This window comes from Bidens hawaiensis, unplaced genomic scaffold (assembly GCF_021521415.1).
Source record: "Bidens hawaiensis isolate Kalapana, Puna unplaced genomic scaffold, B.hawaiensis_p1.1 tig00031200_1, whole genome shotgun sequence".
NCBI lineage: Eukaryota > Viridiplantae > Streptophyta > Magnoliopsida > Asterales > Asteraceae > Bidens > Bidens hawaiensis.
The window spans coordinates 662-72,750 of NW_027495256.1; the positions used below are offsets into that span (position 1 = coordinate 662).

General features: G+C 37.4%; 3 protein-coding genes across 4 annotated transcripts; 1 reads left to right on the plus strand and 2 right to left on the minus strand.

Moving 5' to 3' along the window:
- Window positions 1-321: 321 nt before the first annotated feature.
- Window positions 322-5,840, minus strand: LOC143581820 (serine carboxypeptidase-like 1; the record flags this gene model as incomplete). The annotated part of the gene is made up of 10 exons (XM_077064509.1): window positions 5,695-5,840; window positions 5,273-5,418; window positions 4,390-4,466; window positions 1,712-1,837; window positions 1,170-1,272; window positions 1,008-1,045; window positions 820-921; window positions 655-741; window positions 490-564; window positions 322-393 (listed from the first exon to the last, which is right to left on the minus strand). Coding segments are annotated over exons 1-10 (972 nt in total), but the record flags the coding sequence as incomplete, so codon positions are not given.
- A 3,198-nt stretch (window positions 5,841-9,038) lies between these two features.
- Window positions 9,039-9,404, minus strand: LOC143581819 (uncharacterized). The gene has a single exon (XM_077064508.1). It carries the CDS (start codon window positions 9,402-9,404, stop codon window positions 9,039-9,041), a length of 366 nt encoding a protein of 121 aa, XP_076920623.1.
- An 8,186-nt stretch (window positions 9,405-17,590) lies between these two features.
- LOC143581821 (uncharacterized) lies at window positions 17,591-18,866 on the plus strand. 2 transcript variants are annotated; one of them, XM_077064510.1, is made up of 5 exons: window positions 17,591-17,941; window positions 18,038-18,139; window positions 18,241-18,308; window positions 18,394-18,517; window positions 18,612-18,866. In XM_077064510.1, exons 1-5 carry the CDS (start codon window positions 17,714-17,716, stop codon window positions 18,699-18,701), a joined length of 612 nt encoding a protein of 203 aa, XP_076920625.1. In that variant the 5' UTR covers window positions 17,591-17,713; the 3' UTR covers window positions 18,702-18,866. The 2 variants fall into 2 exon arrangements, with proteins under 2 accessions (XP_076920625.1, XP_076920626.1); XM_077064511.1 differs by having other exon boundaries at window positions 18,038-18,109; window positions 18,373-18,517.
- Window positions 18,867-72,089: the final 53,223 nt, after the last annotated feature.

A 72,089-nucleotide genomic window follows, 5' to 3' on the forward strand; every position in this document is an offset into this window, starting at 1 on the left:
CTCCACAAGGAAGCATCATCCAAGAACACAGACATCAGATAACACACAATCACATCAAATTACAGAGTATTCAGCTATTAAGCAATACATTCCATTTCCTTACTCTCATAACATTATCTTCTCCTACAAATACTTATTCTCACACCGGAGGGTTACCCCAAAGAGGACCCCTCTGTCCCTTTCTGAGGGGTAAGTTGACGGTGCTGTTCATTTTGTAGGTGGAAGAACACAGATCCAAGAAAACCATCGGTGAAATAGTATAATCACACCCGAGGAAAGTAGATCGTCTACCAGTGAGTCGATCCACGCTTCTTCACGTACCTTACGAACGTTGAGAGCTTGTCTCACGGTTTCCTTGTTTGCCCAAGTATTAGAAAAGGAATAAATGGTATCCTAAATATAAAACATAGTCATAGAAAAGGTTATGCATAAGAATATAAGATATATGTAACACAAGGTTAAGGTTGTATGGTCAAGGGTTAAGTTTACTCGGCAAATTAGTGTTGGATCTTCTGCATCACAAACTGGATCTAAGATATAATTCACGTTGATCCGATGTAAGCTCTACAAGCGAAAAGGTTAATAAGTTAGAATGCGTATAAGAAGCGAATACAAAGGTAACAAAAGAACTTGGACGTTGATTAATAAACTCACCTCATTTATTGGGCGAAGACTATCCAAACACAATGTGTTATTTGGATTGATGTATACGAATTTACCTCCACAATGTACTTTTGCTGTCTGAAGATTAGGATTAAACCAACTAATATTAAGCACATTTTAATTAATGCATGAAATAAATTATTAATAATTAGTTACCTCATAGAGCTCAGGTTCGATAAGTCCAACTCGATAAGCGAATTCAGTTCTTGCATTAAAATTTATGAACTTGTCTGTAAGTGGGTTGACGACCAACAAACCCTACACGAAGATCCAAATACATGAACCATGAATCAATGACACGGTAAATAAATCCGAGTTTATGTAAGTGCAAGATATTGAGTTACCTTAAGTTTTAGTTCTGGCCTAAGCCCTTGTTCATTGCCTACAAAAGAAGAAGTTTAGTAAAGAAAACCGCTCATGATGCAGAAAATTTGTTATTTATAATTAACTGATAACATTTTAAACATGTCCTAAGTATGTTTTCTTTTTACGTGTAAAATTTTTACCATTATATATCTTCGAAACGATTCTAGGAACGATAAGTCCCATGTAAGAAATCCCCGTGATGTATAATGGATTATCAAGAAAGATAGGATGGTCAATGAGCCACTGAAATTCATTAAAACACGATCAATCATTAGACACAAATTAACAATGAGAAGAACGTCTTTTCATTACCAAAATGTAAATATGAAAAAACAAACTAATATAATTTACTTTGACACGTGGGTCTATTAGTCATGGGGTTTAACCAGGAGTAAACCCACAACTGAAAAAACCCATAATTAACAGATCACCCTTATGTTTGAAGAACACAGAGGCATGTTTCATATAATCACTTTAAAGTATAGAACTACATAATCCCTTGTATGTTGTGGAGAGAAAACTAGATTCTACGGTAACAAAACCGTCTTATATGTCACACGACTCAAAGCAAGTAGTTCTCATAGTTCTCTGCTTAGTATTGTCATATGGCTGACATTTAAAAAGACGTTCACGTAAAGAGATGTGTGGACCAACTAACCATATCAATGATTTAGTTTCTTACCTTTCTTATAAACTCGTATGCATGTGTCACTACAAGGGAATCACTGTTCTTCTTTGATGAATCCCATCTCTTTACATATGTAAAACCAATGCCAGCAGGAAGATCTATGAATATGATGTTAGCTGTCTACAAAAACCATACACACGAAAATTGTTACAAATCGAATGAGAGTGATTTTCTTTAAAGATGCGGTGAAACGAAAAAGACTAATGACATGGGTCTCTTTTATGGAGAATTTTAAAGGAGGTATATCACTAACTTCTAACTAGTGTCGTGCCCACGCCGCGTTGTGGTGGCACGGTTCTGAACACTGAAACATAGATAAGAAAACATGCCGAAATGACATATTTAGAAATCATGAAAAAGTGAATAGTAATTAAAAATGAGTGTCCAGAAAAACCACAGAGAACCTTAAAAATTAATAATAATAAAATAAATACTATTGAACATTGAAAAAAATCATAAAAAATGAACCATTAAATAAAAAACTAAAAAAAAGAAAAGGAAAATTGGATTTAAATAATCCTAATATGATTATGTGAACTATCGGCAAATAACAGTCTCAGCTAACGAGCCCTATCTTTCAACATATTTTTTTGCCAGAAAACTCGCATTTTCATCTCAAACCTTTTTGTAACCTTAAATCAGACCTTTAGGAACATTTTTCTAGTAAGACCCTCAATTATTGAGGTTTTCAGAACCATAGAACCACCGTCAAAGTCAACGACAGAAGAAAACTAGGGTCGCACCAACTCAATGACGGTAACGAGCACCCAACTACGCAAAACGTTTCGGCGACGGTGGCGGTGGTCAGCTGTGGTTTTCAAGTGGGAGTGGTTGGTTGGTGGTGAGTAACTTTGTGGTGGTGGTGTTCACGTGGTGGTTGTCGACGACGGTGGTGTGAAGATTGAGTTTTCCGGCTAAAAATGTTTTCCCGACTATCGGAGGCTAACTGAGTTAAGCTTCCGTTAGTTACCGCTCGTTGGAAACAAATACGTTAAAAGATGGAATCGTTAACAACAAACTCGTTAGTTAGGAATGTTATTAGCTAATAGTAGATAGTGAGAATTATTTAAATCCAATTTCAAAAAAAAAATCTGTTAAATATTACTTAAAAACCAGTTCCACAAAAGCCCATCCAGTCTTTTTTGTTGTCCATATACATTGCAATCTTTTTTTTAACAACAAAATGTTACGTTCTATAGGAATCGAACCCTTTGACATTTTATTTTACACTCTAATCATCTTATCATCCCATCAAACTAGAAATCCCTGCTTTGTTAATAAGTGTAGATAATTTAGTTTTTTTCTTAATAATTTGAAATATGAAAGTATTTAACCATACTTAAATGTGGATATTGTTTTATTATCTTTCCGCTTTGCTATATTAGTTAAAAACGTACTTGTAGTTAAAACAAATTATTTGGGTCCCATAACAAGTATAATTTATTTTAGGTATGATTCGTTTTAAATAAAATTAATGTTTATACGCAGATGAAGAATAAAATATTTTGTGAATATGAATTTTTAAAGTAATAGATATTATAAATTGTTAGTGAAAAACTAAATTATTTGTTAGAATGAAAAATTTGAAAAGAACAAAATGACAGTCTCAAAATTCTGCAATGGACCTACGTAATTGTCCACATTTAAACACAAATCGTGAAAACACAGAAAACTAAAGGGGTTGTGAAAAACAGAAAAGAATTACAAACAAGCAATACGTAGCCTATAAAAACTCGATGTAACAATCAAATGTTTTGAAACATAAGACTATGTTATATGTGTGTCAAAAACCATCCACCTTGGATGTTTAACGCCGGCCAAACCATTACTACCCTAAATATTTAGGTGCTAAAAAGGCAAACGCTCCTTTGGGCCATGTTTAAAAAAAAAATGATTCTTACATCAAGTTTTACATATTTTTACAACTAGAATGAGTTTTCATTGTAACTCAATCATACATATATATAAATATATATGTCAACAAAGACTTGGAACTAGGGCTGTCCAAACTGCTCGCCGCTCGCTGCTCTTTCGTCGTTCATTCGAAAATTGCTTGAAAAATGCTCGTTCGATTTCTGCTCGGTTTGGAAGTGAGTCGTCCAGCTTGGTTCGGTTTAAAAACAATCATAGCACGAGCAAAGCCTCGCTCGGTTTGGTTCGGTTCGTTTTGCTCGAATTATTTTTTATTTATTATTTTTATATATAAACTTTATGTATATATATAAAAGTATACTACTTTTTTAAAGTTTTAAAATTTCCCTCCTTTTGTGTTGAATTCAAAGTTCAAATTTAAACCATAGCCGCTCGTTTTATATATGTTTTGTTGTTAATTTTGAGTTTTATAGATTTTAAAGGTGAAAGTTTAGACAATTTAGAGCTAAAAGTCTTGAATTAATGATATTTTGAAGTTTAGGAAATTAAAATTGGAAATTTGTACGAAATCAAGCAAAACCAAACCGAACCAAGCCGCTCGGTTTCAAAACCAAACCAAGTTCAAGCATAAAGATATCGCTCATTTCTTTAAATTCAATCCGCTCGGTTCGGCTCGCTTTCAAACCAAACCAAGTATGAGCATACCCGCATTCGGTTCGGTTCGGATCGTGAACAGCCCTACTTAGAAACACTGTTTTTGTTATAAAACTAAGTAGATCGATCTAGCGAAGAATATGAACCTTGGTCCATGGATATGGATTGACTTCCAGTTTGACATCAGATCTTGATGCATTCGTGTATTCAAAAAGAAGTGGACCTACATCAACAATAACTTAATCATTAATCAATGTTTCTTGTTTTTGTATGACCATGGTAATTAAATTTAAAATGATATATTTTAAAGCTGCATATATGCATTTAAACACATAGTGACACCTTAGTCAAATTTGATCTACCAATAATTAATTTAATTTTTTGTTGAATCAAACTTGATCTACCTATAATTTAATTTTGGGTTGAAGTATGGTTAAGTAAATTAATAGTTAATCATATTTGTAATAGACTTTAAGAGTATTTAGTGTGCTGGACAATGGACATCTACAAAATCGTCAAATCCGACTTTAAATTATTATTTTTCGTAACCTTTTAATTTGAAGCATAATTAAAACTATCACAAATATACCTAAAATTATTAACCCAACAAGCAGGCACACTTTTATGAACCATAGTCATATCCCTGTTTAGAAAAAAACTATATATATATATATATATATATATATATATATATATATTTAAAATGATATTTTCTATTTTTAATTTATTTTTCTTATTTTACAAGATTGTGTGGTTACTCAACATTTTATTGGACTACTTAAATCCAATGATTATTTTTCTAACGTACTATATACACATTTCACATAACAATAACTTGAATTAAATTCTAGTTGACAAAGATAATAATAATAATGGCGATATGGTTTATCAGGTAACGTCCAAACCAAACTCTGTATTAATCAGAATCTTGTGACAATATAGTCTGACTAGAATGAGGCAGCAGAGCTCTCCAAACAAACACTATAATCGCCGTTAAAAAATAGATTAAAAAAAGTTGAAAAAGGTTACCTATTTGATTTAAGAATGGAATAATGCCCGAGTTTCCCGGACCTCCGGTGAGATAAAGAAGCAACGGATCTTGTTGTGGGTCACTTTGAGATTCAACAAAGTAGTAGAACAGTTCCACTTCTTCCCGGTTTCCAACTCCAACATATCTTTCAACAATAAATTCCAACATCAATATCAATAATAAAAAGCAAATTGAATTGTAATAATCCCTTTTTTATGCGGTTGACATATAATAATCTCATCTCATAAAATAGTTGTCACCAGTCTCACTTTAGTGTGAAAGTTGGGACCTTATTTTTAGAGGTGGGATATTATCGGCCAACTGCAAAGATGTGAGATTATAAAAATCCAATTTGGTTAATAATAAATATATAAAACCCTGAATGCCAAAATGAGAAAGGAGAATTTAATTATATACGTACCCAGTTTCAAGAGTAAACGGAAGTCCGGAAAAACCAGGGAGGTGTTTGACGATTGTTTTGGAATATGAGAAAGGTATCATGTGCAAATGCAGTATAAACACAAGGACAATGACAAAGATTTGCATTTTGCTTTTTAGCTCAAGCATGTTTCATATGGTCCCAGTTCTATTCTATGTTTCTTATATATATACACATATATATAGAGTAGGGAGTCGTTTTATATGCCTTTATATTTAAAGTAAATTGACCTTATGTTATAAATTTATAATATTTGGTGGACCATATAAATGAAAAGTAAAGTAAGAGTTGAATATGAATGCATTTAATCAGGAAACAAAAATCACATTATAATGTGGTTTTCTGTCTGGTTTCTTTTAAATATAAGGTGTTGCGTTAAACATGCTTTTTTTAAGCACATGTTTAAACCGAATAGTTGATTCATGGTTAACACTTAACAATGCGTTTCACTACAAAACATGGGAAGTAAAGTGTTATGTCACACAAAATGTTAACAATGTTTTATTTAACCAGATTAATTATAACACAAGCCCAACATGTTTGATGTCATTAAGTATAAGCATTTCAATAACTTGATTGAAGCGACTCGAATTACATCATTAAATTTTAATGATGCATGTTTGATGTCATTAAGTATAAGCACTTCAATAACTTGATTGAAGCGACTCGAATTGCATCATTAAATATTAATGATACGACTCCTTTAACATGGTTAATAAATAATAAGATATGACAATGGGCGGATCCAATATAGGTTCAAAGGGTTCACGAAAACCCACTAACAGGGGCGGATCATATGATGGGCCAAGGTGGGCCTCGGCCCATCCATCTTTTTCGTTTGATAGAGTAATTTTTTTTCAAAAAGTCAAAAAAACATTATATATATTGAGTCCGGCTCATCCATATTATTTTTGTCCGGCACATCCATATTATTTGTGTCCGGCCCACACTTGATTTTGTTTAAATGAATTCCTTAAAGCCGAAGAACGGAAAACCGTTTCCCCTAATAAGCATAAAGAAAGCCCCATGCACTCAACTTTTATAAAACAAAAAATCCCAAGCCCAAATTATTTTTAAACAAAAAAAACTAACAATAAGTCCACACTCCTAATCCTAATCGAAAAACCGAAGCAGAAGAGTTTTTTTTTCTGGGCTAAGGTGTGAAAAATGAAATGGAACAGAGGCGTTCGAAAAAAACTTAGACCACTAGACCAGGGTCGAATCATGAGTGCTCACATATCACAATTCATACATTAGGCAAGAAACAAGTATACGCTTTTATTTTTTATTTGGTATGTTAGGGTTTGGAATTATGGAGAAATTAATGATTGAATTTGGTCACCTTCATGAATTAGGAATATGTGTCTTTTGATTATGTAAATTCGGTTTTTGAATTTGAACTTGAGACTTGAGGTACTCATCTTTCCCTTCGCATCTTATCTTTTTGCAGACTCTCGTCTCTTCCCCTCGCATCTTGTCTTTGTTTGTTTAAAAAGTTTTGTTTTTATGTGTAAGAATGGTAAGTTGAATGATTGAATTAGTGTTTTGGTTGAATAATTGTATATAGTGTTCTTATTTTTGACCCGACCAGAACGGGTTGTCGACCCGAAACTTAGAATTAAGAAAAAGAATTTGTCTCGTGACTTTCGGCCATCCATACTAGTTGTTCAAGATCCGCCACTGCCCACTAACTTTAAAACTTTAAGTCAAAATGATATATAAAAATTTCAGTCAGCTCATAAGAGTTTTAGAAGTAAACTAATAACAGAAGGTTTAAGATAATGCACTGGTAAGGATTTTTTTCCAATAGCTTAGTCTATTATTGACAATTATCCTTGATAATCCATTCAATAAGGTTATCACTCATGTTTTTCTTAATCGTTGTCATTGCAAGCCATCACAAGCGGATATGCGTCAGCTTTTGGAAGTAATATCGGACTCAAGTCACAAGTCGGTGAACTTGAGGGACCAATGTTGACAAGCTGGTCATAGTTGGTTATGTTTCCTAATTGTATTGTAATTATAATAGGTAATTTCTTGTCTAACAAGTTATGTTAGTTCTATATAAACATGTCATGGTTAGACATTATAGATTGTGGTGTGGTGTGAGATGTAACCGAGTTGGGGTTCATCCAAGAGGCACACACGAGATGTAACCGAGTTAGGGTTCATCTAGAGTGAAGTTGGTGTAACCAAGTTAGGGTTCATCAAAAGTCAAACCGAGCTATGGTTTGATAGTTTGTAATCAGTTTTTGAGTTCTCAAACTATATACAATCACGGTGTGTGTTCTCTTGAGTGGAAACATCACATATGTCCGTTTTGCATATTTCACGCACCTTATAAGATGGGAAACATGTTATCATCACCGTCTTCTTCGTCATCATGCCTAGATATTTGAATCCGAGGCTGCTGACATTCCCATTAGGATCATGATACTAGAAGGATGGATTGACACAACATTTCATCTCATGAAAGTGATTTAAATTGTTCCCCATATATTGTGTTAACACAATAGCTCTAATAATAACAAACACGTTGCATCTATATCGTTTTCCTCATTCACCTTTTTTTTCTTTCCAGTTTGTGAATCTAATCTTTAAAATCTTCACATCAAGTAAACATGACCCATATTTACATCTTGATTCCTCAAACCAATCATTGTTTTTCTTTTTATTTTAAAAATCGCTCAAAAAGTGTAAGCCACATAAAAGATAAAAACCACCAAAGTTGCATTATTGAATACGAGTTTGACTATTACCATTAAATACATATGCCAAAGTCATCAAATATTGGTAACAAAAGGTATAAAGTTATCTTGTGAAAAGCCCAAGCTACTCAAGGCGCATACGCCTAGCCCAGAGCATGGTAGTTTAGGTTGATTCCTTTCTGACGATATTTGGCTGTGCTTTTGACATCATGGATATAAAGACGTACGTGGGTCAACCCAACCCGTTTTGACCAATATGTGTGTGTGTGATATTGTAATTAAATAATCAAATTAATCAATAAACGCGTAAACTTAGAAGAAAACTCGTGTAAAATGTAATTAACTTTGCAATGCATTTTTCTTACATTTAGTATTTCATGTGTGTATTATACATCTTTTTCGAATGATTAACTTTTATAAACACGAACACCGGCAAAAACACCCACCGGAAGCCTCCACAACCCGGAGGACAGCCGAAAAAAGAAAAGAAGTTACATGAAATCAAAATTACACCAACTCAGCCAACCTAAAGCTCTTTGCTTACACCTATACTTATACCAAAGGAAGCCCTTTGCCTTAATATCTCCCATGATCTCTTTCAAATTAATCTGCTTTCCTTCAAACACCTTTTTGTTTCTCGCCTTCCAAAGTCTCCAACAAGTGATTATGATAATTCCATGGAACACCTTTTTTATTTGCTCCAAGGTTGATGTTCGTATGAAGCTCTAAAAGATCTCTGACCGAGAAACCAAAAATAGGCGGAACCTTGCACCAACGACTTATATGGTCCCACACCACTGAAACGGCTCCACACCCGGTCAATAAATTATCCGCTGTCTCCTCCCCCGAATCACATAAAGGGCACACAATATCATTCACCCGGATATTCCTTCGAATGAGGGCTCTTCGGGTTGGAATTCTGTCCATTTCCGCTCTCCACGCGTGGATATTGCACTTGTTCGGAACCCATTTACTCCACTTCATTATATAATTATTTCCATCATTTTTATTTCTCATGTTTAACCTTTTAACCGAGCTAACAGAGAACACGCCATCTTTTTCCGCTAACCATTCCTACCTGTAACATTCGTTACTTTCAAACCCGAAAATCCGACCCGTTTTAAATTTTTTGGTTTTTATTTATAAATATATGTATAAAACATATTATAATATCCAACTCCATAATAAAATATACATTCAACATTTCTAATCCCCGATGTGATACCCAGCATTTTCAGTTAAATCCTGTTGACTGTGTCAGTAAACCTAGTTAGTTCTGTTAACTAAGTTAAAGAACTCCCATGTATATAGTGTCATGTATGCATACATTGAGTCAGTGGTGTCGTTGGTGACCTAAGTGAGAGTAACTAGTTATTGATAACTAGAATAATAAACTTGTCACACATGTTATAATATATGATAGGTTATAATAAATTTGTCATACATGATATGTTACATGTATTATATATGGTGGGTGAAATTGTGTTACATGCTACATGACTAGTTGTTGTATACTTATATGTTGTAGGAGAAGTGAATAATTAAAATAACATAACCTATGATATATTATAGAGTCAATTACCCTTTTCCACAGCCCAGACTCCCCCGTTTTGTATCTCCAACCCCATTTTGAAAGCAAAGCGTTATTAACATCTTTTATTATCGAGATCCCTAGCCCACCCTTATTTTTCGGCATCGTGACCCTCTCCCAAGCCACCCAATGAGTCTTTCGGGACTCACTTGTCCCTCCCCACAGGAAGCTCTTCATAATCCTTTCAAAACTCTCTGCCACTTTGCTCGGAACTTTAAACTGACAAATATATACCGGTAAACTTTCTAGCACCGCTTTAATAAGAACAACCCTACCAGCAATTAGGGCTGTCACTTTTACCCAAACCCAACCCGAAAAAACACGTACCCGAACCCGAACCCGAACTATCCAACCCGAAAAACCCGAACCCGAGAAAAGACTAACCCGAACCCGGACCGAAGTAATTCGGGTTGGTTATTGGGTTTGATTTATAAGTTTCGGGTCAACCCGAATAAACTTTTAGTTTTGAAATTAAATATATTTTTAGGTATAATAGGCTTAGTCTTAGCCACTAACGTTATCAGAATTTGGTCATAATCGATTGTTGTCATTGCAACTATTATAGATCGATTGTCTATTGTTATTTATGTTTTCCGTTTATTACTAATAGCAACCGTCATCAAATAACCAAATCATGTCCGATTGAAGACGATTATGGTTCGAGTTCGTTTTACTCTTCTTTTGGATTGTTTTATCAAGTTATGCTGGTTTATTATTTGATTATTTGCTTACAAGCGAAGAATAATATGTTGTTTTTATATTAACTTTGTAGTTTTTTAAATTTGTTTGTTTTTTGTTTTGTTTTCTAGGATACTCGAAACCCGATTAACCCAACCCGAAAAAACCTAAACCCGAATTACCCGAACCCAAAAAACCCGTGAGAGATTCGGGCTGGGTTTTGGGTCAAGATTTAAAACTTTGAAACCCGATTAACCCGACCCGAAAAACCCGAAACCCGAAAAACACCCCTACCAGCAATAGATAAAGTGTGGGCTCTCCAAATCGCCAATCTTTTTTCAAAAATATCCATTATTCCATTACAATTATTAATCTTATTCATGTTAGCTCCGACCGGAATACCTAGATGAGAGAACGGCAATATCCCCGGTTTACACCAAAGCACACTTGCCATCTCATCAATCTCAGCTGCATTAACGTTGCACCCAAACAGGCTGGATTTATTGAAATTAATCTTTAAGCCCGAGCACAAATGAAACCATCTTAATAATCTATTCACATTTTCAACATTCCTTTTAGTCCATTCTCATATAAAAATTGTATTATACACCTAGTTTTGTATATGGGGAAAGTGAATACGGTGCTGTTAGGCGTGTAAGCTTACGTTTAAAACCAATCAAAACTACATAGTTTTGATTAAAATTCCCTAAAATCCTTTTGAAGTGAAGTCACGCTCTTCAAGAATTGTTCTTTCTCCCTTTGTGTCAAAGATTTCAATTGCTCATTGTCTACTTAAAATCGTTTCAATATTTAACAATAAACTCTCGATTTGGCATTAGCCATAAAATCTTGTTTTTAAAATAATATCCTTTTTTTTCCTTTTCTTATCTTCACTGTCGAATTTTACTTTAAATTATGTACAAGTCCATGGTATATAGATCACAACTATTACTCATAAATCTTTGAGATTTGTTTCTGGTGGCTTTAAACTAAATAGTGCTTTTTAATTTTGTGAAGAATTGCAACAGCTTAATTAGAATTAGACAGAATTACAGAAATTGTCCTTGATGTTTGCACCAAATTTCAGTGGTTGTCCTTTATCTTTAAAAGTAAAATAATTTGTACTTTACGTTTCCAAATGTTACACCATTTGTCCTTTAGCCCTAACCCAGATAGTTTTTCTCGTTAAGTTAGGTCATATGCAAGGCACATGAGGGCATATTAGTCATTTTACCTATTAAAATTAAAAACATTTTAATAAATAAACCAAAAAAAAGTAAAATACAGCATATACAATTATACATACAAACTTATCTCTATCTCTCTCTCTCCAATCTTTCTACCTTGCTAACATCACGACACCACCTCATCTATCCCTTCTCTGCTAGCTGCTGTCACCACCTGCCGACCACCACCGCCACCCTTTTCACTTTCGTCAGAGTCTTAATCCCCAATCCAGGTCCCATCGGAAACCTAAACCCAAACAAATCTGAGGTGGTTTCTTGGATCGAGTTTACAGGTCTAACAATGGTGTTGGTAGTTTCTTATGGTGGATGCGATGGTGGTGGAGGCTGATTTTGACAGCGGGACACCATCATTCGACTACCGCCAAAACCATCGCCGGAAAAAAACATTCGGAAACATGATAGGGAGTTGGCGTCGACCTAGTTTAGGTTCAACAACCATCGCCGGAAAAGAAAATCGTCATTCGGAAACATGATATAGAGTTGCCGGCGACCTAGTTTAGGTTCAACAACCATCGCTGGAAAAGAAAATCGTCATTCGGAAACATGATATAGAGTTGCCGGCGACCTAGTTTAGGTTCAACAACCATCGCTGGAAAGAAAATCGTCATTCGGAAACATGATATAGAGTTGCCGGCGACCCTAATTCAGGTTCGATTTGGTCCATCGCCTTTGATTTGATTATATTCAGGTGTGATTCAAGTCCAATTCAGGGTTTTTTAGGTGTTGATAGTGGTGGGGAGTGTTAGCGGTGGCGGCATGTGGTCGTTATGGTGGTCGATGACGGGAATGCCGATGATGGATGGTTGCATCGGTGAAGGTGAAGGTTGTGAATGAACGGTGGTAGGGTAACAATTTTCGAGTATGTGGTGAACGGTGGTAGTTTTGGTTGTTCTCTTTGTAGGTGGAGGCTACAATGGTGGTCGGTGGTGCTTGGCAGAGTTGTGGTGTGGGGTGGGTGGTGGCTGTGAAGATGTTGTGGATGGTGAATTGTTTGTGTGTGTGTGTGTGTGTGAGAGAGAAAGAGAGAGATAGAGAGAATATATTATATTTTTTTCATTTTAATTACTAAAACGTTTTTTTAAATGAGTTGTTAAAATGACTAATTTACCCTCATGTGGATGGCACATGACCTAACTTAACGCGAAAAACTAACTGGTTTAGGGCTAAAGGACAAACGGTGTAACATTTGGAAACGTAAAGTACAAATTATGTTACTTTTAAAGATAAATGACAACCACTGAAATTTGGTGCAAACATAAAGGACAATTTCTGTAATTCTGTCTTAGAATTATAAAATAATCGTATCCAGCTAATTTCAATTGCAAATGGGACTTGTGGTTTCGTGAAGAATTGCAGAATCTTACTCCAATGTAACACGTCTATCAATAGAGTATTAATTTTAATTGAATTAGGATTGGATAGGACTAGTCAGTTGATGAGCAAGAAGAGGAAGACACACCGTGAAGTAAGAATCAAGTTTGGAATCTAACTCAGCAGTAAGTGCGTTAATTTCTTAATATACTTGTGCTCGGTTGGACTAAGGGTTAAAACGATTTTAACCAGACAATGAATCTTTGATAGAAAGGGAGAAAGAACAATTTTGGAAGAACGTGGCTTCACTTTAAAAGGATTTTAGGGAATTTTAATCAAAATTAGGTAGTTTTGATTGGTTTTACGCGTAAGCTTGCACGCCTAACAGCACCGTATTTCTTTCCCCTTGGTATATAGTAAAGTAATAATTATAATTATTATTTAATAAATTAAATAAAAAGTATACATACAAATATTAAACTTATTTAGATTTAACATGAATAAGCATAACTTTTTTTGGGTTAGGTCTTTCGTTGAAAATCAAATCAGCCACCACCAAACCAAACCAAACCAAACCCTAGATGGCGGATGAGCGGTTGGAGGTTGATGGAAAGCTTCTGTCCATCGTAGCATCGGAGGTAATATCAAAAAGGCTTCCAGCGAAATCCGACATAGCAAATTGCAGGCTTGTGTCGAGAGTATGGAGGTCGGTGATGTCGACAGGTAAGTTTCACCGCAACAACCACCCGGTAACCATCGAAGAATATAAACTTGGAATCATTAATTCAGCAATGACCGACTCCTCGACCACCCTGGAGAGACCCTCTTCGCTTGGGGCCAACGCCTTTATTTCCAAGTCGCTTATACTGACGACAATAATTGGAAAGGCCGTAGCCGGATTATATGTTTTGATGTCAAGACCGAAAAGTTTAGCCAAACACCATTCCCCCATCTTCAAGATGATGATGCTTCTTATTTTGCAAGTTTAGCATGGACGCCTTCGCCTATATGTATGCCTTCATGCTATCCTTCGAGTGCAAGTGTGGAAGGTCAAGGATGATGTTGCTGTTGTCGTTGATGATCAGGGCTGGGTGAAGGTGGGTTACTTAGAAGCCCCGTCTTTGCATCTGCATCATGTATGCGCAAAGTATGCCGGTTGCAGTCTTGGATGAGGATGACAATTCGTTTAAAAAAGTGGACGCAAAGGACTTCGAAGCACACTATCCCTGGCTTTTGCAGCCAACTTCTAAGTATGGACTTAGCCGAGTGATATATGTCCCGTCTTTTGTGGATCCTTTCCCTGCAAAGCCAGCCTCTAGTGATATGTGTCAAGACTCTTGTGATTGGCAGTGAACTTTTTTGTTTTGTTTTGTTTTGTTTCGTTTCCTTTCCTACCTCTTGTTGTCGTTTACTGTTACTGGTTTTTTATCAATCTTACTTAATGTTTCTTATTTCTGGTGTTTTGCATTATTAAATCTTGGTGAATGATTTCTTATCATGGGTGATTGGATAGATGATGCATTTGTGATAGGAACCCAAGGAAATATTTGTAACTGACAATGACAATTTGGTTATATGTATTTACATTGTAATTTGGTTATATGTGACCTGACTCGATCAGAACAAAGAAAAAAACAGCTATATGCATGTGTGTGTATTGCAATACTCTATTGCCCGAAATCCACAAACCTATACGGTCCCAATGACAATTTCCACCCCGAGAATTCGCACGTGTTGCCCGCTTTAATGAGAAGGTTTCGCGAGGCTAAAGTTTCGGGGGCTACCGCTGCGTGAGTTTTTACATGTTGATGACCTGGCGGACGCGGTTGTGTTTCTGTTGGAGAATTATCCGGGTTTAGAGCAAGTGAATGTGGGAAGTGGGAAGGAGGTGTCGATTTAAGGAGCTTGCGGAGTTGGTTAAAGAGGTCGTCGTGATTGAAGGAGAGCTCGTTTGGGATAATACCAAGCAGGATGGGACGCCAAGGTAGCTTATGGATAGTTCGACGCTTGCTAAGTTGGGTTGGGAACCGAAGATTTCGCTTCGGGATGGTCTCGTTGGTACTTACAAATGGTATGTTAGGACGCAATTAGTTTGCATCTATGTGTTGTTACCGGTGATAAGTTGTTTACTGTTTTAAGGTTAGTATATTTACAGTACCTGTTGTGTGATTGTTATTTACTACTATATTTTGGGGATTGTGGAATGAATAATAATCAAGCAATTTATAACTTATGATCAAGTATTCAATTTTGTTTGGATCTTTGTTTCTTCGTTTATTTCTGTCGAACCACACAACAGTTGAATATGACGGTGTTGCCTTATGTTTCTCAAAGTCTATCCAATGATGGAGAGTGCACAATTGATGATCAACTTGAACACATTACCAATTTACATTACAGCCTCCCAAACTTGTTTCTTCGAATATGCGTGTACTGTATCACACTTGCTACATTTTCTTATCAAACCAAAATGACTTATTATGTTTATTATTTGTTGTGTATCAACCATCTCTCAGATTCCGTCATTTCTGTTTCAAGCATAGATATCTACCTATCAAAGTATTAAAATCTGCCATACGGGCGGGCGATTTTAGAAACCCAACTGGTAATTCAAGTTCGAGGGGAGAGGAAATCGTACATGAAAACGACAGGCTAAAAGCCTAATCCATTACTACTCAATCTGTATGTATATATACAAAATATTATGTTCTAAAACATAAAACTGAAACAAAAGGATTGGACACATTTTAAATCAGCACATGATGGTTAGAAGTTGGAACATACAAAATAAGTTGTTCAGTTTTACATATGAACCAAAGTCTTGGTAAAAAGAGGTCAAACATAAAGCATATCAATCTCAGAACTTGACTGCAAAAGCTCCTCCTGCGTTATATAGAACATACTTCAAACCTTTTTTAAGTAAAATTTCTTCAACCTATAGTTAAAATCAATAAAAAATAAATAATAATAATAAATAATAAATAATAAAAATAATAAAATACCGCAGGTTTTAAAACTGAAGCTCCGTGTGTCCCGCCTCCCTTACCAGTGATTAGTCTCAACTCCGTCACACCTAAATAATAATAATAATAACAATAACAATAACAATAACAATAACAATATAACAATATAACAATAACACAATAACAATAACAATAACAATAACAAATTATACACTTACTATGCCATTCTCCAATGAAATCAAGGTGAGCTTCCACCATGAGTTTTGCATGCTGTTCGTACTGGTTATGCAAGTCAAGTGTCACACAATTCCAAATTCCATCGTTCCTGCATTTTTTAAAATAAAAAATCAAATAAAATAAAACAAAAACCAAATTAAAAGAATAATAAAATAAAAAAACAGTTTATAACTTACGTTAGTCGAAACAGTTTCATATCATTTTCTAATCTCAGCGCCAATGCATCCTTCTTTTTTTCAGCAGCCTGCATCAAGAATTATGTTATAATACTAAACAAAAAACTTGGTTTTAAACAATTCCAACAAAATAACATGAAAATTTTCAAAACATAAACATTAATACACTTTTAACTTTGTTATAATAAGTTAAAACAGGATATATTATTACTAATAATAATAATAATATAATAATAATATATTATTATTATTATTATTATTAATAATAACTAGGAGACATAATTTTCAATTAAAGATAAACATCAATAATATTAAATAAACTTTAAAATTTAAAGATAGATCGACCTTGGCACCCTCGGTTTTATCTTTAATGAATAAGGATTATATTTATCATATTTAAGCTTATGTTTAGTGTTGGTTTGCTCTGTTGACCACCAAAATCCATTACGTTATTACAGTATTATTTTTTAAGGTATAAAAATGGGTTATTTTACAATGTTATATACTTTGTGTGTACGCATGCATGATTTAAAAGTAGAGGGCCCAGTTGTGTATTGGGAAAACAGAATGAGTGAACGTGGAGTCATGCACTCATGCCTATGATATTATGATGATTTGCTGATCTTCGATGATCACAAACAGTTGTAGGCAAATAATAAAGCCACTTAACCGGTTGCTTCAATCCTTAATAAACCCTAATCTATGGGCAAGCAAAGGATTGCATGCAGTACACAACTTCATCCTTTGCTTCACCTAGTAAGTTTTCTGTTTTTTTATACAAGTTTCGACTTTGTTCATCCTTGTTATCAAGCTTTGTGTCAGTCATTTTGTTCAATATTCGTATCCTGTTAAGTTTTATTGTTTCTCAATATTATTGTTCATGTTCTTACTTTATGATGACATATTAACTCATTTGTTTAATTTGTTTAACTTTAATTATAATCTAATTAACACTTTATATTAATTAATTGAACCCACAGATCTGTAGAGATAAAGGAAACTTTGCAGAAAGAGTTTGCTAGGGTTTTACGGTATCGAATTCTGTTTACTTTATTTTCAAAAGAATCTTGTTGTGTAAAACCGAGGTTGAATGGGGGATCATTTTGTGTTGCTGGTTACCGAATCCTCTCACGTGGCTGGAATTGAGAGTAAAAGTATATCGAATTTAGCGAACAAAGAACTGGCTACTGATGTCTGTATTCATAGGATGGATCTCGGTTTCGAGTCGTTAAAGAAGTTTGTAGAATGCAGGATCTGCCATGATGAAGATGAGGACTCAAATATGGAGACACCCTGTGCTTGTTGTGGCAGCTTAAAGGTTATGGACTCTAGTTTTTTGATTAATCTTATTTCATAAAATTAATTTCAAATTTTATAATTAACTCTCACTTTGTTTAATTCAATATGTTTTCAGTATGCCCATCGCAAATGTGTTCAAAGATGGTGCAACGAAAAGGGAAACACCATATGCGAGATTTGCCTTCAGGTTTGTCCTCAACAAGAGGTGTATACGCCAGTAGCTCACATGCAGCTTGACTCGTTTGCACCATTTTCCTCAACAAACAAACATATTAGTTATTGATTATTAAACCGTTTATTATGTTATATTCTGTTCAGCCATTCAAGCCCGGATATTCATCACCGCCTCCATTATTCCATTGTGATGGCATTCCAATGAACTTCAGGTGTGTTTTTGAGCTTAACTATCATTATTCATATATTCATATTTCTTTTCATTATGTAATTTAGGGGTAACTGGGAGATTTCTAGACGGGATCTATACAGTTTACGGTTTTCAGCAATGGATTCTGTTGGTCATGATGAACCCGACTTTGATGAGTATATCACTCTAAGCACTAAAAGCTTGATTTGTTGCCGTGTAATTGCTATAATTGTATGTCATCTCTATATTAATTTCATCTTCTAAACACTAAAACGTTTTTAAATTGATAACTTTTTTTTATCATTTATGTATAAATTTATTGCAGTTTATGACTCTTCTCGTGTTGCGACATACTCTACCAATTATCATGAATGGAACACAACGATACACAGTTACCATGTTCACGGTAACATGAAACTTGAAACGCGAAAAATTGCTCGGGCACTTGTTTTTAAAATTTTATTTATTTCGTTTTGTTGTTATTTTTTTGTGCAGTTTGTAATGTTAAGAAGCCTTGGTGTGCTACTGTCAATATATATCATGGTTAGAGTTTTTGCATCGGTTCAACGCCGCCAGCAAGTACAGGTAGCAGTTTAAAATGAAATGTTTAGATTTGATTTCTAAATTTGATATCTGATTTGGTAGGATTACCCTAAACCCTGTCCAGATCATAATCATATAACCTAATCCTACAGATCAAAAGATACACATAACTGGCGAAATAACTCTGTAGGGTCTTCGCCAGTAGACCTCAATCTTCTCGCCTCAGCAGTCAAACCACGAGACTCCTGAAACGTGTCCAACTCTTCTTTTCGAATTTCTCGATAGAGGTCAGCTTGCTGCCGGGGTTGGGATCGGCGCGTAAGCTTCTTCCCATTCCCCGGTCGCTGCGTAATAAATTGATAGTTGATAGGTTAGAACGTGTGTTTGGGATTGTTATAAGTGTAAAAGGACTTTTAACCCGAAGGAGTTATAAATTTTTGAAATGAAGTTTTTGAAAAAATGTTTGGATTAGGGCTGTTCCCGAGTCGAGCCAGGGTGGTTTCGAGCTCGGGCTTGAAATTAAACGAGGCATCTCAGCTAAGGCTCTAGCTTGATTTTCGAGCCAACGAGCCGAGCCATGATTGGTTACAAAAATGAGCCAACTCAACTCAGAATGTTTCAAATCAAGTTTTTTAGCTAGTTTTATTCGAGCTTTTATCGAGCGAGCCACGAGCCCGAGCTTCGAGCCTCGAACTTTGGATTAGCTTATGTGTTGGGGAAAACCAAAATGGACACTCTTTTTTAAAAGGAGTGTAATGGGTTTAAGAGTTAGAAGGGTGTAATAGGTAAATCAAACTCATTAAGTTAATAAGTTACATATTCCTAACTTTTTAAAACCCCTTTATTTTGCCTTCACCAAAAGTTAAAATCCATAAGGCCTTATTGTTTGCCAAACACCTTATACACCTTATTAACTTTTCAAAAAGTTTATAAGTTATAAGTTGATGAGAAAAAGGAATCCCAAACACCTCCTAAGAAGAAAAAAAACTAAGAGAAAAACTAGGGTTACAACTATACCCTCAAACATATAGAAAACAACCCATATTACCCCTATAGAATGTAAAGTACTAAAAACCCAAATAAACAAAAAATGACACGTAACAATACTCCACCCTTAAAAAGATTCTTGACCCAAGAATCACAAAATAAATTAAAATAAAATAAACAGCAGAATCTGTGTACTCTTTGGTTCGACCCGTTCCATGGTGGACGCCACTCGAATCTTCCTTGAGCATTCAGAGTTGTTTTAGTGACAAGCCACGCTGGGCGACATTCATGTTCCCTTTCTAGACCAACAACTTTTACGTTTATCCTATCACCATTACACCCCTCATCCCATGGCTGGAAGTATACCATTGGCAGTAATATAACAACCCATATTGCAAGCTGTATGTATCCCACCACATGTGTGAGCACCACTCCGACATACAAATAAAAAATATGGTAAAATTCATCATCTGAAATAGTAGAATCAAGGATATATATCACAGCAATTCCTTGACTACATGATGAAGACATAGCGAAAAGATAGATGTTGCCTCTTGAAGATCTTATGGTAATCTTGTGTCTGTCCACATTGAAACTTATGTCTTGTATAACCACATATGTAAAACCACATTTAAACATGCAAAGATGCATGTAAGATGCATGCTCAATGGGGCTTGATTCGATGTGAATATCATTAAATCTATGACCGTGAAAGGAATCTGCCATCAAGAAAGAACCACTAGAACTGTTCCGTGATGATGCGTTTGAACTATCATGCTCCTTAAAATACGCGATTACCCATTTGCTCACAACATCTCTAACAATCACCCTTCCGGCATTCTCGGTATAGGCCGAATGACCCCTAGAGTGTCCGCTAACCTTCCTTCCATTGGTACTTATATGCTGAAACTTTTTATTAGGAACACGCACTTGAGGTAAGTTACATGCCTCAACAATAGCAAAGACAATTGTTTTCTCTTCCTTTGAAACTTTATTTGAACATTGTTGCTTGGCCAAAGAAATTATACTCGCGAAATCTTTCAGAAGACCATATTGGCAGAGTGCAATGGCAATGCATTGGTATACAACTGTACCAAGCTCATCTTCAATAATCCATTTGTATTTCCACTTAACCAACCAACTTTTCACAATTTCCTTTTTATACTTAAACCTCACCTTGCTTAGCCAAAAAGTAAGATATTCATGACCATATACCTTAAAATTTGGTAATCCAACCCCAACTATTCGTTTTATACAAGTCTTGGTTTCACCATCGATGCGTAATGACTTGGTCCAGGGCATATTCATAACTTGCATATCATTCTTAACCTCTAAATCTATCTCTGTTGTACCTAATCTGATTGCTTTGGAAATAATTTTTAAAATAAGAAGTTGCAAGAGATTTCTATCATCATTCCTCAGTTTTGAAGTTGATCCGCTAGTTTGTTTACCATTTTCCAGATTATGACTACATGATTTCTGAAAATCAAAACCAATTACAAAAGGAGACTGTAAGACATTTTCAGTGGTCCCATCAAATAAACTGTAACGGTAGTTTGTTAAACTTAAACTGATGCCAAAGGCCCCTTTCCTCAAATACACATGCTGATAGTTTCTTCTACTCTGCACCAACATGAAAATTTCCAAAGGCCGATTTGAAGCCCTCAATATAATAATCTTTTCCAACAATTTGGATTTCCATTTGTGCCACATGTACACGCTCGCCTTTTGTGCACTAATTATCCAACCAATATCTGTCCAATTTAATATTTTCTTCTTTACATACTCACCAACTTGGACATGATGATATAACGAGAGGCTCACTTGCACCTTCCTACAATTTGCCTTTGACTTCATCTTTGTTTTTTCTTGACCAGTGTCAATTATACAAGGTAGGATCCCTTGAATCGATTCTTTCTTGATTATCTCTCGATCACTCACTTTTAGTTTGGCATTCATATCTTGATCTAAAGCACAAGTTTCATGTTGATTCTTCTCGTATGTAGCATTACAAAGGTTAGTATGAGTCAAATCATTCTTATTATCATTATCCTTTTTTACTGAATGACCAACCGAATCTTCACCTATAACATTCCCAAACATTCCACTTACATTTATTTTTATTTCCTCTTCTGATTCATTAACCCCATCATTCACATCAAATGAATCTTTAACATTAACTATTAATTCATTTTGGATTTCTATTACCCCATAATTAAAGGTTTCTTGAATCTCATTTTTATATATATTAGGCATTTCATCAAACAACTTGGAGGCAGAATTACTTCAATTGTATCATGGAGACCACAAACTCCATCTTTTTTTATTCAAAAACAACTTCTTGTTTTCTAGCCAAAGAAAACGCTTCCTTCAATTTTAAGCCTCTACCTATATTGTGATGATCCTTAAGAATCTCACTGATATCTGGTTTAAGACCAGTAATGAAAAGATATACCACATAATATTCACAAATGCTCACCTTATTGAACAAGATACCAAATGCATCACAATAATCCGAGACCGTACCTTCTTGCCACAATGAGATGATATTTTCCATATTAATTTAAGTTCGTTGTTGCTGTTGTGAATTACAGATGTTTATCACTACTGTAACCCTTGTTGTTGCCCTAATCGTTGATTAGAGAATCACCTAGACTCGTAACACCGCTCCAAGAACTATTGCTATACACTACTCAAATTACGATAATGAATTATTGATAGAAATTGAGCGTGTCTTCAGGAAAGAACTGTTCTGATACCCTTGATAGGGTTAGAACCGTAAGAAGAAAGAAAACTAAGAGATGAAGAAGATTTGACTCAAATTCTGGATATTCTCCAGTAGGTTACGTTTCATTTATATAAAAACTAGGGTTACAACTATACCCTCAAACATATAGAAAACAACCCATATTACCCCTATAGAATGTAAAGTACTAAAAACCCAAATAAACTAAAAATGACACGTAACATAAATCGATTCAGGGTTTATCAATTTCAATTGAAATGATAGCACTGCGGTGGTTGTTATGAACCGACTAGATGACCATGGGCCTGACCTAGTAGCCCATTCTATAAGCCCACTAAGAGAACAAGCCCATGGAAATGTGAAGGAAGTGGGAAAGATAAAAGCGGGAGAGATTGAGAGCTAGGGTATGAATGAATATTGTTTAAAATATGGTTGTCTTCTTCTTCCCATCTCCTACTCTGTAAACTCTAAGCTTCTCATCTCCCTTTTGTATCGATCATCTTGTATTACATTCGGTTCTCAATTATAAAAACGTATCAGATTTACTACGCATTTGTATTTCGTGTGAGTTGTGAAATAACCATTCACAACATTGGTGCTTTCATTTATTTGTCTGCGTCAATGGCGGACAACTCACTAATCCTGGATATAATTGCTAACATCCACATCATGCTAGAAAATACCAATCGTATGCAGTCTACCGTGAGGCGAATGCCAGAAACTTTGGCTAAGCAGAACTTGGTTTTTCTACAAATGGAGACCCAAATACAAGACCAGACTGATTGCTTGGAGTCGTTACAACCTACTCCATCTCTGTTATCCAACTCCCATTCAGCTAACCTTCAACATCTGGTCCCGAAAGTTCACGCCAACTATGCTCAGTTCACCGAATTAGGGCTAACCACGACCACATGCATGATTATTGCTTCTTCGATTCAACAAATCTCTGACTCCTCGTCTATCTTCATAGACGACTCAATTGCTACTCGTGCGGATTCGGTTCAGGTATATACTGATCCAACCACACTTGATATTTCGTGTTCGTTGATTCCTAAATTGGATGCGCTAATAGACAATAGTAACTTATTCAATTTTGATCCTGGTCCGTATTTCATTAATGCTCTCCATGTATTCGATGAATTGCCTGATTGTATTAACAATGAAATTTATGAAACAATTGATGATGAGGTACTAGATATCCAAATTGAATCCATGGTTGATGTTGTTGATTCACTCGATGTAAAGGATGTTCAATCGGGTATATTAGATTATACTTGTGTGCTTGAAAGTGTTAAAACGAGTAAAAATAGTCATATTAGATTATATGAATTGCACCAGCAAAATCACAGTCCAAACAACACACCTCACTGTGGTTGTTATGAAATCCAATCTACGCGCACATGGCAATTTGGTAGTGATTTTCTTGTTACCACTTTTGAATGGGAACCGGGCTGGCATAGTGGTGGGACTAGATCAAAATATGTTCTCGAGTTTGACTTCATTAGTGATTTTCCTATTGTGTTTCAAACAGAGTCTACTGCATCAGTCGTGGAGCCAAATTCCAGCAACTTTACCCCTAATGTTGTGTTTATGAACATAGGGTACATAAAGCGGCCAACACGGACACACATATGCCATTACTTCTTAATGTGCTTTTAGAGGTTTTGCGTACCGGGGGAAATTTTTATAACAGTCAACCAATTGAAGTGTTGGTGTTGGGAACTCACAGGTCAGCTCCGGCTTCAACTTTCATTACACACAGTGCAGTGACTGATGTTTTCCATAGGGCTATTAGGAGCTTTAAACCTACTGGTGCAACTATTATTGCCTCTCGAACTTCGATTTCGGGTTTGACTGAAAATCATGTTAAGATATCTCCTACTCCAGCCACTATTCCTGTTATTTACACAAAGCATGGTACTATTGGTAGTTTAGTTAAATCCTTTTCCGGTTTTGGTTTGAAAGTTGCGGCTGATGGGTTAGAGAGGAATTTCAGTTTTGATCCAGGTCTGAATTTTATTAACACGTTTTATTTTGGTCACATTATTAACATCTTTGACCTTGTTTGTGGGGTTTTGTTTGAGTTTTGTCATTCGGTTTTGGGCTATACACTTGTTTTTACGCAGATTGTGGACCGTTCTAACCAACCTGTGGTGATTAAGTTTCGTGATTGTGACATTTGTCAAATTCGGGTCTCGATTGTATTCGTATATGCATTGTTTTATGTTGTAAACCGACCCGTTTTGTAAACCGAAACTCATGATATATAAAATATTGAATTTTATGTTACAAAATCATTCCCATTTGTTTAATTTGAAAAACCACTTTTACGGATTCGAAAACGGATTTAAAACGAGCAAATTACATCAAAAACGAACTTCCGGACGCACAAACAAACCACAAAAGAGGATCTGGGCCAGCCCCCCTAAGCACTCCGCGCCACGCGACCATAGGGCAAGGGGAGGCCGCGTGGCGCCTGGAGGTCCCTGCACATATATTTCGGATTTTTCTAGTGTTTTGTGCATTGCTTGTTTGTTTAACCAACCTATTTTCATATAAACATAAAAGGAACCTTGTAAAGAAGCATTGACTCTTACCCTATATATACATACCCATCTCCTTCATTTTCACACTTGCTACATCTCCAAAAACTCTCTCAAACTCCATAGATTCAAGGTTGTTATTTCTTATGTATTCTTGAAGGTTTGACTTCTCAAGTCAAACTAACCATAGTCTTTCATTTTAACTTGTTCATCTAACATTACTAACACTTGAATATGGTGGTGCAACATATATATAACACACACCCCTTGTTACCTTTGGTAGTTGCTTCACCGAATCCGGTTGGTTAAGCTTCGGACTTCGTAAGGCAAGGCTTCATGTAGGACTTTCGTGGTCCTTGATATATATACACTTATATAACTTGTTGCGCATATTAATCTTGTTTAACTTATGCTCTTTTTAGTTTGTTTGTCATATTTATGAAGTTCCATGGTGGAGGTTTGTAGAGACTAACCTCGGTTTAACCGTAAATTGTCCAAAACGTGAACCGAACTTTTGCTTACTAGTTTTGTTAAAATAGTTGTTTAAACATGTTTACTGTTAGATTTGAGTTTCAAAAATCATTTCACAAGTTCTTTAATATTAAGCACGTGGAATCCATCTATGAACTCGTTGGGAGATGGAAACCGAACCAAACCGAAACTTATGCTTAAAAGACTTGTTGTTAACTTTTTAGTTTTAAAACTTAAATATTTTTCATTTATAAATTATTATACAAGATCTATGATATTTGGTCATGTGGAAACCATCAAGGAACATATTATGAGATGGAAAATGAACCAATCCGATTTTTACTCGCTTAAGACACACAATGTGTTTTTAGCTATCAAGAATTGTATATTTCTTTAAAAATAGTTTACAAACTGATTTTAATTATTTTCTTAAGTACTTGGAATTGTTGGATCCAACTTGATCTCATAACATAGTTTGGACCGACAAAACCGAACACTCGCTTAACGTGCGTTGTTAGTTCTAAAACAGTAGAACTACATACTTGGCTAAGTCTTATTAAGTTTTATTGAGTTATCTCATAACATTCACTATTTTGGAAAGTTGACTTTGGGTTTGACCAATTATCAAGACCTGAACCAACAACCCGAACACTCGTTAAAGACCTGTTTTTATATCTTTGTCCCAAAGGAACTTGCTTTAGCATTTTTCCCACCTTATTACTTAACATAGCTTGAGTAAATAGTGAGGTTAGATACTTTAACCCGGTTTCGAGCAAACTTTCATTTTTAAAGAGTTATTATTATAAATTCTTAAATAGTTACATTTTAAACCTTGAACTTTAATTGGTTACCTTTTGCAACAATTATTTTATTTAAAGATCTTCAAGACAACCTTTCTAAATCCAATACTTTATTTTATTTAGGCTTTATACGTTAACTCGTCGTTCAGACAAATCTTCAAATTACCAAATTTTCAAGTTTATTACTTGAACATGAGTAAACTTCATACCCCGTTTTCTATTTTTTGTTTTGGGGGTGACATTTCATCTTATCTAAACTAAATGTTTTATACTTGGATCTTAAACCACAAATGTTGTTGTATACTTTACTTGAATAATTGCTCGATTTGGTGTTTTATGCTTATTTGCCTATGTGTTTATCGCTTTTGGATGGTCGAACTATAAATCCTAGACCATTTGGCAACCCCTCATGGTAAGGTGTCATTAACGTAATGCAATTAACGATAACTATAAAATCCTGAACTATTTGGCATCCCTTTATAGTTGGGTGTTGCTAACTTGTTAGCGATAACTATTTTATCCAAGTTTATTGCTCTTATTTATTGTTTTGTATACTAGTTTTGTGGCTTTTGTTACTATATACTATTGTTGCTCAAACTTATGAATTGCTCACCAACCTTTGTGTTGACAAACTTTATTTTATGAAATGTTACAGGTTTGCATTTAGGTTGATGTTGGATGCTTGGAGAAAACGTCACAAATACCTTTAGGATATTAGTAACAATGAACAATATTGGTTTTGTCTACATTTTGTGATATGCTATTGTATTTGACTTATGAATATTGTTATGTGACATTTTCGATGTTGTAAAGTGAAATGAGCTTGTTAAATATTGTCCCTTTAAATAGTGTCATGCTCTTATGGGCAATCGTAAAACCTCGGCATGTTTCGCCGCCTTTGGTCGGGGTGTGACAGATTGGTATCAGAGCCATGACAATTAGAATAGGTGGTTAGATGTAACGACCTAGAATTGTTGTGCTTAGGGTTCTATACGTGTGCTTATACGTGTTTACTCTATAATTGATTGTTCATATCGCATGTTATTTATTTACAAACTTGTTTAAAATTCACCAATATCCTAAATGTTCACATACACAAACTTTCATAGTATTTCCAAGGTATCCTTACCTTAAAACGCAAAAGTATATTTTTATTGTGTTTTATGGATTACAAGATTAACTTGAATCTCGTTGTTTCAAATCCCTTAAAGGTTGCGTTTATATCGGGTTTGTAGCCATCATAGAAAACGAGACATTATAAAATGACCATTTGACAAAAAGATTCCAAGGATCGAAGGTGATTTACTTACCTGGGATGGTTGAGTTATAGTGCTCGTTTTCTAGGCCACGAATCATGTTATATATGTCAATTCTTTAAGTAGTCGAATGCGAGCGTTCCGGTCGCCATCCTAATTTTCGGTGTTAAAACAATAGAACTACGGTGGTTCGTGGACTAGTTTTTTACATGACGTTGTATCTCGATTTATTGTGTTATTATTGTTATTTGAGTCTAAAACATGAAAAAGTAGCGGTGGTTCGTGCACATGTTTAGACTCCAACATGGTGTTTTATAAACTTTTTAGTGTTGAAATCTCAAGTCATGGTGGTTCATGCACGACTTTTCGACTCTATAAATCTCAAAATCTCATACTTTCAAGCTTAACCATCTCAAAATCTTTTACGTTTGTTTTCGGTTTTGTTACGTATAAACAAAGTTTTATATTTTATCTAACACTAACATCTTCTCCATACTAACTCTAGGATTCACAATAAAAAAAAATGATATCTTATTTTATTTTATACACCCTTATATTCATTTCTTTTTACCTAAAACTTATCCAATTTTCTTTATAAATTTTAGCATGCCTCCGCTAAGACGCCAACCGCGCAAGAACTCCACCCGACGTATGGCCGGTCTCGTCACCAAAAAAATGGCCGTTGTAATTCCCGAACTTATAACCCAAATCCAAGCTGCCCAACCCGCACCCGTTGAACCCAAACCCGCAGCTTACTTGTATAAGCAATTTACTAGTGCCAACCCGTCCAAGTTCCTTGGAACCAATTGTGCGACTACCTTGTAGCAATGGTTCGAATCGACCGAGAGTGTGTTCCGACACAGCGAATGCCCCGACGCGAAAAAGACAAATTACGCGTCAAACATGTTTAGAGAGACCGCTCTAACATGGTGGGGTAGTGTTATGCACCTCCAAGGTTCGGATACGGCTATGGCTCTTCCATGGGCCGATCTCAAGGCGCTTATGATGAAGAAATTCTGTCCCAAACACGAGCTTCAAAGGCTTGAGGAAGAATTTTGGAACCTAAAACAAGATAGTGGTGATAATGCCGCCTACTCACTCCGATTTCACGAGTTGAGCATCCTTGTCCCGCACTTGGTTACCCTGACCGAGCGTGAGCTTGACAAATATATTGGGGATATACCCATGCAAATCCGGGACTCTGTTATGAGTAGAAAACCCATGACCCTCGAGGATGCCATCACTTTGGACGGCGCGCTGTCGGAAAATCACGTGAAAGCGGGTACCCTCACCATTAAGAAAACGACCGAGAAAGCCAAAGCCGAGCCCGCTCCCCAAGTCAAGGTTGAACCCGCACCACAAGCCATTAACTACTTCAACTCATCCCGTCACAACAACAACAACAACAACAACAACAACAACAACAACAACAACAACAACAACAAAAACCAACTACCGAAACTATGCCGTCACCCAACCTCAACCACAACAACAAACCCAAGCTCCACCACAAAACTGAAAACCCTATGTTGGAAACGCCCAGCTATGTAACACTTGCCAACTTCACCACCCACCAAACATGCCTTGTCGCCATTGTATCATTTGTAACAGACTTAGCCATCTCCACACCACATGCCGATCCACCCAACGAACCCAACCTAACCAAACTAACCAACCAAGAACTTTTCTCCAAAATTCCCAAAACCGATATGCACCATATCTACCAAACCAACCCCAACAACCCCGAGCATGCTTTAATTTTGGTGATCCAAACCATTTCCGCAACAATTGCCCGCGCCTAACATTTTCCAACCAAGCCCAAACCGTGACCATACCTTACTACCAAACCCAAGCCTACCAAGTCCAAACTTACCAACCCCAAATTCCCCAACTCAATGCACCACTCATTCAACCCATCCAAGCAATCCAAGTACCACCACCACCTCCCCAACAAGCACCACAAGTCAACCATGGCAACCAAGGGCGAGCTTTTATGGTGAATGCAAATCAAGCTCAAGTGGCAAACGATGTCGGAACGATATGTTTTTGGTGAACTATTATTTGGCTTCTATTTTATTTGACACGGGCGCCGATAGAAGTTTCATTTCTTTGAAATTTGAGTCGAAACTTGCTATGCCTCGAACTAAGCTTTCCCGACCGTTCTCTGTTGAAGTCGCCAATGGAAATTCTATTACCATAAATTCCTTCGTCCACGATTGTTCTCTCGTCCTTTCCAAGAATAAATTCTCCATCGATCTCATCCCGATGCAAATGGGAAGTTTCGATGTCATAGTAGGCATGGATTGGTTGTCTTTGCACCGTGCCGAAGTCGTTTGTTTCGATAAATTCATTCGTATTCCGCTCATCAACGGTAAAATTCTTAAGGTCTTCGGCAACGCTATGCCTCGAAAGCTTAATCTCATGTCGTGTGCTCAATTGCAAAAGTACTTACGCCAAAAGTACATTCCGTTTTTAGCTCTCTCGGTGACAAAAGACAAAAAGGAAAGGAAAATCCTAGATATTTCTATTGTTCGTGATTTCCACGAAGTCTTTCCCGATGATGTCACCGGTCTTCCTCCCGTTCGTTCGATTGAATTCCGAATCGATCTTGTGCCCGGCGCGATGCCCGTGGCCAAGGCTGCTTACCGTTTATCCCCATCGGAAATGCAAGAGTTATCAAACTAACTCAAAGAACTTTCCGATAAGGGTTTCATTCGTCCTAGATCTTCTCCTTGGGGCGCTCCCGTTCTCTTCGTGTAAAAGAAGGATGGTTCGTTTCGTATGTGCATCGATTACCGAGAACTTAACAAGCTTACTATCAAAAATCGTTATCCCTTGCCACGTATCGACGACCTATTCGACCAACTTCAAGGAGCAACTTGTTTCTCCAAAATCAATCTTCGATCGGGTTACCATCAATTGCGTGTTAGCGAAGAAGACATTCCTAAAACCGCTTTCTGTACTCGATGTGGACATTTAGAATTTTTGGTTATTCCTTTCGGGTTAACAAATGCACCCGCGGTATTTATGGACCTCATGAACCGCGTTTGCAAAACATTCTGTCTTTATTGATGACATCCTTATCTTTTCTAAAACCAAAGCCGAACATGAACATCATTTGCGTTCCATTCTCGAGCTCCTTAGAAACGAACAACTCTATGCCAAATTTTCCAAATGCGAATTTTGGCTCGAGGAAGTTCAATTTTTGGGACATATCGTAAACGCAAAGGTATTCATGCTAATCCCGCTAAAATTGAGGCCGTTAAGGATTGGAAAACTCCAGTGACTCCCACAGAAATTCGATCCTTCCTCGGTTTGGTCGGATATCATCGGCGTTTCATTCGAAACTTTTCCAAGATCTCTTTGCCTCTTACCTCTCTCACTCATAAAGGAAAACCTTTTGATTGGGGTTCGAAGCAAGAGGAAGCCTTTTGTACTCTCAAGGACATGCTTTGCAATGCTCCTGTTCTAACCCTTCCCGATGGAAAAAACGATTTTGTTGTATTTTGCGATGCATCTCATCAAGGCCTTGTTTGTGTTCTTATGCAACGAGGTCAAGTCATTGCATACGCATCAAGACAACTAAAGGTCAACGATAAGAACTACACGACTTAAAATCTGGAGACATTACCTTTATGGTACAAAATGTGTAGTTTTTACCGATTATAAAAGCCTTCAACATATTTTTGACTAAAAAGATCTCAACATGAGACAACGACGATGGGCAGAATTACTTAGTGATTACGATTGCGAAATTTGCTACCATCCCGGTAAAGCGAATGTTGTCGACGTGCCCTAAGTCAAAAGGTTAATGTTAAATCCGCTCTGCTTTTAAGCATTGTTGTTCAAACCGATCTTCAAATTTGTATCTTTCAAGCTCAACGTACCTTCGTCGAAGAAGGTAATATGTACGAAGAAATTTCATGTGGACCAGAACTTCAACTCGAAACTAAACCAGATGGTCTTTTGTATTTTCTCAATGGTTTGTGGGTTCCCGATCGCGATGATCTTCTTACTTGTATACTCGACGAAGCTCATAATTCGCATTATTCCGTTCATCCCGGTGCGGATAAGATGTATTTCGATCTTCGTGCTACCTTATGGTGGTCGGGTATGAAAAAGTACGTAGCATTGTTTGTATCAAAATGTCTTACTTGCTCAAAAGTCAAAGCCGAACATCAAAGACCTTTCGGTCTACTCGAGCAACCACCGATTCCCGTTTGGAAATGGGAAGACATTGCTATGGAATTTATCACCAAATTACCCAACACTCAAAAAGGCAATGATAGTATTTGGGTGATGATCGATCGTTTGACCAAATCCGCTCATTTCATTCTGATCCGTGAGAAGTATTCTATCGAGCAGCTTGCTCAAATCTATGTTCGGGAAATTGTGTGTTGACACGGTTTACCATTGACTATCATCTCCGATCGCGATGCCCGTTTTACCTCTCATTTTTGGCGTTCACTTCAAGAAGCTTTGGGAACACGTCTCGATCTTTGCACCGCTTATCATCCTCATACGGATGGTCAACCCGAACGTACGATTCAAACACTCGAGGATATGCTACGAGCATGTGTTCTTGATTTCGGTGGGAATTGGGATTCTCATCTTCCGTTCATCGAGTTCTCGTATAACAATAGCTATCATTCTAGCATCGAAATGGCTCCGTTTCAAGCTCTTTACGGTCGTAAATGTCGTTCCCCGATTAGTTGGAACGAAATTGGTGAAGCTCAAATCACGGGACCCGAAATGGTCCAAGAAGCCACCGATGTCATTGATCAAATCCGTAAAAATCTCTAAGCCGCTAGAAGTCGTCAAAAGAGTTACGTTGACAAACGGCAAAAACCGGTTGAATTTAATGTTGACGACCTTGTCCTTCTAAAAGTATCTCCTTGGAAGGGGGTAGTCCGTTTTGGAAAGAAGGGTAAGCTAGCTCCTCGTTTCGTTGGTTCTTTCAAAATCCTTGAGCGTGTTGGGAAAGTAGCGTATCGACTCGAACTACCGGAAGAACTTGCCGGTGTTCATCTGACATTTCATGTTTCGAATCTCAAAAAATGCGTAGCCGAGGTTAATCTCCATATACATCTCGACGAAGTATATGTCGATGAGTCAATGATCATGGTAGAACGACCCGTGGAGTTCATGGATCGCAATGAGAATAAAACCAAGCGTAGTCGTATTCGGTTAGTCAAAGTTCGATGGGAATCACGGCGTGGCGCGGAATTTACTTGGGAACGAGAAGACGCAATGAAAGAGAAGTATCCACATTTGTTTGCATCGTCGTATTCATCTTAATTTCGGGACGAAATTTCCTAAAGTAGGGAATACTGTGACATTTGTTAAATTCGGGTCTCGATTGTATTCGTATATGCATTGTTTTTTTGTTGTAAACCGACCCTTTTTGTAAACCGAAACTCATTATATATAAAATATTGGATTTTATGTTACCAAATCATTCCCATTTGTTTAATTTGAAAAACCCCTTTTACGGATTCGAAAACAGATTTAAAACGAGCAAATTACATCAAAAACGAACTTCCGGACGCACAAACGAACCACAAAAGAGGAGCTGGGCCAGCCCCCCCCTAAGCACACCGCGCCGCGCGACCAGAGGGCAAGGGGAGGCTGCGTGGCGCCTGGAGGTCGCTGCACACATATTTCAGATTTTTCTAGTGTTTTGTGCTTTGCTTGTTTGTTTAACCAACCTATTTTCATATAAACATAAAAGGAACCTTGTAAAGAAGCCTTGACTCTTACCCTATGTATACACACCCATTTCCTTCATTTTCACACTTGCTACATCTCCAAAAACTCTCTCAAACTCCATAGATTCAAGATTGTTATTTCTTATGTATTCTTGAAGGTTTGACTTCTCAAGTCAAACTAACCATAGTCTTTCATTCTAACTTGTTCATCTAACATTACTAACACTTGAATATGGTGGTACAACATATATATAATACACACCCCTTGTTACCTTTGGTTGTTGCTTCACCAACTCCGGTTGGTTAAGCTTCGGACTTCGTAAGGCAAGGCTTCATGTAGGACTTTCGTGGTCCTTGATATATATACACTTATATAACTTGTTGCGCATATTAATCTTGTTTAACTTATGCTCTTTTTAGTTTGTTTGTCATATTTATGAAGTTCCATGGTGGAGGTTTGTAGAGACTAACCTCGGTTTAATCGTAAATTGTCCAAACTGTGAACCGAACTTTTGCTTATTAGTTTTGTTAAAATAGTTGTTTAAACATGTTTAATGTTAGATTTGAGTTTCAAAAATCATTTCACAAGTTCTTTGATATTAAGCACGTGGAATCCATCTATGAACTCGTTGGGAGATGGAGACCGAACCAAACCGAAACTTATGCTTAAAAGAGTTGTTGTTAACTTTTTAGTTGTAAAACTTAAATATTTTTCATTTATAAATTATTATACAAGATCTATGATATTTGGGCATGTGGAAACCATCAAGGAACATATTGTGAGATGGAAAACGAACCAATCTGATTTTTACTCGCTTAAGACACACAAGTGTGTTTTTTGCTATCAAGACTTGGATATTTCTTAAAATAGTTTACAAACTGATTTTAATTATTTTCTTAAGTACTTGGAATTGTTGGATCTGTTAGTGCACGGTTTTGGTGTCCATAGCGATCAAATAAGTTATAGGCGGTTTAGTCTTTGTATTTAACGTATATTGTAAATAGCCTATAAATAGGGAGCTCATGCTCATAATTTAGTAGAGAACTTGTACATAGTTTAAGTTATTCTCTCCATAACTTCTCTCCACCATAATGTATTTACTCCGTATTTATCAATAAAGTATTATATTTAAAGTATCGATTTCGTGTTGATGTATCGTATTAGCGGCTAGATCTTGGTCTCTATGACGTTCTCTCAAGTGGTATCAGAGCTGTTGGTGCTCATTACACTTGATTTGGTGTTTTAATTGTTATTGTTATTAAGTTTTTCTGTTTTGTTTGGTTTTGAATCAATTTTGATTTGAATTGATTGAATTATAGATAATTTGGATTGAGTTTGTGTTGGTTAAGGTATTGGATAGGTGTGGATTAAAGGAATTGAAGTGTGGATTGGATTTGTGTGTTTTGGATTTGGATTCGGTTTAAGTCCGAAACAGGGATGTGTTTTTGGTCAAATTGATTTGGTTTAAGGTGTTAATCGGATACGAGATTATGTGTATTGGATCGGATTTGGTTTACGAGGATTTTGGTAGGTTATTTGTGCATTTTGGTTGAGTAACGAGGTTGTATTACGAATTTGTTATTGTTGGGTTTCTGGGTTTAATCTTCAAAATTTCTGGAAAAATTGTTTGAAGATTTGAAGATTTGAAGATGAATGTAATTCGTTATCTTCTTTCTAGTGATTCGCTATATGTTTCACGGTGATTTGTTATCAACTGTGTTACTTCGTTACCTAGTTCGTTAATCAATTCGTGTGAGTTATTGGTTTGTGTTATCTAGTTCGTTAACTAGATTAACCGATTCGTGTGACACGTGTTCTTCTTGGGATTTGTGTTATAACAACCTTTGCCACGTGGCATAAGGTGTCAGAGTTTGTTACAAACGGTTGTAACAACCTGATTCGCTATAGTGTGATTCGCTAATCAACTGTAGCTGATTCGTTATATTAATTCGCTAAGCATTTCTTAGTGATTCGTTACTGATTATCATCTGATTCGCTAAACTCATCCTTTGTGATTCGTTTGGTCAATTCGTTAAGTTGACTTGTGATTCGTTAAGTTGACTTGTGATTCGCTAAGTTGACTTGTGATTCGCTAAACCTTCATCTCATTCGTTATCTGTTTCACCATTTGGTTGATTCATTAACTTTATTTGTGATTCGTGAAGTTGACTCGTTAAGTTGACTTTTGATTCGCTAAAACACTCATCTCATTCGTTAAGGTAATTCGTTGCTGATCAGTCGTAACTTCGTTAAGGGTTGATTCGTTAAACATTGTTCACAGTTCGCTATAACTGTTCACAATTCGCTATAACTGTTCACAGTTCGATATAACTGTTCACTGATTCGTTAAGCTATTTCACTATTTGATTCATTAAACACTTAAATTCTTCAAAAATGGCCGGTATGTATGCTTTAGCGTCTCAAAACATGTTGATGCAACAGATGTTGCAACTTGATACCGAGATAGGTTCACATTCTAAATGTCCATGTTTGATGAAGTTCAGTGACTTTGTCAAGTGGGAACCTTGGTTTCGTGCACATTTGGGTTCTGTTCATCCTGACTGCTCATATTGTCTTGATGAAGTTTATGTGGCACCAATGATTGGTGATGATACTATTGGGTATACTCCTAAAGCCGTTTCTCAATACTCACAAGAAGAGAAGAAAGCTTTAGAAATCGAGATAAAAGCCTATTCTACTTTGACTATGGCATTACCAGAAAATATCTTTCATCAAGTTGGTAGTATCAAGAGATGTGCGTCTTTATTTCAACATCTGCGTATGAGAAGCATGGGAAACACAACTGAGAGTAAGAAAGTGATGCTCAAGTTTCAGTTTCGAAACTTTAATCTATTGAAGGGAGAAACAGTTGAAGAGATGACTACAAGATTTAGTCATTTAATTGCTGAAATGGACAAGATGAAAATGAAAATTTCTGAAAGGGATAAAATTGACACTATTAAAAGTGTGCTTCCAAGTTCCTACTCAACATTTCTAATGGTTTTGAAAGAAAATGACTATTTTGTGAATGAAGACTTGACGGCACTTGAATTTCTACAAAAGATCGAAGCTAGAGAGTATGATCTTAAGTGTCAAAAATCCTCCAAAGAAAATAAAGATCCAGCTTTCTATGGTGGAAGTATGCCTCTTAGTTCAACGATCTGTCCAATCACTGCTTTTCTTACTCATGCTGCAAGTGAAAAAGAATCAACTATGTTTAATGATCCAAAAGTTTGTTTCTACTATGCTGGTAATTCATGTGGTTCTGGAAGTTCAACTAATACCAATCCATTTGCTACACCACCTAGTGTTAATATGAAGGAAGCTGAGCAAAACTTTGCTTTTCTGATGGCTTTTATGTCTTCATATGAAAACTTAGTGTAACGATTCCGGCAAATCCAGGTATACCCTAGCCGGAATATACTATTTACGTGTCATTTAAATATTGATTATATGAGTTATAGTACATATATACGAGTATATATGATTCATAGTACGAATCATACTCGATTATATAGCGAATCGTATTGGAATTACAATTAACCAATGAACGATTATTGAAAACCCGAATGAATCGGGAATTACATTATAGACGAAGTATATAATGTTTAGTGTTGTTTACGAGGTATGAATGCTTCGGGATAGGTGAATTATAGCACAGAAAAAGGATTTCGATTTAATGGTACGTCGGTACGCTAAACGAAACCTTTAACACCAAATCAAGCAAGAGACGATCAATCAAGCCGAAAAAGATGCGTGATTATTAATAATATGATGTTTTAATGTCATGGGTTAAGTTTTTAAAGTTTTTAAATCAGTTTTATATAAATTTTATTTTAACCCGAAAAACAACCATTTTAGGCTCGTTTCAAGCCGAATTACGAGTTTAAACGAGAAACGAACTGAACCAGATTATCCACAACATTATCTGGATTGCGTAATCTAGATATGTGGCCATGGTTTGAGATGTGGGCCCCCCCACACCCCCCCATGGCCGGCCATGTATACACACACACATTTCCTTTCTTTTTTCTTTTGTTACTTCACAAACTCTCCAAAATCCTCTCAAGTATTCAAGTGTTCTTCCAAATCATTGAGTTTTAACCAAATCCACAAGGTATAATACTTGTTTTGAAGCTTGAATCTTGTTGTTAATTTCACAACCCTTGAGAAAAGAAAGTTCCAAGTGAAATATGGGTGAAAACCCGAGATGGAACCGGTTCTTGTGTGATCAAAGGATGTATACAAGTTATACAAAGGATCTTGATCCAAGTAATTAGTTAAAAGTGTTTAGAATAGATTTTTACGGTTAAAATCTTTATTTTTACTTAAAAACCGACATTTTGAAAGAGATGGCTTGATTGTTGGTATAGTTTGCTTGGTGTGGTGTTGTTGTGCTTGTAAGTGTTGTATCTAGCGGCTAGCAAAGGCTAGAAACCGAGATCCTTGCGATCTAAAGCTAGAAAACACAAAATAGTTCGGTTTTCGTGTGTTATGAAAAAATGGACAGATTTACGTGTGCTTAGAGTCGGGTCACGAAATTTCACAGAGATGATCTACACATGAAAATATGAGATCTGTGAATTTTTGGTAATTTTTGGATAAAAGATGAATATTTGGTGAATTTAATGCTCGGTTTTGGCCAAAAATAGTGAAAAATAGCAAAACATGATGAAAAATTCCGGAAAATTTAAGATAAGCTTTTTATAACATATAAAAGTCACCCACAAAATTTGAGCTCAGTTGGAAAAGTCTAAGTAGGCTTTTCGGTGAAACGAGTTCTAGGGCTTTCTAGCTCGGTTTTGGGTAAAAATGGCTTGAAAAATAAGTTTTAAATTCTGGAAAAATTCCAGGGAGTTATGAGGATGATAAAGATCATCCCAGAAAAATTTGGGATTTTTCTAAAGTGTTTTGGTATTTTTGATATATTTAGTGTTTTACCAAGATTTAAAAATAGATAAATAAATGTAAATGTAGGAAAATAAATCTGGGAAAATTCCAGAAAGTTATGAGGATGATAAAGATCATCCCAGAAAAATTTGGGATTTTTCTAAAGTGTTTTGGTATTTTTGATATATTTAGTGTTTTACCAAGATTTAAAAATAGATAAATAAATGTAAATGTAGGAAAATAAATCTGGGAAAATTCCAGAAAGTTATGAGGATGATAAAGATCATCCCAGAAAAATTTGGGAATTTTCTAAAGTGTTTTGGTATTTTTGATATATTTAGTGTTTTAATAAGATTTAAAAATAGATAAATAAATGCAAATATAGGAAAATAAATCTGGAAAATTTTATAAAATGTTCTTTCTGTCAAAATAAGTTTTGAACAAAATTTCAAGACCCGAGACTAAACGGGTAATTATTTGTACTAAAATGAACATAAAAACAATTAGTTAAAGCTTAAAACGTGTAAACCGGCAAAGTTCGCATAAGCGAGCTGACTGGTACACGAAAAACTTTAAAATAGACCATTTTCATAAATCTAAGTAAATTAAGTAAAAATAAATCATCCGAAAATAATTCGGATGATTTGGGTAATTTTACCCGATTTTACCGTTTCCGGCACCGAAATACCGGAAACGGGCCCCGCGGCCAAACGGGGTGTCAAACCGAGCTATAATTTCATCATCTTAACTAAATTGACTGTCAAACTCTAAGCAATGTCAATCTGAGTCCTTAGAAGTGTCACGGGGTTAACATTGTCCCCGAATCGAGTACAGTACTGGGTTAACAATGTTCCCAGATGTACCGATTGCTATGTATTTAAGTTATGGGAATTATATAGTAACGACTAGATATTATATTACAGATCCAGGCACGTAGCTGTTCCTTATATTACTCACCAACTCACAACAAGGTGAGTTTTCACGAGCCCCTTTTAATGAATTGTTTTAGTTATATTTTCCCGGGGCGGAAAACATGTCTTATTTAAAGTATTTAAGTACATACCGATCGTATGGAAATACTTGTACATTTATATATATATGGACTGATGCATAGAATATATAAAATGTTTATAATGTGTTATTGTTCTGGGGTAACATAGTTCCCAGGGGTTATATTGTTCTGGGGTAACATAGTTCCCAGGGGTTATTATTGTTCTGGGGTAACATAGTTCCCAGGGGTTATTATTGATCTGGGGTAACATAGTTCCCAGGGGTTATTATTGTTCTGGGGTAACATAGTTCCCAGGGGTTATTATTGATCTGGGGTAACATAGTTCCCAGGGGTTATTATTGTTCTGGGGGTAACATAGTTCCCAGGGGTATTTATTGTTCTGGGGTAACATAGTTCCCAGGGGTTATTATTGTTCTGGGGTAATATAGTTCCCAGGGGTATTTATTGTTCTGGGGTAACATAGTTCCCAGGGGTTATTATTGTTCTGGGGGTAACATAGTTCCCAGAAAGTTAATGGAAATGTTCTGGGGTAACATAGTTCCCAGCATGATTATATTGCTAATAAATGATTATTAAAATGATTTGTCAGTGTTTATTTAAATTAGTGAAACTCACCAACTATTCGTAGTTGACCCGTTTTCTTTACATGTTTTCTAGGTATGCCCAAGTTGGAATGATTGATATGTGCTTAACTATCTGTGCTACCTGTTGGAAGCTTGCTGCTCTATGTTTTGTAATGAATTTATTAATGTTTTATTGGTAATATATGTGTGTAACACCTAGACAGTAACGCAACTCGCAACAATGTAATATGTTATAAATTAATGTAGTGGTATTTTCTTTATAAGCAATGCTGTTGATATCAGATGTGTCTGTTGCATCCCGTGTACGTTTCCGCTGCGGTTACGGGGTGTTACAGAACTTGGTATCAGAGCCATTGGTTATGAAGAATTAGGATGTCTGAAAAAGATACCTAAAATATAACCAGTAGCTCAAGTATTATAGGATCTGAATATCAACTAATAATATATTGTGACGAGATCGGGATGAACTTGGATGGACAAGTGGGTTATTATGGTCCGGAACATAATAACAGACTTGTCTGCACGAGGAAATTCAGGGGAAGTCACGGGGGACTTAAATAGGTAAAATTGGCAACATATGTGTAAATATATGATAATATTATTATGTGGTAAAGTTGTATAAATAAGTATGTGTTAATTTAATTATGAATTACACTACGAAAAGGACTATATGTTTGTTAACTTGTGTGCAGGTATAATGGCAAGAACACCTAGTGTGTCGACGGAAGAGGACCCGGAAGAGGCTAGTTCCGGGGCCTCTGGAAGCCCAAGTGTAGCACCCAGCTCCGAGCCTTCGGAGGCTAGACATAGTATTTCTAGACAGACCACCCCAGCTAGGAGTGCTAGTGTACCCTCCCCTGCTAGGGTTACCAGGTCTCCTACCCCGCCCGCACCACAGACCGCCCCGATTCCCCTCAGGCGCGGTCCTCGCCTCACGGCGCGGATCAGTGCCCCGTATGTTCCGCCCACTGTTACCCCACCCAGATCCACATACCACCGGGGCGAGTCTTCCCGCCCCCAACCCGAGCCTGCAACCCTACCTGTGTGGGGTCTGCCAAGGCAGGAGCGGGACTTGGCGGCTTGGCTACGTGTTCTCACCGAGCAGGTGAACGAGCACTCTGCCGCCCTGGTCGTGGGGGTACAGAGGCGGGCGTACCTCGGGGACAGCATACTGGACCACCAGTATGCTATCAACCAGTTAAAAAGGGAGTGCTCATACTCCCACTGGTTGATCGACCAGATGGAAACCCGAATGCGGGTTATGATGGCGGTGCTGGTGGTGCTGGTGACGGTGTTGGTGGGGTTGGTTTACCACCATGTGTAGACGTGTTGGATGGTAGAATTTTGAACCGCTTTTTGATACTCCGTGTAAGTAGTTAGTGGTGATACTAACACGGAGTGAATCTTGTTTAGCTATAGTACAACCACTGGCCCATAGGGGGTCTCTTGTAGGGCATATCATTATCGATACTTTTGGGTATCATTCAAGCACTGACCCATTGCGGGTTATGTCGAGGATGATACCAACATAGGCCCTTTGTATTAAAACGTAGTTATGTAATGTTGACTGGAAGTATGTAAATTGATGTTTGTGTAATATGAATCAATGTTTACTAATGAATGAAGTATGTATTGTGTTTTATATTTTGAGATGGTATTGATTATATATATTTCTTTGATGATTGTGTAGAATGGCACCGAAACGATCAACGAAAGTATCGGAAGTAGATGTGAGCCGTTTGATTGCTCAACAGTTGGAGGCGGCGATACCGGATATAGTATCGCGCATCGCCGCCAGCATTAATAATTCGTCTAATCCAACCCCTCCGAGCAATCAAACGCCCATAAATAATGGCGGGGATCATAATGCTAATCCTCCACCTACCGACAACACTATGCCGAGTAATGACGCACCGCCTACGGTGGTCGCTACCGACAGTAATGGCCCTATCCCTACTGTAGAGACCAACCGCACTGGACCATCCAGGGGTTGTTCAATCAAGGATTTCATGTTATGCAAGCCTTTAGAATTTAACGGGTCGGAAGGACCGAATGGGTTAGTGAAATGGTTAGAGAAAATAGAATCAGTGGTAAATATCAGCAACTGTCCCGAGGATTGTGTCGTTAAGTACGCCACCTGTACGTTCACAGACCATGCCTTGACATGGTGGAACACCATAGTACAGACTCGAGGTCAGGCGGCGACAAACCGCATGACCTGGGCAGAGCTTAAGGATCTTGTTTTGAAACATTTCTGCCCAAAGAATGAATTGCAGAAACTGGAACATGAGTTGTGGAACCTAGAGATGCATGGGGCGGACCACTTGGGATATACCAACCGGTTTAATGAACTGTCACGATTAGTGCCGTGGTTGGTCACCCCAGAGTCAAAAAGGGTGGAACGTTATATTTGGGGACTTACTCCAGTAGTGAGGAGCATAGTTAACGCGGGAGGGCACCAGACGTATGAGGGTGCAGTGACACAGGCTGGTATTGTCACGTATGATTTCTTGAGGAGCGGATCGATAAAGGCGACGGGAGAGTCGGTTGGGGGAAAGCGAGGTACGTATGACAATAGGATCCGAGAGAAGCAGCAAAACAAACGAGCTAGGCCCGCTGCCCAGAGCTATGCCATGACTAGTTCGGGCGGAAGGCAAGAACCGCAGAGGGGAACGTTTCCTAAATGCGGGAAATGTGGTTACCACCATAGTGGTGTGTGCAAGGAGGTGGTGTGCCACCGGTGTGGCAGGGTTGGACACTACGCACCAAATTGTAAGACAAATCTGAACAACCTGAACCGTCAACCGCAACCTATTCGTGCGCAACCATTTAGAACTCAACCAGCCCGACAGCAGAACCCGCAAGGAAACCAGATGGTGACCACTAGCCGTGCTTGCTACGAATGCGGCAGCACGGATCACTTCAAAAGGAACTGCCCGAAACTGAATCAGGGAGGAAACGGGAGACAACTCGCGGGTCAGCCATCGGCTTCCAATCCGGCGCGAGGCCGAGCATTTGTGATGGGAGCGAACGAGGCGCGCCAGGACCCCAGCGTAGTGACAGGTACCTTCCTCGTCTCTGATCATTACGCTTCTGTATTATTTGATACAGGCGCCGATAGAAGTTTTGTCTCCGTTAGGTTCCTTTCGATAGCAAACCTTCCTATTGGTGAAACCATAGAACCCTACACCGTAGAGGTCGCTAACGGTAAAACCATGATAGTCAATCGGATTGTTCGGAATTGCCCTTTTATTCTGAGCGAACAATCCTTCCTGATTGACTTGTTACCGGTAGAATTGGGTAGTTTTGACGTGATAGTGGGAATGGATTGGTTGGCTCGTAATAGGGTAGAAATAAACTGTGAAAAGAAAACCGTCAAGATCCGGGTGTCGGATGACGAGGAGGTATTAGTGCAGGGAGAAAAATCCGGCACCATGATACCATTTATATCCCACCTCAAGGTGTTGAAATATATACGTCAGGGATGTGTGGCGTATCTAGCGAGCCTGACGGCCGCTGATTCTGAGGAAAAACGGGTGGACGATATTCCCGTGGTACGCGAATTTCCACAAGTTTTTCCAGAGGAACTTCCTGGATTACCGCCAACCCGACAAGTCGAATTCAGAATCGACTTATTACCTCAAGCTGGCCCTGTTGCTAAGGCCCCTTACAGACTTGCACCGTCCGAGATGCAAGAACTATCCAACCAGTTGCAGGAATTGTTGGATAAGGGATTTATACGTCCCAGTTATTCCCCGTGGGGTGCACCTGTGCTATTTGTGAAAAAGAAGGACGGAAGCCTTCGAATGTGCATTGACTACAGGGAATTGAACAAGTTAACCATCAAAAATAGATATCCTCTTCCCCGAATCGATGATTTGTTCGACCAACTTCAAGGTGCGAGCTATTTCTCAAAAATTGATCTTAGATCGGGATACCACCAAGTTAGAATTCAAGAGGAGGATATCCCAAAAACCGCGTTTCGGACTCGCTACGGCCACTACGAATTTTTAGTTATGCCTTTTGGGCTAACAAATGCGCCAGCGGTGTTCATGGATCTCATGAACCGAGTCTGTAAACCCTATCTCGACAAGTTCGTCATTGTATTTATTGAGGATATTTTGATATACTCGAAGAGTAAAGAGGAGCACGAGCAACACTTAAAGTTAGTTTTAGAGCTCCTGGATCAGGAGAAGTTATATGCAAAATTCTCCAAGTGTAACTTCTGGTTACAAGAGGTGCAATTCCTCGGTCATGTTATAAACCACCAAGGAATACACGTTGATCCGAGTAAGGTTGAAGCTATTAAGAATTGGCAAGCGCCTAAATCTCCGAAAGAAATCCGCCAATTCTTAGGCTTAGCTGGATACTATCGTCGATTTATAGAGAACTTTTCCAGCATCGCCCAACCTTTAACCCTCCTGACTCAAAAGGATCGGAAATATGATTGGGGTGAAGAGCAGGAAACGGCGTTTCAAACGTTAAAACAAAGATTGTGCCAAGCGCCAATCTTAAGTCTCCCCGACGGAGACGATGGATTTGTTGTATATTGTGACGCATCCCGTAGAGGGTTAGGATGCGTGTTAATGCAAAATAAAAAGGTCATAGCCTATGCGTCTCGACAGTTAAAAGTTCATGAGAAAAACTACACTACTCATGACTTGGAACTGGGAGCAGTCATCTTTGCACTTAAAATCTGGAGACACTATCTCTACGGTACAAAGTGCACCATATTCACTGATCATAAAAGTTTGCAACACATATTCGATCAGAAAGAACTGAATATGAGGCAACGAAGATGGGTCGAGTTGCTGAGTGACTATGACTGTGACATACGATATCACCCCGGCAAGGCTAACGTTGTAGCCGATGCCTTGAGTAGAAAGGATCGAGTCAAGCCACTACGTGTGCGAGCCTTGGGGATGATAGTCCAGTCGAACCTTTCAGATTTGATTCGAGTCGCTCAACGCGAGGCGTTGAAAGAGGGCCAATTGGATAAAGAAGGACTTTACGGGAATGAGAAGAATTTCGAACAGCGTGTGGACGAAATTCTTTATTTCAAAAATCGGATTTGGATCCCGACCCTCCATGACCTTCGTGATTTGATCATGGATGAAGCACATAAATCGAAATATTCCATACATCCGGGATCAGATAAAATGTACAAGGATGTGAAAGAATTTTACTGGTGGCCAGGTATGAAAAAGGATATAGCCACATACGTCGGCAAGTGTACGACGTGTGCGAGAGTTAAGGCGGAGCACCAGAAACCCTCGGGAATGCTACAACAGCCGGAAATTCCCGAATGGAAATGGGAACAGATCACAATGGATTTTGTGACACATCTCCCCAAGACACCCCGAGGTCATGATGCGATTTGGGTAATCGTGGATAGATTAACCAAATCGGCACATTTTATTCCAATTAGGAATACTTTTAACACTGAGAGACTTGCGCAAATTTATATAAATGAAATAGTGTCTCGTCATGGCATCCCCATCTCGATCATCTCCGATAGGGATAGCCATTTCACCTCCAAACTTTGGCAAGCTGTCCAAGAAGCATTGGGAACACGTATTGACCTAAGCACAGCTTACCACCCTCAGACCGATGGCCAGTCTGAGAGGACCATTCAAACTTTGGAGGATTTGCTTCGTGCCTGCGTACTGGACTTTAAGGGAAATTGGGATCAACATCTCCCACTCGTTGAATTTTCCTATAATAACAGTTACCATAGCAGTATAAAGGCAGCACCTTATGAAGCATTGTATGGGCGGAAGTGCCGATCACCACTTTGCTGGTCTGAAGTGGGGGACTCGCAGGTCATTAGATCGGATCTGGTCCAGGAGACGACCAGCAAGATTCTTGAAATTAAGAACAACCTGAAAGCCGCGCGGGATCGGCAGAAGAGTTATGCCGATACCCGTCGAAAACCGTTGTCATTTGAGAAGGGTGAAAAGGTATATTTGAAAGTATCACCCTGGAAAGGAGTGGTCAGGTTTGGAAAGGCGGGGAAGTTGGCCCCTAGATATATTGGACCATTTGATATTATTGCAAAAATCGGTCCTGTAGCTTACCGATTAGAACTACCTGATGAATTGAGTGCAGTTCACAACGTGTTTCACGTGTCGAATTTGAAAAGATGTCTGGCGGATGAGACATCGGTGTTACCCTTAGAGGGTGTTCAAATAAGTGATAGGCTCAACATTGTAGAGGAGCCTATAGAAATAGTAGATGGGAAAATCAAGCAACTTAGACACAATAAGATCTCGTTGGTCAAAGTTAGATGGAATTCGCAACGAGGCCCAGAATTTACTTGGGAACGAAAGGACGAATTTCGGAAGAAATACCCCCACCTGTTTCCTCAAAAGGAAATAGTTGTCGCGTAAAATTTCGAGGACGAAATTTTTATAACGGGGGGAGAATGTAACGATTCCGGCAAATCCAGGTATACCCTAGCCGGAATATACTATTTACGTGTCATTTAAATATTGATTATATGAGTTATAGTACATATATACGAGTATATATGATTCATAGTACGAATCATACTCGATTATATAGCGAATCGTATTGGAATTACAATTAACCAATGAACGATTATTGAAAACCCGAATGAATCGGGAATTACATTATAGACGAAGTATATAATGTTTAGTGTTGTTTACGAGGTATGAATGCTTCGGGATAGGTGAATTATAGCACAGAAAAAGGATTTCGATTTAATGGTACGTCGGTACGCTAAACGAAACCTTTAACACCAAATCAAGCAAGAGACGATCAATCAAGCCGAAAAAGATGCGTGATTATTAATAATATGATGTTTTAATGTCATGGGTTAAGTTTTTAAAGTTTTTAAATCAGTTTTATATAAATTTTATTTTAACCCGAAAAACAACCATTTTAGGCTCGTTTCAAGCCGAATTACGAGTTTAAACGAGAAACGAACTGAACCAGATTATCCACAACATTATCTGGATTGCGTAATCTAGATATGTGGCCATGGTTTGAGATGTGGGCCCCCCCACACCCCCCCCATGGCCGGCCATGTATACACACACACATTTCCTTTCTTTTTTCTTTTGTTACTTCACAAACTCTCCAAAATCCTCTCAAGTATTCAAGTGTTCTTCCAAATCATTGAGTTTTAACCAAATCCACAAGGTATAATACTTGTTTTGAAGCTTGAATCTTGTTGTTAATTTCACAACCCTTGAGAAAAGAAAGTTCCAAGTGAAATATGGGTGAAAACCCGAGATGGAACCGGTTCTTGTGTGATCAAAGGATGTATACAAGTTATACAAAGGATCTTGATCCAAGTAATTAGTTAAAAGTGTTTAGAATAGATTTTTACGGTTAAAATCTTTATTTTTACTTAAAAACCGACATTTTGAAAGAGATGGCTTGATTGTTGGTATAGTTTGCTTGGTGTGGTGTTGTTGTGCTTGTAAGTGTTGTATCTAGCGGCTAGCAAAGGCTAGAAACCGAGATCCTTGCGATCTAAAGCTAGAAAACACAAAATAGTTCGGTTTTCGTGTGTTATGAAAAAATGGACAGATTTACGTGTGCTTAGAGTCGGGTCACGAAATTTCACAGAGATGATCTACACATGAAAATATGAGATCTGTGAATTTTTGGTAATTTTTGGATAAAAGATGAATATTTGGTGAATTTAATGCTCGGTTTTGGCCAAAAATAGTGAAAAATAGCAAAACATGATGAAAAATTCCGAAAAATTTAAGATAAGCTTTTTATAACATATAAAAGTCACCCACAAAATTTGAGCTCAGTTGGAAAAGTCTAAGTAGGCTTTTCGGTGAAACGAGTTCTAGGGCTTTCTAGCTCGGTTTTGGGTAAAAATGGCTTGAAAAATAAGTTTTAAATTCTGGAAAAATTCCAGGGAGTTATGAGGATGATAAAGATCATCCCAGAAAAATTTGGGATTTTTCTAAAGTGTTTTGGTATTTTTGATATATTTAGTGTTTTACCAAGATTTAAAAATAGATAAATAAATGTAAATGTAGGAAAATAAATCTGGGAAAATTCCAGAAAGTTATGAGGATGATAAAGATCATCCCAGAAAAATTTGGGATTTTTCTAAAGTGTTTTGGTATTTTTGATATATTTAGTGTTTTACCAAGATTTAAAAATAGATAAATAAATGTAAATGTAGGAAAATAAATCTGGGAAAATTCCAGAAAGTTATGAGGATGATAAAGATCATCCCAGAAAAATTTGGGAATTTTCTAAAGTGTTTTGGTATTTTTGATATATTTAGTGTTTTAATAAGATTTAAAAATAGATAAATAAATGCAAATATAGGAAAATAAATCTGGAAAATTTTATAAAATGTTCTTTCTGTCAAAATAAGTTTTGAACAAAATTTCAAGACCCGAGACTAAACGGGTAATTATTTGTACTAAAATGAACATAAAAACAATTAGTTAAAGCTTAAAACGTGTAAACCGGCAAAGTTCGCATAAGCGAGCTGACTGGTACACGAAAAACTTTAAAATAGACCATTTTCATAAATCTAAGTAAATTAAGTAAAAGTAAATCATCCGAAAATAATTCGGATGATTTGGGTAATTTTACCCGATTTTACCGTTTCCGGCACCGAAATACCGGAAACGGGCCCCGCGGCCAAACGGGGTGTCAAACCGAGCTATAATTTCATCATCTTAACTAAATTGACTGTCAAACTCTAAGCAATGTCAATCTGAGTCCTTAGAAGTGTCACGGGGTTAACATTGTCCCCGAATCGAGTACAGTACTGGGTTAACAATGTTCCCAGATGTACCGATTGCTATGTATTTAAGTTATGGGAATTATATAGTAACGACTAGATATTATATTACAGATCCAGGCACGTAGCTGTTCCTTATATTACTCACCAACTCACAACAAGGTGAGTTTTCACGAGCCCCTTTTAATGAATTGTTTTAGTTATATTTTCCCGGGGCGGAAAACATGTCTTATTTAAAGTATTTAAGTACATACCGATCGTATGGAAATACTTGTACATTTATATATATAGGACTGATGCATAGAATATATAAAATGTTTATAATGTGTTATTGTTCTGGGGTAACATAGTTCCCAGGGGTTATATTGTTCTGGGGTAACATAGTTCCCAGGGGTTATTATTGTTCTGGGGTAACATAGTTCCCAGGGGTTATTATTGATCTGGGGTAACATAGTTCCCAGGGGTTATTATTGTTCTGGGGTAACATAGTTCACAGGGGTTATTATTGATCTGGGGTAACATAGTTCCCAGGGGTTATTATTGTTCTGGGGTAACATAGTTCCCAGGGGTATTTATTGTTCTGGGGTAACATAGTTCCCAGGGGTTATTATTGTTCTGGGGTAACATAGTTCCCAGGGGTATTTATTGTTCTGGGGTAACATAGTTCCCAGGGGTTATTATTGTTCTGGGGTAACATAGTTCCCAGAAAGTTAATGGAAATGTTCTGGGGTAACATAGTTCCCAGCATGATTATATTGCTAATAAATGATTATTAAAATGATTTGTCAGTGTTTATTTAAATTAGTGAAACTCACCAACTATTCGTAGTTGACCCGTTTTCTTTACATGTTTTCTAGGTATGCCCAAGTTGGAATGATTGATATGTGCTTAACTATCTGTGCTACCTGTTGGAAGCTTGCTGCTCTATGTTTTGTAATGAATTTATTAATGTTTTATTGGTAATATATGTGTGTAACACCTAGACAGTAACGCAACTCGCAACAATGTAATATGTTATAAATTAATGTAGTGGTATTTTCTTTATAAGCAATGCTGTTGATATCAGATGTGTCTGTTGCATCCCGTGTACGTTTCCGCTGCGGTTACGGGGTGTTACACTTAGTGAGTAGTAAGATTGCCACAAGTGATTTAACAGATGAGGACTATGATCAGATAGATCCAGATGATCTAGAAATCATGGATTTAAAATGGAACATGGCTATGATCTTTCGTAAAGTTAAAAGATTCATGCAGAGAACTGCGAAAGATCTTCCAGCTTTAAACAAGAAGTTGGGTTTTGACAAATTAAAAGTAAAGTGTTATAATTGTCAAGAATTTGGGCATTTCGCGAAGGAATGTGACAAACCAAGGAAAGAATACACTGGACCTCGTGGTCAAAGTCAAAATGCTTCTACACCACGAGGAAGTGAAGCTGAAAAGAAACTATCTTCTTCTACAACACAAGCAATGTTAGCAGATGGAACTGATTGGTCACAACGGTTATTATGCAATGATGTTCAAGCAAATTTGGCTATGGTTGGGTTACATAAAGATTGTCAAGATGCTAATGGTAGTGAGATGTCTTCCGATAATGATTCTAGATCTGATTCTGATGACTCTTGCGACAAGTCTTCTGAATCAATGTTTGCTTGCATGGTCAAGATCAATGAGGTTAGTAACTCTATTTCTGCTACTTCGTTTGTTAAAGCATCATGTGTTGACTGTGAATCTAACAAATCTAAGTTAGAAGCATTGAAAAATCAAAATGATAATCATATAAGAGAAATTGCTTCTCTTAAGGATACTTATCGACAATCTCTTGAATCTCAAAGGAGATCTCGAGAAAAGATTGAAGCATTGTTGACAAGTAACCACGATCTCAAAGCCGAGTTATCTGTGAAAATGACCATTAATGACCAAAAGTTTCAGGAAATTTTGAAACATCGTTCTAAGATAACTGAGCTTGAGAATGAGGTTCTTGAGTTGAAGAACAAATTGGGGAAATTTAGGAATTCATCTTTTCTGTTGAATGAAATTATTGAAGTATCTGGAAAAAAAAAAGATTCCAAGAAAGGTATTGGTTTTGTTGAAATTCCACCACCTTTTCATAATGATTATAAAATTAATCCTTTTGCAAGAAAAGAAGAGGATTTGATTCAAAAAGATTCTGTGATTTCTTAAAAACCGAAATTGATTAAATCTGAAATTGTCAAACCCCAAGTTGCTCCTCAAAAACCTCATGTGGAAAGTAAAAAGGTCTTTGTTGAAAATGTTGACAAAGTGATTATTGAAGATGTGTTTGAACCTGAGATTATACACAAGAATAAGAATATTCCTAGTTCTAATCATATTCTTTGTGAACCTCAAGAGTTTGAGGAAGCTGTGTATGGTTCATTCAAGTCTCAAGTGAACAAGGAAGAAACTGTGAAAACCAAACCAGTGAGGGCAAAGAAGTTAGCTAAACCAAAGATTTCTGACGAGGACTTAATGCGTTTCATTAATCCTCCGAGTTCTAAGTCTTCATCGGCTAGAATTTTTAAGTTAAAGGGAATGGATACGATGTTCACTGAAAAAAATATTCCAATAAGTATTATCAAACCTGAACTTATTGAGAGTGTTTTTGTCAATGAAACTTCAAAAATTCAAGAACTTGAACGTGTGTATGTTCAAACAAAAACATTAGTTCAATCTGACCCATTGACTAAGGCAAACCAATTTTTAAAACAAGCTAAGAAAATTAACTTTGTGAAGTCAACTGGGATAGATACACTAAAAATCTTTTCGAACTGTTCTAATTTAGATTTTTATTTAAAGAAGAAATCTGAATTATCTGATGAGTTTGCTAAGAGCATGATTAAAAATGTGAGTCATCATCAGCCGTCTGCATCATTTATTCCAATTACTTCTCAACATCATCATGTAGACATGCGAAGTTGTTTTCTTTGTGGTCAACAAGGTCATGTTGTGAGGAATTGTAGTCAGCAGAACTATCAGAATCTTCATTCTTTTATCAAGGACAAATCTAAGTCAATTCCATTGGTCAAGGAGATTTTGAAACGACCTGTGTCGTATGCTGATGATACTCATTTTTTGTTCTCTAATGTGAATCCTCGGAAGGTTCTTCATGTCAATGAGACACACGGTCATGTGAAACCAAAATTCGTTCCAACTGAACCCATATGTCAAAACAAGAATTCAAACATTGTTCAGGCAGCTTACTTAAGACGAAAGTCTAGGAAGCTGGTAACTTATTCACAAGTGGCTGAACAACAATTGAAATCTGTTAAAGTTAATGATCAAAGAGAAAACCAAAAGGTGCCCAAGACTGAGGCCTGGGCTGCCTTTTTGAACTAATCACTTTTGTTTGTGTGTAGGGTTCATCCAAGACCATTTCTGGTGAAAACTGGATCATGGATAGCAGATGTTCTCGTCATATCACTGGAAATCTCAACCTCTTATCAAATGTGAGAAATATTCAAGGGGGTTATGTAGCGTTTGCAGGGAATTCTGGGGGCATGATCACACAAGAGGGTGAAGTTTCAAATGGTCACATTACCTTTGAGAAATGAATTATTGCGACAAATTTGATCATAACTTATTGAGTGTATCGCAGATTTGTGATAAAAAGTACACTACGATATTTACTGAAAAAGAATGTCTTATCTTGAAACCGGGTTATGTTATTCCCGAGGACATGGTTGTCATGCGATCACCACGATCAAATGATATTTATGTCTTAAATACGAGATCTAAAGTATCTACATCGATCGAAACATGTTTTGTCTCGAAAGCAACCGAGAAAGACTCGATTCTATGGCATCGTAGAATGGGTCACATACATGTCAGAAAGATGAATTATTTAATGGCAAATGACTTAGTTGAGGGTGTCTCGTTAAAGAATTTTAAGTTATCCGATCACTGCGTTGCATGCAAAAAGGGCAAGCAGAAGAAGAAGACACATCCCTCTAAGTTATTGAATTCCATTGATACTCCTCTTGAACGACTTCAATGGATTTATTTGGTCTAGTGAATCGTGCGAGTATTTCGGGAGACTGGTATTGTCTTGTAGTGACTGATGATTATTCAAGATACTCTTGGGTGTTATTTATGAGTTCGAAGGATCAAACACCGGTTTTGGTACAAAACCTTATTACTAAGATCGAATCACTGTATAAACAAAAGGTGAGGAGAATCCGAAGTGATAATGGTACTGAATTCAAAAACACTATATTGGATTTATTTTGTATTCAAAAGGGAGTTCACTGAGAATATAGTGCACCTTATGTATCTAAACAAAATGGTGTTGCTGAAAGGAAAAATAGAACTCTGATTGAAGCTGCAATCACAATGCTCGCTGATTCTAAGCTTCCTGTCCAATTCTGGAATGAGGCAGTGAATACAGCTTGTTATATGCTTAATCGAGTTCTAACTGTGAAACGCCTCAAGAAGACAAGCTACGAGATCTTAAATAATAGAAAACCTAATTTAAAGTACCTGGAACCATTTGGGTGTCCGTGTACAATGTTGAAGAAGGATTCGGGAAAATTTGAAGAAAAAGCTATCGAAGGGTATTTCTTGGGATATGCATCTCCAAAGAAAAGGGTTTTTAATTTCACATCTGGTTGTGTCGAAGAATGGTACCATGTGGACTGTCAAAAGTACACAACTCCTCCTCAAGGGAAAGGTCCAGACTGGATGTTTGACTACGATAATTTATTTAATTCATTTACTCCTTCGACTGAACACATTGATGAAGATCTGGTTCGAGCATACTTTGAAGATCATTTGACCATTCCAAGATCTTCAAGTTCTAATGAAGTTGAAGCTCAACCAGATGCTCCAACTGAAGAACCTCAAGTTGTTTTTCCAGTTGCTATTGATAATGTTTCTACTTCTTCTGATGATTAAGCTGAAGTTCAAGTTATTGATCTTGAAAGTGATAATGTTTCATCTCCCGAGTTGGGTGAACATTACACTAACTTATTTGATAATGTTGTTGTTCCTGAGAATCCCACTCTTCGGATTCATGGATATCATCCACAGGAAAATATCATTAGAGAACTTGATGTGGGCGTTCGTACACGTCATCAAGTTGCTTCGTCAAGTGATAATAACATATTGTGTGCTTACACTAACTTACATTATTCGGGAATTGTGAATCTTGCTAAATTCTCTTGCTTTCTATCTCAAGTTGAGCCAACGACAGTTCGTAAGGCACTTGAAAATCCTTCTTGGGTAGAAGCTATGCCAGAAGAATTACAGCAATTTGCACGATTAGGTGTTTGGGATTTAATAGACAAACCTTCTAGAGTCAAGAAAGCCATTCCGACTAAGTGGGTATTTAAGTGTAAGAAGGACGATCGAGGGGTGATTGTCAGAAACAAAGCACCTCTAGTGGTGCAAGGTTTTCATCAGTAAGAGGGTATTGATTACACAGAGGTATATGCTTCAGTTGCAAGATTAGAGTCAATTCGAATCTTCCTGGCTTATGCAGCTTATAAGAATATCAAGGTCTATCAAGTGGATGTTAAAAGTGCTTTTCTCAATGGTGAATTACACGAGGAAGTGTTTGTCCAACAACCACCTGGTTTTGAAGATCCTGATTATCCGGACCGTGTTTACCGATTAAACAAGGCCCTGTATGGTCTACATCAGGCCCCGAGAGCTTGGTATGGCACGCTCGCCAACCATCTGACTGATAATGGCTTCAAACGAGGAACTGTTGACTGCACTTTATTTCATATAACTGTTGGTGACGATCTTCTTCTAGTCCAGATTTATGTCGACGATATTATTTTTGGGTCTACAAACGACACATTGTGTAAGGAGTTCGAGAAGTCCATGCAAACAATGTTCGAGATGAGCTCGATGGGAGAGATGAATTTCTTTTTAGGGTTGCAGGTTCACCAGTCTGCTCACGGAATTTTTATTCACCAGACTAAGTATGTGAATGACGTCTTGAGCCGATTCAAGATTTCTGCCGGAAAAATCCCTTCTACTCCTCTTCCAGTAGGACACAATTTATCACCGGATGAATTAGAGGATTCTGTTGATCCTACCCTTTATCGTGCCATGATTGGTTCTTTAATGTATTTAACGGCTTCTCGCCCTGATATTATGTTTTCTGTTTGTCTTTGTGCTAGGTATCAAGCAAGTCCACGAGTGACTCACCTAGCTGCAGTCAAGAGAATTCATCAGTATTTGAGGGGAAATCCAGACATCGGGTTGTGGTACCCCAAGGATGATACTTTCGATCTTACTGCCTACTCAGACTCAGATTATGGAGGATGCAAGATCAACTTCAAATCAACGACTGCAGAATGTCAATTTTTAGGAAACCGGCTTGTTTCCTGGCAGTGTAAGAAGCAGACAACGGTCTCCACTTCAACCGCCGAAGCTGAGTATGTTGCAGCCTCGAGTTGCTGTTCCCAGGTTTTGTGGATACAACATCTTCGCGACTACGGTTTGAAGTTTCTTACTACTCCAATTTTGATTGATAATTTTGCTGCTATTAGTATCACCAAGAATCCCGTACAACATTCTAAAACGAAACATATCGACATTCGATATCATTTTATACGGGATTGCTATGAAAAGAAATTAATCGATCTTGAGAAAGTACATACTGATTTTCAGAAATCCGATCTGTTTACTAAAGCTTTTGACAAAACGCGTTTTAAATTTTTGCTTGATTTAAACGAATTGAAGACCCTCGCTGATATCCTTAAACAAGGATGACTATCTTTATTTTCTGTCATATTTTTCTTTTAAAATTTATTTTGGTTTTAGGGGGTGAAAATCTAGAAAATACAAAAAGAGTTGAGAAAAGGAGTTTTTGAGTAATTGCTCTCTCTCAAGCTTCATCTTAACATTATTCATCTAATATATTGATAATATATACACATACATAACATCAAATCAAGGTTAATTATGAGCTAGATCCTTAGGTGTTCTAATCGGATATTCACAGATCTGAGATCTGTTATTGTTATCGATTGTTATTCCGGGAACCAACAAGTGGTATCAGAGCATCAATAACATAGTTTGGACCGACAAAACCGGACACTCGCTTAACGTGCATTGTTAGTTCTAAAACAGTAGAACTACATACTTGGTTAAGTTTTATTGAGTTATCTCATAACATTCACTATTTTGGAAAGTTGACTTTGGGTTTGACCAATTATCAAGACCCGAACCAACCACCCGAACACTCGTTAAAGACCCGTTTTAGTATCTTTGTCCCAAAGAAACTTGCTTTAGCATTTTTCCCACCTTATTACTTAACATAGGTTGAGTAAATAGTAAGGTTAGATACTTTAACCCGGTTTCGAGCAAACTTGCATTTTTAAAGGGTTATTATTATAAATTTCTAAATAGTTACATTTTAAACCTTGAACTTTAATTGGTTACTTTTTGCAACAATTATTTTATTTAAATATCTTCAAGACAACCTTTCTAAATCCAAGACTTTCTTTTATTTAGGCTTCATACGTTAACTCGTCGTTCCGGCAAATCTTCAAATTACCAACTTTTCAAGTTTATTACTTGAACATGAGTAACTTCATACCCCGTTTTCTATATTTTTTTTGGGGGTGACATTTCTTCTTATCTAAACTAAATGTTTTATACTTGGGTCTTAAACCACAAACGGTGTTGTATACTTTACTTGAATAATTGCTCGATTTGGTGTTCTATGCTTATTTGCCTATGTGTTTATCGCTTTTGGATGGTGGAACTATACATCCTAGACCATTTGGCAACCCCTCATGGCAATGTGTCGTTAACGTAATGCAATTAACGATAACTATAAAATCCTGAACTATTTGGCATCCCCTTATAGTTGGGTGTCGCTAACTTGTTAGCATAACTATGTTGGATGCTTGAAGAAACGTCACAAATACCTTTAGGATATTAGTAACAATGAACAATATTTGTTTTGTCTACATTTTGTGATATGCTATTGTATTTGACTTATGATTATTGTTATGTGACATTTTCGATGTTGTGAAATGAAATGAGTTTGTTAAATATTGTCCCTTTAAATAGTGTCATGCGCTTATGGGCAATCGTTACTGATGTACATAGAAATATACATCTTTTCGGCATCAAATAATCTTTAAAAACTGCAATTTCTATCTAATAACATAGCATAAAAGACTACTTATCATAATAAAACATTGTTTCAGGTGAAACCAAACCCCAAACTAAGAAACAAGAAAAAATACGAAGAAAAACAGAAGAAAACACAAGAAAACAAAGAAACACGCCCCATGCCTCAAGAAACACGCCCCCACGCTTCTGACACAAGAAAAGACAAAATCTGAGAACAAAGGCACCGGGCCGTGCTCAGCATGCACCGGGCCGTGGACGGGAATGTAGAAAAAACAAAGAAGAACTGAGCACATGTCAATAAAAATCACGGGGCCATTCCTGCTAACCCCGGGGCCGTTGCCACCTCACACAAAAGACAAAACAAATCTGGCACATGTCATAAAAGTACACGGGGTCGTGCTCATCATGCACGGGGCCGTGCCTCACCGTCCAGATTGCCTATAAATTGTGGCTCATGTTGCATTCATCAAGTGTGCCTTGAAAAGAATTCTCTCCGGTTTTCACTTATAAAAACACACACTAACACTCACTTTGAAGATCTAGTGAAGAGTTTGAAGGTTTGGAGGTCATCACCACTAATCATCATCATCAACCATCATTACCATCATTAAGAAGAAAGATTCATCTACATTTGGTTAGATTGTTCCCTCATGTATTTGTTATTATAAATCATCTTAATGCTTATGATCATGCTCATTATGAGCTAAACTCCTTTTACCATCTAAAATCTGTGAAGAAGCTTTGTTTTACTTGATAATTAATCAAGACATGTGATGTAGTCTAGTAAAGTACATGGTTATATTACGATTATCTTTTGATGAGAAATGTTTCACCATCTTAAATCACTAATTCAAAGTTGGTGGTTGTCAATCTCATTGGCAATCGTTCATGATCGATTCATGTTCTTGAAAGATAGAAATACTTTGATACATTATCGAAACATGGATCCTTATATTGTACTTAGAAATGATGAGATATAAGTTATGGTGTATTTTTCTAAACCTTGGTAATTCGAAAATGGCTTTGCTTAGGATATCAAATTAGTTAAAGAAACCATATGTTAATGGAATGTGTAATTATAACCTACTTAAATCAACCAAGGGGAGGTTGTGTGATGAACTACAACCACCCGAAGTTGTTAGAATTGGTATTCGAGAAATTGAAGTCAATCCTAATCTTTTCTACTTTACGAAACTACTTGCCAACTTAAATTGATATCATTGAGATGGTATGACATTAGGAAAGGGTGGACTTTAAAATGCGCATATCCCCTTAGTGGCAAAGATGCTCTCTTTGGTTTAAGGAGCTATCTATCATATATTGCTACGGTAAGTTTATCACATGTTTAAATATTAATTATCAACGCTAAAATGGAGTGGATTCTTGATCTTAGATGGTAACCTTCGCATAATTGAACAACTCACTTAGAATTTCTTATCTTGGTTACCTATATATTATATATAAGTATTTATATTTTATAAAAGTTCAAAAATTAACCCAAAATGATTAAAACCTCCGATTAAAGTAAAACAACGATTTATTATTAGAAACCTTTGTGTCCACGGATCGATACTTGGTTCTTACCAATACTATTCTACATATATGATAGGTACACTTGCCTATTTTGTGTGTATTTAGTCTTTGTAGAAATCACTTTTATAAATTTAAAACACGATCTTGTGCAAAAGCTAATCATTCCATCCCATCAATATTTTACTACTACACGTGCACACGCATCAGTTACACTTCGGCATGTTCCGCCGCCTTTGGTCAGGGTGTGACAGTGATACACTTGGGAACAATTTTGTACATAGTCGTTACCCCACTTTAGTGATATCCTTATCAGTTTTGAAACCTATAGTTGGCGCAACGGTTGTACCACAACTAAGAAACATCAAGGACTACAAGCCGACTACAAGCCGGACATTGGCACTCATTGCTACTCCTTTTATTAATATAACTGACCCCGAACAATAGGAATCTGCTAGTGGAGCTGTCTTAATGCGATTAAACTGTTCAGCCAGAGATATTATTGAGTTGTGGTTCACTCAAACCAATAATGATATTCAATATGCAGTTGGTGTGCCACACTTAACCATGTATTTTTCTTCTATACATGCACCTTATTTTATGCATATTTCTTCTAGTTATGATGCACAACTTTGTTTTTCAAAAGGATCTTAAGGTCTTTGAAGCTCCCACTTTGATTTTGGAACCAGCCCCTATTGTTATTGCTCAAACTTTGCAGCACTCTAACCTATTTTTTTGGGTTTTATGGGCTGCAAAACTTGATATCTTTGTTTACTCAAAGGTGAAGCACAACCGTGTACAAATAGTTCAAGCGGTTACCAAGACTAAAACTGATATTGTGATGCTTGCGTTTCAAGTGGGAGGTTCTGAGACTGTGAAAATTAGAAGTGTAATTTTGTCAACTCAAAATGCATTTCTAGTTTCACAAATGAGTTCATTTATCATTTCTCTAGGAATATGGATAGCAAAATACATTCAGTTCTAGATTATCATCATTATGGAAGAAATCATTTTGTAGTTACTTGGGAGGTTAATTTGGATTGTATGTTGCTGTTAGTTGGTTTTGTGAACAAAGAATTACATGACCGCAGGGCTTCCACAAATTCGATAATTGAAACCATACAAACTTTTGTGTTGATCCGATCATTCCTTTGGCCTCAATTACCACACAGAAAAAGCAAATACTTGGCTCCTACAATAACACCATTCGAGGCTCTTTATGAACATAAGCCACTAATCAAAACCATACACCGAAATCCTAACCTACACCTTGAGGACAAGGTGTATTTGAAAGGGGGGAGTAATGTTATGAACCGACTAGATGACCATGGGCCCGACCTAGTAGCTCACTAAGAGAACAAGCCCTTGGAAATGTGAAGGAAGTTGGGAAAGATAAAAGCGGGAGAGATTGAGAGCTAGGGTATGAATGAATATTGTTTAGAATATGGTTGTCTTCTTCTTCCCATCTCCTACTCTGTAAACTCTAAGCTTCTCATCTCCCTTCTGTATCGATTATCTTGTATTACATTCGGTTATCAATTATAAAAACGTATCAGATTTACTACGTATTTGTATTTCGTGTGAGTTGTGAAATAACCATTCAAACAGTGGTGTTTGCGTTGGTTGCCTAGTGGCCGGAAATAGGTCACCGGAAAAATGGTTTTACCGGAATAAACGAGCGGCAGCTTGTTGCAGCTCCAGACAGCAGTTCTGGCAGCATAGGATGACTGCGGAGGTAATGTAGGGGATGGAGGGAACATCGGCGACGGTAAGGTGGCGGCAGCCGGAGATCCAGTGGCCGGAATATGGCTGTCGGCGGCGGTGGGAAGATGAGAGTGGCTAGGGTTTTAATGGAATGCTTGGCCTTAAATGATAAGGATATTATTCTATAAATAGAAGTATCATTAGGGTTTAAAAAAGCTGATGTACATAGAAATATACATCTTTTCAACATCAAATAATCTCTAAAAACTGCAATTTTTATCAAATAACATAGCATAAAAGGCTAATTATCATAATAAAACATAATTTCAGGTGAAACCAATCCCCAAATGAAGAAACAAGCAAAAAGACGAAGAAAAATAGAAGAAAACACAAGAAAACAAAGAAACACGCCCCCATGCCTCAAGAAACACGCCCCCATGCTTCTGAAAACAAGAAAAGACAAAATCTGGAAGCAGAAGCATGGGGCCGTGACCATCAACACGGGGCCATGGACGAAAACACAGAAAAGACAAAGAAGAATTAGCACATGTCACTAAAAACCACGGGGCCGTGCCCATCAACCAAGGGGCCGTTGCCACCTTTCAGAAAAGACAAAATAAATCTGGCACATGTCATAAAAATGCACGGGGCCGTGCCCACCAAGCACGGGGCCGTGCCTGACATTCCAGATTGCCTATAAATAGTGGCTCATGTTGCACTCATTTGGTGTTCCTTGAAAAGAATTCTATCCGGTTCTCTTTTATAAAAACACACACTAACACTCACTTTGAAGATCTAGTGATGAGTTTGAAGGCTTGGAGGTCATCACCATCAACCATTATCATCAACCATCATTACCATCATTGAGAAGGAAGATTCATCTACAATTGTTTAGATTGTTCCACGGTTAATCATGTATTTGTTATCATCATTCATCTTAATGTTTATCATCATGCTCATTATGAGCTAAACTCATTTTACCATCTAAAATCTATGAAGAAGCTTTGTTTTACTTGATAATTAATCAAGACATGTGATGTAGTCTAGTAAAGTACATGGTTATATTAGAATTATATTTTGATGAGAAATGTTTCACCATCTTAAATCACTAATTCAAAGTTGGTGGTTGTCAATTCTATTGGCAATCGTTCATGATCGATTCATGTTCTTGAAAGATAGAAATACTTTGATACATTATCGAAACATGGATCCTTATATTGTACTTAGAAATGATGAGATATAAGTTATGATGTATTTCTATAAACCTTGGTAATCCAAAAATGGCTTTGCTTAGGATATCAAATTAGTTAAAGAAATCATATGTTAACGGAATGTGTAATTATAACCTACATAAATCAACCAAGGGGAGGTTGTGTGATGAACTACAACCACACCCGAAGTTGTTAGAATTGGTGTTTGAGAAATCAAAGTCAATCCTAATCTTTCTACTTTACTAAACTACTTGCCAACTTAAATTGACATCATTGAGATGGCATGACATTAGGAAAGGGTGGACTTTAAAATGCGCTTGCTATCTCCTTAGTGCCAAAGATGCTCACTTAAGGTTTTGGAGCTATCTATCATATATTGCTACGGCAAGTTTATCACATGTCCAAATATTAATCAGTAGACGCCACCACATCAGGAGAAAATCAAACCGAAGAAATGATGGCGGCCCAGAACAATGAGCCGAATATGAGCCAGTATGCCATGCCAACTCTCGAAGGCTACGACAATGGAGTGGCTCCACCCGAAATCACCGAAAATTTAGAAATCAAATCAAGCACCATTCATATGGTGGAAAATTCAGTTCAATTTCATGGTCTCCTCGACGAAGACCCTTTTTCTCACATATCTTGAATCTTACGAATCTGCGGAACCTTTAAAATCCAAAACTGTTCAGACCATCAAATCAAACTCAAACTCTTTCCTTTCTCTCTAAGGTGCCAATCCCTAGAATGGATAGAATCTATTTCCTTTGGTTCCATCACCACTTGGGACCAGATGGTTGAACCCTTTCTCCTCAAATATTTTTCGCCCGATAAAACTGCCAAATACCGAGCCAGCATTACCGGATTCCGGACCAATGATGATGAATCGCTACACGCAGTATGGGGGAGATACAAAAGTCTTCTAAGAAGATGTCCACACCATGGACTGAGCGTATGGTTACATGTACAAACTTTCTTTGACGCACAATCCAGTCAAAACAAGCAGGCCATCGACCAGATCGCTGGTGGAGACCTGGGATCCAAATCACCTAACGAAGCATTTGAAGTCCTGGAGAAGGACGCAAAGAAGAGTTTCGCTTACAAACCACCAAGATCTACACCTACCCATAAAGGAATACACCACGTTGATTCCAACACTCTTGTCACAGCACAGCTTGAAGCTCTTTCTAAAAAATAAGAACAACGCCGAGCTATCAAAAACCAGACCCACCTGTGACACTTGTGGAGGAAATCATAAGACGAGTGACTTTAAACAAGTCATCATGGCCATGGAAGAAGTAGATTTCATCGCTCGACAGAACAACGCTTTCAGCAACAACTACAATCCAGGATGGAGAAACCACCCGAATTTCAGCTGGAAGGACGGAGGTAACACTCAACCTTTACCCGGATTCGAAAAGAGACCGATGAATCAACCCTTCCAACCTAAACCCCAATTTCAAGATCAAAGTTTTAGTAGTCATCCAAAACCCAAGCTACTCTAAGTCGAAGAAATGCTAATCCAACTGATGACCAAAACAAATGAAGCAGAAAAGAAAGCCGACTCAAGAGCTGTTGATATCAGCAGAGTATTATTAAAACATGAAGCCGATCTCAAAAGTCAACAAGCATCACTTCAGAACCTAGAAACTCAAATCGAAGAAATTGCCCGATAATTATCCGAAAGACCACCTGGCACTCTTCCAAGCAACACAATCACCAACCCGAATGCAACAGCTAACGTTGTTACACTCAGAAGCGGTACGACCACTGTTGTCTCACCAACTTCAGAACCAGTTATGGAGAAAAAGTCTCCTGATGAAACACAGGAGAGGCTGACCCCAACAAGCACAGTTCAGCCCAAGGAGCCGGTTCGAACTTATGTTCCACCTATTCCATACCCCAGAAGACTGAAGCAGGAGCGATTGGAAGCTCAGTATGGGAAGTTTCTAGAACTCTTTGAGCAACTCCATATCAACATCCCTTTTGTCGAGGCTAATGCTCAGATGCCGAAATATGCCAAATTTCTCAAAGAAGTGCTGACAAACAAAAGGAAGCTGGAGGAGCTCTCGCATGTCACCCTAAGTGAAGAATGTTCAGCTGTCCTCCAAAGCAAACTACCAACAAAGATGACCGATCCAGGGAGCTTTACTATCCCTTGTCTCATAGGAATTTGTCTGTTAGCAATGTCATGGATGACCAATGAGCTAGTATTAATTTAATGCCTTATGCGGTTTTTGCAAAACTAGGGATAGGAGAACCAAAGCCCACTCGCATGAGCATTCAATTAGCTGACCGATCTGTTAAATATCCTCGGGGCATTGTTGAAAACATGCTTGTCAAAATTGACAAGTTTGTTTTCCTAGTAGATTTTGTGATTCTAGACATGGAGGAAGACAAAAGTGTACCTCTGATTTTAGGAAGACCCTTTTTAGCCACCGCAAAGGCTATTATTGATGTTTGCACCTGCAAACTCACTCTCAGGGTCAATGACGAGGCAATCACTTTTGATATAGGAAAATCTATGCAATATCCGCAACAGCACGATGACACATTATACTGTGTTGACATCATAGATTCCATCGTAAGTTGCTATATGCGAGATTCCTCCATCAATACACCCCTAGAAAAACAAGTCTTAGACAAAACTCTCAACAAACCCATTTTAGAAAACGAAAATCTCAACAATGACTACCACGAAGAATCAGAAATGATATATGAAATCATTGAAAATAATGACAAATCAAAACCATCAATTGAAGAACCACCAGCCTTAGAGTTAAAAGAAGTACCAAAACATCTCGAAAACGCCTTCCTAGAAAAAGATTCTCGACTCCCAGTAATTATTTCATCTCACCTTTCTATAGAAGAGAAAGACGAACTTCTTAAGGTTCTTAAAATCCATAAGAAGGCCATCGCATGGAAGATCATGGATATAAAGGGCATCAGTCCTTTTTGTACTCACAAAATCCTCATGGAAGAAGAATACAAACCCGTGGTCCAACATCAAAGACGTCTCAATCCCAACATGCAAGATGTGGTGAAGAAGGAAGTAATCAAAATACTTGATGCCGGATTAATCTACCCGATCTCAGATTCACCTTGGGTTAGTCCCGTTCAAGTAGTACCCAAGAAGGGAGGAATGCCAGTCGTAATGAACGAGAAGGACGAGTTAATACCAATGAGAACCATCATAGGCTGGCGAGTTTGCATTGATTACCGTAAGCTTAATGATGCCACAAGAAAATATCATTTTCCACTCCCTTTCATTGATAAATTACTTCAGCGATTAACTGGAAAAATGCTCTACTGTTTTCTTGACGGATTCTCCGGATATTTCCAAATTCTCATTTCTTATGAGGATCAGGAGAAAACCACTTTTACATGTCCATACGGAACCTTCGCCTACCGAAAAATGCCATTTGGACTATGTAATGCTCCAGCCACCTTCCAACGTTGCATGGTGGCCATCTTTCATGAAACGATCGAAAACTCTATGGAAGTCTTCATGGATGACTTCTCAGTTTTTGGAGACTCATTCGATCATTGTCTATAAAACCTAGAAAAAATGCTAGCTAGGTGTGAAGAAGTAAATCTGGTGCTCAACTGGGAAAAATGCCACTTTATGGTAAAGGAAGGAATTGTTCTCGGTCACAAGATTTCTCAAGACGGACTAGAAGTTGATAGGGCCAAAATAGAAACCATATCCAAACTTCCACCGCCAACTTCAGTCAAAGCCATTGGAAGTTTTTTAGGTCACGCAGGTTTCTACCGCCGATTCATAAAAGATTTCTCCAAGATCTCAAGACCTATGACCAAACTTCTGGGGAAAGACGCACCATTCGTCTTCTCTGAAGAATGTGTTGAATCATTCAACACATTAAAATACAAACTTGTCAACGTAACAATCATGACTACACCCGATTGGACCATTCCATTCAAAATCATGTGCGATGCAAGTGACTTTGCAGTTGGAGCCGTACTCGGAAAACGCAAAGAAAAACACTTTCACCCAATTTACTATTCAAGTAAAACTCTAAACGATGCACAAGAAAATTACACCACAACAGAGAAAGAGTTACTAGCAGTAGTTTTTGCCTTTGAAAAATTTAGATCCTATCTAGTTCTTTCCAAAACCATAGTTTACACCGACCATGCCGCAATACGTTACCTCTTAAACAAACAAGATGCCAAACCAAGACTCATCCGATGGATTCTACTACTCCAAGAATTTGACATCGAGGTCAAGGACAAAAAGGGAGCAGAAAATGTCGCCGTCGACCATCTTTCACGCTTAGAATGTCCAACTCTTGAAGAACTTCACAAAGAAATTATCAACGATAATTTCCCACATGAAATTCTCATGAGCATTCAAGCAGTCATAGAGGAAAAAGATGAGAGTCCTTGGTATGCCGACTTCGCAAACTATCTAGCTTGTAGAATCCTAAGAAAAAGGGCTTACTCATCAACAGCGGAAGAAATTCTTCTCCGATCTTAAGTTCTACTTCTGGGAAGATCTATACGTGTTTAGGATAGGTGCGGATCAAGTTATTCGTAGGTGCGTAGCAGGCAAGGAAGCCTTAGACATTCCCAAACACTGCCATGAAGGACTAACAGGTGGACACCATGGTACCGCCACTACGGTCAGGAAAGTGTTTGATGCAGGATTTTTCTGGCCCACCATATATAAAGATACGCATACTTTTATCCAAGCATGCGATGCTTGTCAAAGAGCCGGGAACATCTCATAAAAAAATGAGATGGCTCAAAAAGGCATTCAAATTTGTGAGATCTTTTATGTATGGGGAATAGATTTCATGGGCCCATTTCCTAACTCATTCAGAAATAAATACATCCTTGTAGCAGTCGATTATGTATCTAAATGGGTAGAAGCACAAGCTCTTCCCACTAATGATGCTCGGGTTGTAGTAAGATTTCTAAAAAGGTTATTTTCACGATTCGGTACTCCAAAAGCCCTAATCAGTGACAGATGTACCCACTTCTGTAACACCCTGATGGACAAAGTCTTAGAACTATATTGGGTTCATCACCGACTGGCAACACCATATCACTCTTAGACTAGTGGGCAAGTAGATGTCTCGAATCGAGGAATTAAGAGAATCTTAGAAAGAACTGTAGGAATGAATCGCAAAAATTGGGCAGAAAAGTTAGATGACGCTTTGTGGGCCATCAGGACGGCCTACAAAACTCCCATAGGAACAACACCTTTTAAGCTCATTTATGGGAAGGCATGTCATCTACCAGTAGAATTGAAACACAAAGCCTACCGGGCCCTCAGAGCAGTAAATTTGATCAAACATCCGTTGGAGTAAACCGGGAAGATCAAATTCGTGATCTTGAAGAACTGAGGACATTGGCCTACGAAAATTCCTGGTCTTACAAAGAAAAGACTAAACGCCTACACGACGCCCAGTTAAAAGGAAACAAAAAATTTCAAACTGGCGATCGTGTAGTGTTATACAACGCTCGTTTACGTCTTTTTCCAGGAAAATTGAAGTCTTGATGAACAGGTCCATACATAGTTGAATCAGTTTTTGACTATGGGACAATCGAATTTTCCAATTCAATTGGCCAAAAGTTCAAGGTAAATGGACATCGATTAAAGTCGTATATCGACAGTCCACTAGAAGAAGTTATGGAGGTATTAGCCCTCCAATTCCCTGAATAAAGAATCAAGGTAACAAGGTCTGGCTAAGATCTTCGCAAAACTAGGCCTTGTAAATAAATAATTACTGATAATAAAAATTTAAATAAAAACCACGGGGGGCGTGCTCTCAAAAGCACGGTCCTGTGCCTAGAATTGCGGACTGGCATCTTCGCTGTAAAAATCTCAGTCAGACTGGCTTGTAACAGAATTGTCAGAACACAAACACGGGGCCTTGTGTAACACCCCGTAACGGCAGCGGAAACGTACACGGGATGCAACAGACACATCTGATATCAACAGCATTGTTTATAAAGAAAACACCACTACATTAATTTAAACGTATTACATTGTTCTGAGTTTCATAACCATCTAAGCGTTATCACATAAGTGTTACCGATAGTACATTAACATTTTTAATGCAAAATATAGTTCTCTAAGCTTCCACAAAATAGCACATAGCATCAAACACAGATCACTTATTCCAATTTGAGCGCACCTAGAAAGCATGTAAAGAAAACGGGTCAACTACGAATAGTTGGTGAGTTTTACTAATTTAAATAAACCATGACAAATCATTATAAAAATCATAAATAAGCGATGTAATTATACTGAGTTCACAAGTGAAAACTCTGTTAACCCCGAAACACATCAAATTACCCCTGGGGACACTGTTAACCCAGAAACATATCTAATAACCTCTGGGGACACTGTTAACCCAGAAACATATTTAATAACCTCTGGGGGCACTGTTAACCCAGAACATTTCCAATATCCTCTGGGGACACTGTTAACCCAGAAATACATTTAATAACCTCTGGGGACACTGTTAACCCAGAACACTGTTTCGGGCCTTACAATATTAGCAACTCAGTTAATTACCATCTTAATACATTACCGTACGATTTCCGTACAATAAACATTATATAAATACATTCGTTTCCATGCGATTAGCATGTACTTAAACACTTTGATAGAAACATGCTTTCCGCCCGGGAAAATATTTAAAACAGTTCAGTAAAATGGGGCTCGTGAAAACTCACCTTCTTGTGAGCAAAGACGTACTACGGTGCACGGCTACTAGTACAGATCTGTAATACGATCCCCAAATCGTTACTACACAATTTCTATCAATATAACTTAAATTCGTGTTAACCGGTACGTCCGGGGACACTGTTAATCCAGTTCCGTACACGATCCGGGGACCATGTTAACCCCGATACACTTCTCAGGACTTAGATTGTGATATCTCTTAGAGTTCTTTAGTCAAAACTACCGATAGTTTGTTTTCTCGTTTTGCGTGCCTAGCACGGTTATTCGTCTTTATGTTTTCAAAAAATGAGTTTGACCACATACGTCCCGAAAATAGTCATTATTGATATTTTCATTAAAGTGGTGAAATTAGAGCTCGGTTAGACACCCCGTTTGGCCGCGGGGCCCGTTTCCGCTTTTAATACACCGGAAACGGTTAAGTCGGGTAAAATTACCCAAATCATCCGAATTATTTTCGGATGATTTATTTTTACTTGATTAACTTAGTTTCATAAAAATCATCCATTTTTAAGGTTTTCAAACACCAGTCAGCTCACTTAGGCGAACCTTGCCGGTTTACTCGTTTTAAGCTTTAAAAGTTTGTTTTTAAGTTCCATTTAGCACAAATAAATATCCGTTTAGTCTCGGACCTTGAAATTTTGTACAAACCATATTTTGACAGTAAGGAATTTTATAAAATTTTTCCAGAATTAATTTTTATATCTAAAATTTATTTAACCATTTTTAAACGTCATTTAAACACCAAATATTTCGAAAATACCAAACGACCTTCGAAAAATCCCAAATTTTTCTGGGATGACCTCTGTCACCCACATAGTTCCCTGTAATTTTTCCAGAACCAAAAACTCATTTTTCATGCCATTTTTACCAAAACCGAGTTAGAAATCCCTAGAACTCGTTTTACCGAAAAGCCTACTTAGACTTCTCCAATGAACCTGAAATTTTGTGTGTGACTTTTATATGTTATAAAAAGCTTATCTTAAATTTTCCAGAATTTTTCATGATGTTTAGCTATTTTTCACCATTTTTGGCCAAAACCGAGCATTAAATTCACCAAATATTCATCCTTTATCCAAAAATTACCAAAAATTCACAGATCTCATATTTTCATGTTTAGATCATCTCTGTGAAATTTCGTGACCCAACTCTAGGTTTATCACAATCTGTCCAAATTATCTAAATCATACGAAAACCGAACTACCTTGTGTTTTCTAGCGTTAGATCGCAAAGATCTTGGTTTCTAGCCTTTGCTAGCCACTAGATACAACACCTACAAGCACAACAACACCACACCAAGCAAGTTATACCCACAATCAAGCCATTTCTTTCATGGTTTCGATTAAAACATCAAAACAAAGATTTTGACCGTAAAAATTCGTTTTTGACTCTTTTAACTCCTTTCTTGGACCAAGATCCCTGGTATAACTTGTATACATCACTTGATCATGCTAGAATCGGTTTCATCTCGGGTTTTCACCCATTTTTCATTTGAAACCTCATTTTCTCAAGATTATAGAATCAAAACTAAGAATCAACCATTAAAACCATGTTTTTACCTTATGATTCTTGTTAAAAATCAATGATTTGGATGAAGGTTGAAGTGTGTTGAGAGGGTTTTGGAGTTGGAGAGTTAGAAAAAAAAAAAATGAAATGTGTAAGTGTGTGCATAGGACCGATCGGTCCAAGTTAGGGTGTGGGGTGGGACCCACATCTTCATTCTTGGCCACAAACTTGGATTGTGTAATCCGGATAATGTTGTGGATAATATGGTTCAGTTCGTTTTTCGGTTAAACACTTAATTCGGTTTAAAACAAGGCCAAAACGGTCGTTTTTCGGCTTATAAATGAAATTTATATAAAACTGATTTAAAAACTTTAAAAACTTAAACCATGACATTTAATGACTTAACACATCGTATTGTCGGTAATTGTGCATCTTTTTCGGCTTGATCGATCGTCTCTTGCTTGGTTTGATGTTAAAGGTTTCGTTTATCGTACCGACGTACTAATAAATCGAAATCCTTTTTCTGTGCTATAATTCACTTATCCCGAAGCTTTAATACTTCGTAAACATCACTAAACATTATATATTTCGTCTACAATGTAATTCCCGATTCGTTCGGGTTTCAATAACCGTTCATCGATTAATCGTAATTCCGATACGACTAGTTGTACATTTGAGTATAATTCGTACTGAGAATCTTATACACTCGTATAATCACATTATAATTCATATATTCAATATTAAATAACACGTAAATAGTATATTCCGGCTAGGGTATACCTGAATTTGCCGGAATTGTTACACCTTGCTTCCAATAGTACGGGGCCGTGCTCGGTTCACTGGTTGGTTATAAAAGGCACCTTGTGTCATTGCATTCTTTGCACAAACCCAAACGAAAACCAAAAATTCAACATGCCAATTGAGATGAGTGAAGCAATCCCCGTTTCCCGACACCCGGGAAACGATGCCCGCCATGTTTCCAAAACCGAGCTTCTCTTGAAACTTCAAGAGCTTGTCAAGGAACTCACCGAAATGAATATCCTCGCCGAAATGCGCCTCGTTCAACTCACCGAATCGGTGGAACACATGAAAATGGAACTCCGAGACATCAACGAACAACTCCAGTTTCAAGTTCTCGGTTTCACGTATTTTCCTCCACCGGGAGCATTCGGAGGAGGAGAGCCTTTCGGGGAACTCTAGGAAATTTAATTTTCCGTTTTTAAGTATAAACAAGTGCATTAAGCACAATGTATTAGGACTTCGGGCTTAACCCGAATATTTTCTTTTCTTAGAAAAAACGGGTTTATCCCGTATTTGTTTTAGGACTTTTATTTTAATGAAAAGTAATTTCTAAATGACCAAACTTCAAAATTATCATAATAAACGTCATTATAAGAAATCCAGATCTTGCATCTTGCTGAAAATTACAAAGAAATTCACCGTAGTAAAACGCACGGGCCGTGCTTCCCTAAGCACGAGGCCATGGTCACCCCAGAATTTTCAGCATTATACGCGCTGACTCCGTACAATTCTCTGACTCAGAAACATTTACTCCTCTAGCAGCACGAGGCCGTGCTTTTAAATGCACGGTGCCGTGTTCAACTTTTCGGTCTCTATGTAATGCATGGATAAACTCACTATTCCATTCACACCAAACACAACATTACTTAAATGGAAAGCAAGAAGGTTGAATGGAGGCCAGTGAGGAAGGGCAAGAAACATGAATCCTCCTCATACCTTGAGGAGGAGATCATGAGGCTACAATGCATCGTAAGAGATCAAGTTGAGAGCAACATACAAACCGAAGCTCGAGTGGTCGAGTTAATTAACAAATTCGACTTGCTAAGGTTCGAGAACTTCCATGTTGTGGATGGCCACCACAAGGATGTGACTTCCAAACTTAACTTTCTCAACCGAGAAATCGTTACGCTCAACAAAAAGCTTGACGAACTGTTGGAAGCCAAACGAGCAACACCACACATCCAGGACTTGTTCGGAATTGGTGGCCGTTGAAGTTCTGACTTTGTTCGTGTTGAAGTTGTTCCCGCTAGTACTATGTGTTAGGATCGAGAGTTGTTGTTGTACTTTTCATTTTATCCTTGTTTAATTATGTCTTTAGTTTTAATGAAGTCTAGGATTTTTACTTACTATCTCAAACTAACCAGAAAATAAAACTAGTTAAAAACGAACCAGCTCGACAAATAAATAAAAATTAAACAAATAGTGTCTGCACTAAGCAACACGGTACCGTGCATCTGAAAGCATGGGGCCGTGCTTTTGGTCCCAGAACAGTTACGAGTTTTAAATTATTAAAATAACCTTTTCCAACCACCAACCCTAACATTCACTGCGTTTCTAGACCGAAAACCGCCAACCATCCAATATTTCGCTAATTTCTTCGTCAAATCTTCAATTCAAAACCTAAGGTATGTTAATGTAACAATTTCATTGTTCAAATTCGTCATTCTAGGTTTAGTTTAACCCTAAAATCGCTCAAATCGGGTCAAAACCCGAAAAAGATATGGGTTATTTTTCTAGCATATGATGAATAGATTGTTGAATGTTTGATGGTTAGGGTTTAATTGAAAGGAACAATTCGGGTTTTGGGTGTTAGCATAAATACCCGACACACCATTAAACCTAAATGATATAACCGGGTAGAAACGAGGGTTTGAATCTGAGTAAGATAGAAATCAGTATTAAAAACACGAGCCGTGCCCTAAACAACACGAATCGTG

Excerpts from the sequence above, each read along its gene's own strand:
- LOC143581819 (XM_077064508.1), bottom strand. The coding sequence starts at position 9,404 with ATGAAGTGGAGTAAATGGGTTCCGAACAAGTGCAATATCCACGCGTGG.
- LOC143581821 (XM_077064510.1), top strand. The coding sequence starts at position 17,714 with ATGGGGGATCATTTTGTGTTGCTGGTTACCGAATCCTCTCACGTGGCT. Across the intron at positions 18,140-18,240 it reads AACAAGAGGTGTATACGCCA|CCATTCAAGCCCGGATATTC; the intron begins GTAGCTCACATG and ends TATTCTGTTCAG. Across the intron at positions 18,309-18,393 it reads GGCATTCCAATGAACTTCAG|ACGGGATCTATACAGTTTAC; the intron begins GTGTGTTTTTGA and ends GGAGATTTCTAG.